At 52.0% G+C, this 60933-nt stretch overlaps 2 protein-coding genes across 6 annotated transcripts in view; one reads left to right on the forward strand and one right to left on the reverse strand.

The window, feature by feature from the left end:
* Positions 1-2552: 2552 nt before the first annotated feature.
* Kif21b (kinesin family member 21B) lies at positions 2553-49574 on the forward strand. 5 transcript variants are annotated; one of them, XM_029478311.1, is made up of 36 exons: positions 2573-2925; positions 15820-16042; positions 16350-16532; positions 18615-18764; positions 18851-18985; positions 19324-19494; positions 19747-19862; positions 20386-20581; positions 22310-22499; positions 23229-23292; positions 23390-23608; positions 23950-24034; positions 24388-24505; positions 25311-25502; positions 27323-27522; positions 28705-28812; positions 29518-29586; positions 30480-30712; positions 30874-31021; positions 31251-31445; positions 31541-31642; positions 32656-32821; positions 32976-33027; positions 33210-33267; positions 34046-34251; positions 34332-34409; positions 36424-36537; positions 36707-36772; positions 38581-38619; positions 40654-40790; positions 41466-41646; positions 42694-42858; positions 43140-43257; positions 43712-43882; positions 44355-44554; positions 45606-49574. In XM_029478311.1, exons 1-36 carry the CDS (start codon positions 2885-2887, stop codon positions 45658-45660), a joined length of 4944 nt encoding a protein of 1647 aa, XP_029334171.1. In that variant the 5' UTR covers positions 2573-2884; the 3' UTR covers positions 45661-49574. The 5 variants fall into 5 exon arrangements, with proteins under 5 accessions (XP_021039962.1, XP_021040089.1, XP_029334180.1 ...); XM_021184303.2 differs by lacking the exon at positions 36707-36772 and having other exon boundaries at positions 2553-2925; positions 23953-24034; XM_021184430.2 differs by lacking the exons at positions 36707-36772; positions 38581-38619 and having other exon boundaries at positions 2553-2925; positions 23953-24034.
* A 3439-nt stretch (positions 49575-53013) lies between these two features.
* Positions 53014-60933, reverse strand: part of LOC110301141 (maestro heat-like repeat-containing protein family member 7) — a 36454-nt gene continuing 28534 nt past the window's right edge. The window contains exons 17-23 of the mRNA XM_021171409.2: positions 57851-57991; positions 57136-57312; positions 56632-56790; positions 55447-55548; positions 54548-54650; positions 53938-53997; positions 53014-53222 (exon numbers count right to left, since the gene is read on the reverse strand). Of these exons, the coding sequence (XP_021027068.1) occupies positions 53068-53222; positions 53938-53997; positions 54548-54650; positions 55447-55548; positions 56632-56790; positions 57136-57312; positions 57851-57991 (897 nt within the window). The 3' untranslated portion in view covers positions 53014-53067. The remainder of the gene's footprint in view (positions 53223-53937; positions 53998-54547; positions 54651-55446; positions 55549-56631; positions 56791-57135; positions 57313-57850; positions 57992-60933) is intronic.

The following is a 60933-nucleotide window of genomic DNA, read 5'->3' on the forward strand; positions in this document are numbered from 1 at the left end:
GTGTGTGTGTGTGTGCAGCATTGAAGGCTGCATGCAGTAGCTGATCCTGAGAAACATTGTGTGTGTGTGTGTGTGTGTGTGTGCAGCATTGAAGGCTGCATGCAGTAGTTGATCCTGAGAAACATTGTGTGTGTGTGTGTGTGTGTGTGTGTGTGTGTAGCACTGAGGGCTGCATGCAGTAGCTGACCCTGAGAAACATCAAGGTTCTTTAAGAAGAGCAGCTGGGCAGAGGTGGGAACACAGCAAAGAAGCAGTGGTTATTGACGCTGGAGAGAGCTCAGAGAGGGCAGAGACTGTCTTAGTCTTTCCCTGAACTAATCTAAATCTCTCCAAATGGCAGCTTAAGCCTCCTTCTCAGCTTGGATCCCCACATGACCTCAGCCCTGTTAGTCCCTCACTCCTGAACAGAAGAGCCCAGGAGTCAGGGTCTGGACCTCAGCCACCCAGCTCCTGCTTGCTAACCCCAGAGGGAGCTGCTGGGGTGGCTGGGGCAACTGGAACCTTGAAACCCTAGTGGCTAGGAGGCCTGAGTCCGCAGCCATGGGCCTCCTTGCTTACCCTAACTGCACACCCTGGATGTCAGGAGACACAGAGAGGAAAGCTCTGGTGGCATTTCCCAGCAGCGGAGCTCTGAGTCAGAAGGTCACCTACTGCTGGAAGTGTGAGCAGACCTATGGCAAACAGGAAGCTAGAGTTAAGTACCAAAGAAGTCCAGGGATGGGAGGGTGGGGGAACAGTTTTGGTAAAAACACATTATCTTCCAGGAGAGCTAAGCCTGTTGCTTGTGGCACACACACCCCCACCCCCACCCCGGGTAAAGCTGAGCCAATCCAGCTCCCTTCTCCAAAGGCACGCCCTTAGAGGAATCCCTTAGAGGAATCAGGAAGCCTAGAACCACTTGCAGAAGTCCAGATCTTCTGTGTGTTGCTTATGAGACTATTTCCCCACTTGCAAAATTGGGGGTGGGGGGGAAGGCTAGAACCTGGCTCATAAGGTTAGAACAAACAAGAACAAAAGCACCAAGTACCTCCCTGTGTAAGCACTGCTCAGCTCTCCACATCTTCCTTTTGTTAGAAGACAGGGAGCAGCGTCTCAATTTCCCAACACTGTCTCTTGCTCTAAGGAATTTGATTCACTGGCTTTGGGTTTCAGATGCTAATATTAATAAAATATGTAGGATCCCACCAGGACCCCTTACACACCACCATCACCACTACCGCTCTGGGGCTCTGGCTCTCCTCCTGTTGGCTACGAGGGTAGGAAGAATGAGCTAACCTAACTTTCAAATTTTCCCTTAAAACAGGCACCTGGGTTCCCGAGTGGAGCAGTCATAGATGGGGGTGGGGAGTGGGGAATGATGGCACCAAGAAGTGGATCCTCAAGACCCTAACGTACATCCCAGCCAAGATGTCTCACTGGGTTTCATCATCTGAGGCTGATGCAAGAAGCTTGGAGTCAGACTCCCCTGCCTCCCCTCCCCCAGAGGTCTCCATCCACATCTTGAGCTGCAGCTGGGTCCTCCTCTTGGGCCTTTTCCAGAGGAAGGAGCTGGGTGAAGCCCGGGAAGGGAGGGCAGCTGGTGAGGGGCCCTGTGAATGGTCCTAATGTTGGTTGTTGGGGGGCAGGGAGAAGAGTGGGGCTGGGGGGGCAGGGGTGAACTGGAATGGGACTTGACTTCACATCACTGGTCTCCTTTCTCATAGCCCTGTGTTGAAAAGTCTCCTGGGCTAATCTTTTATATACATTTCTGATGGCAGCGCTGGCCTCCTTTGCCTTCTAGCTTCTCCCAGGTATCTGGAGTCAAGTGCTTCTTTGTTCTTACTACTTCCCAGGCAGATCTGGCCTCCCACATTGACCTCCCCCTCCCACACACACACACACACACACACAAAGTGTGAACCAGGCCCTGTGGGTCATAAAGGTTAGTGGGACCCTGGTCTAGTGAGGAGAGCCTGAGCCGGCCAGCCATCAAAGCAAACTATGAGCTTAAAGATGTTGCAGGGTGGAGGTGGGGAAATTTACTTCGACATCAACAAGAATCCCCTTCAATAAAGGTTAGCGGATTTACCGAAATAAATGCAGAAGGGACACTTCGCTGTCTCTTTCAAATTGCAAATTGCTCATCTCTATGAGATGCTTTGAGGTGCAGCACACCGCCCAGCCCAGAGACCAGGTTCTTACCCATGACTAGCCACAGACTCGCTGTATGACCTTGGGGTGTTCCTCTTTGAGTCCCGTTCCTCATTTAGGAAAGGAAGATCCCACTGAGAGGTACCATGACTTCGAGGGCCGTGTTTCCCGAACGGTCAACTTCCCAGGGACGAGTCCATCATGCCACTCCCGCTTTCACCCCCCCCCCCCCCCCCTCCAATCCTACCCCGCCCCTCCCAGCCACCCGATGGACCGAAGCCAAGAGGTCTCTTTAAAGGCTCAAGTCCCGCCTCTGCTGCTCGTTGGGGCCTTCTATTGGCGGCCTCTGGGAGGGGCGGGGCCCTGCGCGGCTCTGAGGGGCTGGGGGTGGGTCCTGAGGTGGCTCGGCCCCCGCCCCCTTTGTTCGCGCTGCGGCGGGAGGTGGCGGTCCGGGTGGGAGGTGTGTGCGCGCGCGTGTGCCGCGCTGTAGGGAGCTGCGGGTCTCACTGCCCGCTGTCAACGAGCTCAGCACCTCCGCGCGATGGCTGGAGGAGACGCATGGGACCAGCCCCGTGGGGCCGGCCGCGGCTGAGCCCCTCTGCCGCCTCCTGCGAGCATGTCACCTCCAGCCTGCGAGGTCGCTTTCGCTAGCAGGGTCCCTGCCTCCGCCTTCTGCAGCCGCAGCCGCTGCCTGGAGCAGTGGCCCCCAGACTCCCGCCCCTGATCCGCGCCCAGACCCTGGTGCCGGAGGACCATGGCTGGCCAGGGCGACTGCTGCGTCAAAGTGGCCGTCAGGTAAGGGTCGATGGCGGGGAAGGGACGTGCGAGGAGGGGTTCGAGCTTTGTCTCGCGTGTTCTCGGGCGGGGGGCGCGGGCACCGCTCGAGCTGGAGTCTGCAGTCCAGGAGGAGGGGCCGACGCGCGCTGGCCCGGCTGCCGCAGGGGAGCGGCGGCCCAGCGGACTGATGGAAGGTGGCTTTGTTTGGGTGGTAATTTCTGGCCCCTCATGGGAGCACTTAATGATCAGAAAATCGAATAAACAAGGAAATCCGGTATTTCACACCCAGCTTTGGCCCAGGCCGGAGCGTCTGTGTGTTTCCTCTTGTCCTCCCCATGAGGCTGCTGTCTCATTCTGGGGTATAGGAGGGAATCCCCCCCTCCCCCCATCTACCCCAGTTAGCCAGTTCTAAGTTCTTGATCCAGCTCACCATCCTGGGAGCGGATACAACAGACAAAGATCGGTTGTGGGACCCATGAAAGGGTTGGAATGGTGCCTTGGCTTTCCACAGGGTGCCAATGGCTTTTAGAGAAAGCCCTGCTGGTCCTGCCCCAAGAGGAGATGGTGCTAGGGAGGAAGAAAAAGGTGTATACGAGGGACTAATCCAGAAGGGGTGAAAGGGGGTGACAGGGCCCTAATGCTACATTCACAGGCACAAAGGTGAAACTGGGCAGGGGGGAAGGGCCCCTAGATTTATCTGGATTACCATTCCCGATATCTGTAGGTATTAGAAGTAATCTGGCAGACATTAAGAGGAAAGAGGACATGACTTAGTGGATTCTTTTCCTAGGGGCACACAGGTGCAGGGACAGGAAATGCTACAAAGTTGAACTCTCTGTTCTTTGCGGTGAGTGAAGATGCCTCCCACCAGCTCTCCCGACTGTGTTTTGTGGTCTTCTCTTTAAGAAGAACATATTGGGAGAATACCAATGTAGGAGCTGGTCACCAACTCACAGATGCACAGAGGAACATACATCCCTGGTTCTGGTCTTATAGAGTGGGGGAGGGGAGCAATCAAATTCTAGGGTAGGTCCTTGAGACAAGTGTTCAAATCCCCTGGGTCAGAGATGACCCAGATTCCAGGGATCCTGGGAAGGAGCTCATAGACAAGATGAAAGAAATCGATAGAATAGGTTCTCTCTTCCTGTCCCAGAGCAGATGCCCCCCACCCCCACCTGACCAACTCTGTACAACCCAGAGAGAAGGCATGGAGGCTTTTAGTATATAATAGCTCAGGTGCCGAGGGAGGGAGGTTGAGGGCTGCTGGCCCAGCAGCTCCTACAGCAGCCAGAACACCACCCGTGCACACACTCTGCCTGGCACTGAACAGTCTGAGACAAAGAGGAGCCCTGCAGGTGCCTGGTGGGCTGGTGGGGCGGAGCCAGGCTGCCACTGAAGCTGACAGTGCAGCAGGAACCCTTGGAGGTCGAGGGAAGGGGAGCGCGCATGGGCCGGGTGGGAGTGAGACATGTCAATATGGCATCTACAGCAGATGGGGAGAGGGGAGCTACCTGGCATAAAAAGAAAATGGAAGCCCAACCTCCAACCAGTGTGAACCTGGACTGACAGGACAGGAGATGGGGTGCTCTATCCATGGGGTCTTTCCTTTAGACTCCATTTTACCGGAGAGAGCCAAACAAAGACCTTCCCCCTTGATTCATACTCCCCACTCTGGGCCTGGCATGGTAAAATATTGGAGTTCCCACTTCAGGAGCCTGGGGCATGGGCATCTGTATAGAAAGTAAGGGGAAAGCTAGTGTTCCTTCCCACAATGACTATCGGGACATTTCTGGGACCTTTACCACAGAGAAGGGTTGGTGGCTGCCTTCTGCACCCAGGGCTTTGGGATGCTCTTCCCAACTGGAGTCAGCTGTGTATATGAAGTTGTGTGGAAATTGAACATCTGAAGCGCTAGCCTTTCCAAGGGCTCCAAAAAGGTGAGAGCCCCGCCCACTCATTCCGTCTGGCTCTAGATCAGCCAGCCCGGCACACGCCAGACCTCAATGGGCAACCGGCCGTGCAGGCAGACAATGCCTGGACAGAGCCCAGGTTCTAATCAGAGAGCTGAGGGTGGGACTGGGCTGGGAGAAGGAGCAGATGGTGCCAGCGATGTGCTTTAGGGGGAATTCTCCTTGGTTTAGCATCTCTTCCCATGTCTCACCTCCAGTGTCACCACTTGTGTCACTGAAGAAGGGGCTGGGTGGGAGGCTGCAGTCTGTGGCACATTTATGAGCAGCAAGGATTTGAGAACTACCCGCTGCTGTAAGTTTCCTAGTTGCTGACAAAGAGAGCTGTCTTCCTGACTTCCTGGAAGTCCTCTCCGAATTCCCGTGAGAGTCACTTATGGTGAAGCCCTGGGATCTGGCCCTGTGAGCAGAGTGAGACGGGGCTGATGAGGGGTGTGTATGGGAAGACAGCCTGGGATGTTAGAAAGGGGACGCTGGGGCTCCTGATTTACAGCCCGGACAAAGGTAAAGCTGTCTGTGTTCAAAGTGCTGCTTGGCAGCCTAGACTCCTAGAGTCAGAAAGAGGGAACTTTCAGGATGTGGGGAAGAGGGCCAGGTATGACAAGGCCCCCAAATCCTCACCCCTGCTAGGTAGAGTCAGACCCATCTGCCCCTGAACCCAGGCCAGCCCACCTTACACTAGAGATTCCCAGCCCGTCCCACCTCTGCCTGCCTGGGATCTTTTTATCCACTAATCCCTGTACTCCAAAGGCTGGACTGGCCTTTACCTGAGGTCAGGGAAAAGGATGCGCAGCCAAGCCAGAGAAGAAGGCTGAGCTGTATGCACCATGCTGCAGAGACGGAGCCCTGGCAAATGGGGGCTATAACTGTAGGGGTTGGGGGGGGGCGAGTAGCCAAGAAACCTAAGTAGGCAAAGTTGAAATTGGGGAAGGAAGCCAGGCTACGTGATGGGTTTACTTTAAGACCCTTTCAGGCCCCTGGCTCTGAGCCTCACCATAAAGAGAGTCCTTGGTGTGGCCTAGCCCCTTCCCCTTATCTCTGCCTGACTCTGCTCAGCTTCCTTCCTTTAGTGTGCTGGGGAGGGGGAGGTGCCTTGGCCAGACCCACAACCAGCCAGGGACCCAGGGGACAGTGGTGGATTCCATCCCTGCCCTCTCCTAGCTGGGATATCTCACTTCAGCTACTTCCCAAGTATTAGGCTTGCCTGGAGTCTTGCTCAGTGACTGCCTACATTTCTAATCAAGACTTTGCCAGGATGGGAAGGAGAGTAAAGACAGAAGAAACTGTGGGGTGGCTGTGTGTGTGTGTGTGTGTGTCGGGGCGGGGGGGGGAGTGGTGCTTTCAGGGTCTCAAGGCTAAGCAGTGCTATCCACTGCCAGCTATGTCCTGTGCTGTCCAATTTCTAGATCTGAGAAACTGAGCCCTCTATGGGCTGTGTAGAGACTTCAGTTCTTGCTAGTGGCCTCCTACTTGAGAAACAGGGCTTCTATCATAATAAGGAAGTGGAGTGTTGTAACCACAGGCCCCGGAAATTGGCCCCTCCACTACCCAGCCAGCCTGTTTGATTGGATCTTGGCTTTTGAAAACAACTGAGCAGAGGTAGGGTGGGGCTGGGGCCAGGGAACCAACCGAGGTGACACAAGGTTGACACCCTTATTATAGCTCTGGGGACAAAGGGCAGGGCAGAGCCCATGTAATTGTCTGACCCTTCCCTCTCTCGCCTTTCTGGACCTCATTTTGCCTATCAGAGAATGGGAACCCTTGGCTGGTTCAGTGTAGAGAGGATTGAGCCTCGAGAAGACTCCTGGGGCATCGAGGAGGAGTAAAATGTTTAAACAAATATCCCTTAGTTAAGGAGGTGTCCCTCTAGTTTAAATGATAATATCTATTTAGTAAAAGTGAATTCATTTGCAGCCAATCCATTCATTTTTTGTCTGTGACCGAACACCATAATTGCTTAGAATTTTGCTCAGTGCTGGGCATTGTGCCCGTACTATCATGCTCAGCTGACCAAATACGTGATGCTCCTCTCATGAGCAAACACAGGGGAGCAGGGATGGGGGGAAAGGCTGGATCTGAACCCAGGGCACTCTCCTTTGCAAGCACACACTTACTAGACATCCCTTGTCTGCCCAAACTGGAGTCTCATCCCAGCCTCTAATTGGCTGAGTGCTGTGGTCATGGTCGCTGCTTCTGTTCCTTCAGATGCTTCATTGCCCTGCCCTGTTGTGGTGAAAGGAGATGAAGGAAATACACACAGCACCGTGCAGATGCGTGGCAAAGGGGGGGGGGTTGTTCTTCAAGTGTGCCTTAGCTGCCTGTCACTCCGAGGCCTGAGCTCTCAGATCCTTGCTGTTTTCTTTTGGGTTTAAGAAGCTACTGTTCTCCTGTTCTGAGGTCCTTGTGACTGTCTTCTGCTTGAGCTCCACCTCGCCACTCTCCAGGCAAGGATGGCTCTAGCAGAGGTTTCTCAGCCTTTCTCACGCTGCATGTAACCCCTTTAGTTAATACAGTTCCTTATGTTCCGGTGAATCCCACCCATGAAACTGTTTTTGTTGCTACTCCACAGCTGTAATTTTGCTACTGTTATGAATCATAAGAAGATTGGGGGTTGGGGCTCTGAGGGCTCTGTAGCCCTAGGGCAGGCGGTGACCTATTGGATGCATTGTCCCCATCTCTGGTGGGCTCCTTCATTTACCTCCAGCTTTTCTCGGATACAGGAAGGAGAGGGTACTATGGTCCCTATCCCCAAATGCAAGCTACCTGTCTTCTCTCTATGCCTAGCTGTCCTATTTCAGGGAGGTGCACTTCACCAGAGAGCCAGCTGCCTAAAAACTTGCAATAGGGAAAGGCAGCAGGACCAGTGTGGTGGAGGGAGGCTGGCTGCCCTCCATCCCAGCCAGCCAGCCAGCTGCCTGTTGCTTGACATTCCTCAGCTGAGGAGTGTCCCCTGGGCCCAGCCCCTACTGAGCTGCCCCCCTACCAGATGCAGATGCCGGCACAGCTCTGGGATCTGGGTTACGCCTGATGCTTCAGTGTCTCCTGTCTCTTGGGAGGTCATGGAAAACCCCTACCAGATGCCCTGAGATGGGGGGTGGAGGGGCGGAGAAAGCATGGCTGAGTGGCAGTTCCCTGGGATGGACTTGCCCTTTTTCACAGGCTCCAAAGACAGAGGGGTCAGACCCAACCCCATCTCAGGAAGCGCCTGGTGCTGCTCACTGCCTGGCCACTGGGCTGGCCAATCACAGGCTGGGGTATCTCCCTCAGACAGGGGCTAGCCTTCTCCAAGCCTCCTGCTCTCTGGCTTTTGACATCTCATTCATCTGCTTGCTGCTTCAACCCCAGCCTGCTGTCGGTTCTGTTCTGGATTGTGGCCTTGACACCGAGGCCACAGAAAACGAGGTTCGCCTGGTGAAGGTGCCTCGGAGAAGGTGTCCTCTCTGTTTCTGCCTCTGAGTATGACTCAGAGCTCAGTGGCCAGGATTGTAGGATGAACTGAAAGTAAAGTTGAGGACATTCCCTTTGGAGGGGGTGGAGTTAGAACCCCAGTGTCTCGTGAGGTTGTTGTGGAGTGTTATGTCCCTCCCCATGATCTCAGAGGCAGAAGTCAGGCAGAGAGTGTTGACCCTTTTCACCAGGTCTGCCAGAGCCTCGTAAATCCATGCCCTTTGACCCCACAATACAAAGCCTTCTTGTTTGGGGGTGCAGCCCCATCTTTTCCCTGAGGGCAACCACAGGAGGGCTGGGCTCCAGATGCCTATGGAAAGCCAGGGGAGGTTCCAATAGGCAAATGGTGATAGGGTCCTGGTAGCTCTGCTCCTAGTATACCTGGGTTTTCCCTCACTCTACCGAAGAGTTAGCACCCTGAATTAGATCTTGCCACCCTGATGGAGAGAAGACCAGTCCCTGTGGGAAGATACCTTGTCTCAGCAAAGTCAGTTAAAAGCCCCTGGGCGTCTGAAAGCTAGACTCCCCTGAGAGAGCAAGGATTTTGCTTCTAGCAGCCTTCCCCAGAGTTGGCAGGTTGCCAGGCTGCCTAGGAGAAGTGTGTGTGTGTGTGTGTGTGTGTGTGTGTGTGTGTGTTTGTGCGCACACACGAGCACGTGTGTTTGGGGGGGGGTGCTACAGAGGGCAAAGGAAGCCTGCTATCTACAAATGGCCCAGCTCAGCCTCCTTAGCTACATAGCTTGGAAAATGCTTTCCCTCCAGGCAGGCAGCAGGCTGCAGGCAGCAGGCCGCAGGCAGCTGTCGGTGGGATCAGCAGGGATTCTAAAGGGATCGGTTTCCTCCAGCCTGACCCCTATGGCCCTGTTTAGGGGTGCCCCCCCCCCCCCCGTGACTGCAGCAGGACTGGGCACACTCTTGAGGAGGCTGCTTTAAATTTCATCTGCATCATTATAAATTGTGGGGACTCTGGGCTTGTGCAATGTCCCCTTTGGGATTTCAGTAAAATGGGGCATGCATCCCTCACCCCATAGAGTTGTGATAACACAAGAGTGCATGTGGCACCCAGGTTCTCAGATGCTCTGTTTTATCCTCAGATGAAGCTAGGGAGTGAGAGAAGGCAGGAAGGCGGGCAGGCCTGCTACCCCCAAGGAATGATTTCCTCCGATCTCAGGCTTGCCCTTCCAGGATCCAACAATCTTTACAGGCAGGAAGTTCTTTTTGCTAGCTTATCTAAATCCCTCTGGCTGTGGCTAAGTTCCCCTTTGATCTTGCCTCTTCTCTGATGAGGAAGAGCATTGTCCTTGGCAGGTCACATAGCTTAGCGAAGTGACTATATGAAAGGCAGTCTGGAGACCACGAGGCCCCTCTGGGTCCCTTCTGTATCTCTTGCATCCATGAGCCAAACACGCACCACGAAGAAGACAGCAGCTGGCCTTTCCCTCTGCCCCACCACCTGTGGTTGGAGGATTGGGGATTCAGGCTGGGCATGAGGAGGAGCCAGTGGGTCTAAGCGGCCTTTGGATTCTATCAAGCTTGGATACAGTACAGCCAGATGTTGGGTGATAGGCGTCCTTTATGGTCCCTCTGGAGCTCTCCCACCAGCCCCCAAGGGCTCCTTCTCAAGATCCCAGAAGGGACTCCTTAAAACAAAACAGACATGCTTTTAGCCCCATGAAACTCCTTCCGAAGGGTCTATGTTGATTATTGTGGCCATCTGAGGGATAACTCTAGACCAGGTCTCTGGTTCCTGAAAGCCTGGGGGTAGAACTGGGGAGAGAGTGTCTCTCGGTCTAGAATCCCTCAAGTGCAAATCTTACACCAGCGAGTGTTTGTGTGCATGCTAATTTTGTGCAAATCTCGGGAAAAGGCAGCCGCTTGTTCCTTATCAGTCAAATGACCTTGAGCTCGGGACAGGATAGAGACAAATTGCTCCTCACTGGCTATGTGATATACTATACTGTGGTGACCCACCGTGGGTAAAGTGATGGATGGTATCTGTCAGGAAGTCTCACCCCTAAGTACTGATGTCTACTGAACTGGGTGAAATGAGTTCCAGGTAAAGCCTCAACAAAGAAAGGACATTAGGTATCAGACTCAGTGTCACCCTTATGTCCCTTCTAAGTTTTTGGTTTGGACCCTGCCTGGGACAAGGGTCCCAGGTGCATATTTTACATATCAAAGCAGACCTGGCCTCCAAATTCTCCCAGCATCCCTCAGGCCCTACCTGGCACACCCTTCCCCCAACCCTGATCTTTCCAGACCTTTCCCTCAGAAGGTTCTTTCTTATATAATCCAGACATTTTGCGCACATGCTCTCTCCCTCTCCCTATCTCCCCTCCCTCTCCCCTTCCTTTGGTCCCTCCTCCCTCCCTCTCCCTCTCTCCTTTCCCTTCTCTTGCCCTTTCTCTCTTTCCCCCTCCTCCCCTCCCCATGGTGACTTCCCTCCCTGGCCTTGGTCCTTGGGGCCAGTGAACTCACCTGAGAGCAGCTTCCAAATAAACCTGCCTTTAATATATTCTAATCTGTCTTGAACGGTCTCATTTCACTGGCAGAGAAATAACCTATTACTAAGGACCAGAGAGATGGCTCAGCCTGTAAAAGTACTTGATGCTAAATCTGATAACATAAATTAAATTCCCAGGACCCAAATAGTAGAAGAAATAGATTCCAGTGGTTGTCCTCTGGCCTCCACATGTGCATCCTGCCATACACGCACTTCACAGGTTTATTACATGCCTTCATCCATACACACATACAAACATAAATGGTTTTAAAAAAAAAAGCTTCTGGCTCTGGAACAGCTCTTGGTTATTTTAATGTCGCCGCCTGTTACTTTTCATCAGCAGAAAGTCTTGTGTGAGGAGTAGGGGAGAGTCGGTTAGGAACTCTGGGAGATACCTTGCCGCTAGCTAAGTAGGTGAGACTAGTTTTACCGAAAAAAAAAAAAAAAAAAAACCACAGCCAACCCCCTAGGAGCCCAAAGTCACTGGGCGGAGCTTCTGGGAGGGGTGATTGGCTGCCTTTGTGTGATGTCACTTGAGGCCCTAAGGTGAGGCTCCTCCTAAACTTTGGTGGCGACTGTTGGGTCTCTGGCACGTACCAAGGCTCACCTAGCCATTATGCTCTGCAGAAAGCGAGTTTTGCCCTTGGCAGTCTCTCAGCAGCCCCTGGCCTGCCTCCTCGCTGTGTCCTCTGCCCTTCACTTTGCTAGGGCTCAGTCCAGCTCCTGATGAGCCAAAGAACCGCTGAGCTCAGCTCTTCCCGCGGCCCTAGGCTCCGGCTGGCTGCCTTTGTGCCCGCCTCGCCCGCCTTTAAGTCTCTCGGCTGTGGCTCATCGCTGCGGGGGTGGAGGCAGCCGCCCACATCACGCCAGCCACTGTTCGCTTGTGAGCGGAGGAAGCGTGGTGACCTCAGCCACGGTGCCAGATCCTGCCTCTGAAAAGCCTTGGCTGCGCCACCCTGCCTGCCGTTTGCCAAATGGCGAATAGTCCGGCTCTGTTCAGCGAGATTCTGGGGGTGGAGGGTAGGGGCTTTCGGAAAGGGGCCCTAGGTCATTCCTCCCAACAGGGTGGAGAGAAAGGATAGAGGGTCTTCAGTGAGAGTCACAGTTAAGCTACCAGCCTTCATTGATAATAGGCAACTGGCTTGCCGGCCGTAGTGTGCCAATTCCATTGTTTTAAATGTTGCATCTTTCCGCTTCCAGATTTTCTATTTTAGGGTATATTCTAATCATTCAGTAATGGGTTTCAATATGCCTGTCTCATGTACTTTGATCTTACACCCACCACCCTTTTATGTTCCTGTTTCCTCCTGACTTCTGGTCTCCCCTCCCCTCAAGTCTTATTTTTAAGTTTAAATACTACATATGAGAGAAAATGTGATTAGAGTTTCCTGGGTCCAACTTAGCAACCTCTTGGATCATTAGTCCATTTCTTGCAAATAACACAATTCACTCTTGGCAATGGCAGAATAGTATTCTATTGTGTTATACATACTTTTTTTTAAAGCTATTGATCTACTGATGATCACATGGGCTAATATCCATAACCTTGCTATTTTGAAAAAAAAAATCTGTAGAGAACATGGGTGTGCAGGCGTCTCCGTGGTCTGCTACATTTGATTCCCCCTGGGATATACCTAGGAGTGGCACATCCAGTTCCTAAGATAGTATTTCTGTGCTTAAGGTGCACGCCCCTACTTGCCTCTTCCCAGTCCTGGTATAGTTGGTAGCCCTCAGGGGCCCATGGTACAAATGGAAGAACCTGGCAACTGACCCCTGACCCCTCCTTCCGTGCCATTGGGAAGGCCACTGCTTGAGTGGTTGCCATCTGTGCCCATCCCGCTATAAAGAGAAACTTCTCCCTTCTGTAGGTCACTGCCATTTTGAGGACAACCCACAACTCATCCAGAGTGGGACCAGTGGAAGAGGCCGCTGGAGGGAGGGCGGTACAGTTCTTAAAAAGCTAAGACCACGTAGATCTATATAACCCAAGTGCATACTGAGGCTTGCTTGGGCTGTGAGAGACAGGACAGAATCTCCAAATCTCCACCAGGCACCAGAGATGAGCTCAGCTGTCACATGACACTGTGTCCTCCAGGGCAGGGCAGCTCAGTTCCCTGCTTGGTGCTGCCTGAATGGACATGGGGCGTGCAAGCCAGCTCTGACAGGGGAGGAAGTCAGTAGCACTGTGGGGGTGGGGTCTTTAGAGAAAGCATGGAGGGAGTTGGGAGAGAGCCTCTAGTCTCAGCCTGAGGAGAGATTGGACACCAGCCTTGTTTCTTACTACCTGAGTGACTTAGGTTTGGTTCCTTCTGGGAAGTGAGGATTAACATCCTAGCTCATACACCACCAAGGCAAAGTGATGGTGGATGCTGGCTGGCCTACTACCCACACACATGGGAATGTCTGTGAGATCTTCCTTCTTTGCTCACTCCCGCAGCCCCTCATCCACAAGGCTCACACACACTGTGCCTTGTCCAGATCAGCTATTCTGAGAATTAGTCACATACCCACTTCTTAAAAATTGTATCCTGGTGTTTTGAATAGGCTAGCAAGGAGCTAGATGGCTCTCTGATGTATCAGGATGTGTAGAATTGAAAATATAATCCCAGGGAGACCCCACAACCCTTGCTACCTAAAGCCCTGGCTGACCCTATGTGTACCCTTCCAGACCTGCTCTCCCTGACTCTCTTCTTTGCTGCCCCCTTGGAAGCTCTGGCGACTGGCTACTGAAGACCTTGGGAGGGCTCTGATAACAGGCCTGCTCTCTGGGCCTCTGGGGACATTGATTCAATCTTCTCCAATCGCCGGCATTGCCATCTGCCTGCAGTAATTAAATGGTATTTGAACTGGATCCAGAAATCCCATCACAGGCTGTCACGTGGTGGGGAGGGTGTCTTCAGAAGCTCTGCAGTCTACGTAGTTAAGAGAGGCCTCCCAGGCTGCTGTGATGTCCCCTCAGTTCACCAGAGAGCACCCACGTGCTCTGGGAGGAAGTATCCAGTCTTAGGCCCCTGCAGCCCCAGGGCAGAGCCAAAGCTCTCATTTCTATGCTATGCCATGCCTCACTCTCTGCAGCTGCCCATGCTCTCCTGGTGTCTGAGGCTTCCCTCCACTCTCTAATCCCTGGTCCTCAGTAGCAATGTGTGTACTGCAGGGTTAAGGAAGGGCTAGCACGTTCAGCCTGCCTGGGCTTGAAATGGCTCCTCACTGTCTGTGACTCTGAATGACACCATCCCAACTTCCTTATCTGTCAACTGGACACTGGCAAAGACCTCCCAGGGGGTTGTTGTGAGGTCAAGAGTTAAGAAGCCTCAGTTCATAGGCCTGGCCTGGCATGCAGTGGTGAGCCCCGTGTGGGTCAGCAGCAGTGGTTAGGGTGGAAGTGGAAGCCAGCATAGGGGCCTGGGATGGGGGATGGGGGTTGGGGAAAGAAAAGCTTCCGGTCTGAAGGTCAAGAGAGAATGAAAAAGAATCAGTTTTGCTCTTTCTGTCAGAAACCAGTTCAGGCAAACAGGTGAAAGGCTAGGACGCTGGGCTCCTGTCCCTGTACAGCCCTTAACAGTTAGGTGAGAGTGGTGACTTCTTTGGGCTTCCATTTCTTTCTGGAGAGAGTCACTCACTGAAGTGACTGTTTACACCTCCAAGGAAACACTCCTGAAAGACACCAGACTCCCACATATGGATAGAGTCTTGCCCAAGTACCCACCCCTCACACAGACACCTGTCCCTCCCCAGTCCTTATCCACAGCAGAGCGGAGTGACAATCTCGGGTGCTCCTCACCCAGCTGATGGCTCTGAGTGGGTGTTTGGGGGAAGAAGCAACTGGGACAAGGACATGATGGTGATTTAGAGGTGCTGGGGTCTGCAGCTAGGCACCTCTGGGCCATCAGTGGGCAATTGCTCCGGACCCTGGTGTTCCTTTCTTCTCATGGTAAATGTTGGCTTAGAGAGAGGGGCCTGACAAGCAGATCATTGTAAATGCGCAGCCAATGGGGCCACTAGTGTGAGTCCATGACACTAGAGCCTACCCCCACTCTTGCTTTGGGATGTCTGAAGCGTACTTTCTGCCCGTCCTTGCACGCGCATGCTTACTGACTCATGCTTGGTTGCCATGGGGACCTCATCCTGGTGATGCAGCTTAGAAAAGGGAATGAGGGGTGGATGGATGGAGACAAATTCGCCCATGGCTGGCTCCCCACTCAGGACTGATGCCACTTGTCCTCGACATAGGGACTCCTCCTCTGAACCAGTATCTGGGATGTAGATCAACCCCGTGGCCCCATTTGCTGCCTCAATGGGGTGCTTTCCATTGACCCAGGCTGCTTTGGTTGTGTTTGGGCGGGTCCTTCCGTTCCTGGAAAGAGCCAGCACTTGTGTCTGAGAGTGCCACAAAGCCCTGGTTGCCGCATTGAAGACCCTCATAGCCTCTACAGGCCCCTGCCTCGGTTCTAACCTTCTCCCAGACTGGCTCAGAAGAATGTGGTCAGGAGTTGTGGGGTGCTGCCTGTCCTGTCCTTCTCTCTCCATCCTTGGCTCTAAGCTGTATCTCTCTAGAATGGGCTAGCTCTCACCTCCTTGCAAGAGGGATACTGACTTCCAGGCCTCTGGCGGTGGTGGTGATGGTATGCCTTTGCCCAGGTTTGGTCCCTTCACTCTCTGGTGTACAACCTTGGGGTACTCACTGGAACATTCTCAGCCTCCTCTGGACAATCAGGGGAATAAATACCTCGTAGGTTCATAGCGAAGAGCACGTGAATTAGTTTATAGAGAACATATTTAACGTACACTAGGGGTACCAAGTGTTCAATGTTAGCTACTATTTGTTTGGGTGATATGCATATGTGTTACTGAAACCATTCCCTGGGGTTTCCTATCCTCTTCCCTTTCCTGACTTGTGGGGTAAACAAACAGAATTATGGCTGGTAACATGAGAGGATGGTCTGTCACTTCTACCCAGTTGGTGCTGATCCAGGGCTCTTTCCAACCCCCGAGCAGGATCCGACCCCAGCTGTCAAAGGAGAAGATCGAAGGCTGTCACATCTGTACCTCCGTTACCCCTGGAGAGCCCCAGGTCCTGCTGGGGAAGGACAAGGCTTTCACCTATGACTTTGTCTTTGACCTGGACACCTGGCAGGAGCAAATCTATTCGACCTGTGTGAGCAAACTCATCGAAGGCTGCTTTGAGGGCTATAATGCCACAGTACTAGCCTATGGACAGGTAAGCCACTGCTACCCAAACCATGAGCATGTCAAACTCAGTCTCCCTCCACCCAGCACGGGAGATAGGCCCACAAGAGAGCAGTCACTCAAGGCCCAGTGTGTGCTTTTGTCTGGCTTCTGAGTTATGGCTGCATGGCTGGTTAGCAGAAGCAGGCTTTCATCAGGGAATTCTACAGGGTTTGTCTCTGGGATAGAATAGGTTCACTGGTCTAGGGGTAATGGGTAAGAGAATTTGGTCCACGCCAAGGCTTCTGATTCCCCAGAGGGGACCAGTTACCACCTGTACTCTGTCTTTGCCCATGCAGACAGGGGCCGGGAAGACATATACTATGGGCACCGGCTTTGACACAGTGACATCAGAAGAGGAGCAGGGCATCATCCCAAGGGCCATTGCACATCTCTTCAGGGGCATCGACGAACGCAAGCGGCGGGCACAGGAGCAGGGTGTGACTGGGCCTGAGTTCAAAGTCAGTGCTCAATTCCTGGAGGTACTGTGGTCTTGGAGGGTGGTCAGGTGGGAGATGTGTTGGAACCTAAGACCATGGAAGCTGATGCTTCCCACCAGTATAGAGAAATAAGCCTAGGGAACCCTGGAGTTATCTATAGGAGATGAGTGCCCTGTTTCTGAGAGTGTCTAAGCTAGGGCTACAGAAACACTTGGTAGCTGAAATGTTTCCTGGGTCCAATGGGGCCTAAGATCTCAGACCTTGGCTGATTCTGGCCCTGGCCTGGTCACGTCGCCACTCTGAACTTCATCTGCAAAGTGGGCTTGATACCCCTCTCCTTCCTTAGGGACTAGTAAATCTGGCATGGAAGCCTGACCCTGGCACATGGCGAGAACCCAGCTTCTGTCTCTGGCCCTCATGAGGCCCTTCCTCTGCCCCCTAAGTACCTATCTGTATCTTTTGAGCTGAGACGCGTCCTGGCCTCTTAGTACAGCAGGAGTTTCCTTCATCTCTGGTCTGCCTGCTTCGGGAGGTATCAGCCTGAACTAGGCAACCATGAGCTTTGGGGAGTACAAGAGAGGATCTCTGGGCTCTAACATTTGGGCTGTGCTGGAAAGTCAGCAGTTCTGTAAATACAGGCTCTGTCCTGGAGATGGTCTTCTTGGGAGAAGGCTATAGAAAGGCGAGCCACCTTAGTATTTCTCACAGGAACCTGGCCAGGCTCCTCTGAAACATGTGGTCATGTAGTTCTGATTCCTAGCATCTAGTTTTCTCTACCAAGGAGCCCTGCTCTGCTGTGTTTAATGGGTTTGGAGCCATCCTACTCTCTTACCTTCCAACCCTGATGCTTTTCCTGGATCTTGTTGACCCTCAGAGGGATGGACAGGGCTGAGGCTTGTCCCTGTATACTGTTCCAGTATCTTTCCTGTGCACCCATAGCTGCTGCTTTCCCTATAAAGGACCTGTATTTTAGTCCTTTGGGTTACATCTGTGTATATATGCACATAAGTGTGTACATATATTATTGTATAAGTGTGCATGAGTATGCATGTGTGTATATGAGTGTTTGTGAGTGCATGTGTATATATATATGTGTGTGTGTGTGTGTGTGTACGTGAATATGTGTGGTTCTTGCTGTCTATATATCATTGAGCTTGTCGCTGTTTTCTTCCCTTTGCCATTCTGTTGCCATGGAGAACTTCCATGCTGGCAAGTCCAGGCCAAAGAGTGCACCACAAGGGGTTAACTGATGCAGTGTGTCTACACCAATACAAGACACACAGACACCATGAAACTCTGTCTCCTCCATCTCTTCCTTCTGTTTCCTCTTCCCCTTCCTGTGGGGTATTTTTGTCCCCTTAAGGCCATCAAAGCCTTGGATGTCTGAGGGCTGCAGTGCCCTCTCTCTGTCTCCATAGGTCTTGGCTGCTGCCCTCTCCCATCCCACCCCACCACACCCCACCCCACCACACCCCACTCCACCACACCACACCTTTTCCCCTGGCTTTTGACATCATAGCCTTTCTGCAGTTGAATTTCCCACAGTTCCAATCTTCTGATCCCAGGAATTGCCTCAGCAGACACCAACAGAAATGGGCTGGCACAATGGTCTTCCAGAAGGCTGGGCCACAATGCCCGGTCTTGCACTCTGCTCCTAGGCATCCGGCAAGGCACACAGCCATTCGTCCCCCATCTGAAGTTGCCATCAAGTTCTATGTCAGGCACCATGGCGCTCAGAGCTTCAGCGCTCAGGGCAGTGTCTTCTTAGTCTCTTCAAGCTTTGCCTTCCTTCATCTGGAATCACAGCCTCATGCCATCTCTGCCAGCCTGGCAATAACGATGAGATCCTTTCAATCCAGGCTGTGGTTTCCCCATTCATTAACACCTAGGACCTGCATCCTTCATCCTTGTCCTCAGCCTCCCCTTGGAGCTGAGAGCCGCTGGATGCTCTTCCTCCGGAGAGTAGGGCACCATGTGCATCTGCAGCCTCCAGATAGCCCTGCTTGGAGGACCAGGGTTCAGCAAGTTAGATTGCAGAGCTTGTTTCTGCTTTAGCAAATTGAGATGCTCTTGGGGCTCGAGCATGTACCATATGACCCAGCCATGCTTTGCTCCCCATCACAGCTCTACAATGAAGAGATCCTTGACCTATTTGACAGCACCCGTGACCCCGATGCCCGACACCGTAGGTCCAACATCAAGATCCACGAGGATGCCAACGGTGGCATCTACACCACAGGTGTCACTTCTCGCCTGATCAACTCCCAGGAGGAGGTGAGCATCTCATTCATGGGCATCTTTAAAGGCCAGAGTCCTACAGCACGTGGGGCCTGAGTCCTCTCCTCTGCGTCTGTCCCCAGCTGATCCAGTGCCTGAAGCAGGGCGCCCTGTCACGCACCACAGCCAGCACCCAGATGAATGTACAGAGCTCCCGATCCCATGCCATCTTCACCATCCACCTGTGCCAGATGCGCGTGTGTGCCCAGCCTGACCTGGTGAGGTGCTCTTGAGGGCCCAGGAGCTACATGATCTAGGGATGTCTCAGGGACAGGACAAACAAACGTGGGCCTAGGCTAGAACTCCAGAGGTGGGGCTTGCCTCTATCTCTCAGTTTTTATTTCTCTCCAGCCTCTCGTCTCATCTGTGCAATGGAGTGAGACAGAGTAATGTTAGTGTGTCCCAGCAGTGTCTGCTCTCAGGCACTGAGCACCCATGACAGTTGCTGCTGTGTAAGCTACCCTCACTCTCATGGATGGTAGTACTGTGGGGCGGAAGGCTAGCAGAGGATCAGGAGGTAGGGTCTGAGTGAGCCGGATGTCACCTTCTGCTGCAGGTGAATGAGACGGTGACTGGGCTTCCGGATGGAGCCGCCCCCACAGGCACAGAGTACGAGACACTCACTGCTAAGTTTCACTTTGTGGACTTGGCTGGCTCAGAGCGGCTGAAGCGGACAGGGGCCACCGGCGAACGGGCCAAAGAGGGCATCTCCATCAACTGTGGTCTGGTAGGCACACTGAAAATCACCAGCCCCAAGAGCCAGATGGCACAGACTAAGACAGGCCATAGGCTTCAATGGCTGCTCAGTCATTCTCTTTGGGTTTCTAGCTGCTGACTGGAACACCCATAGGACCCTGTTAGCTCCTCCTCCCTTAGCCCTCAGTTTATCAGACCAGTCTTTGAACCGACCCAGGAGCCTGAGTGTGGTGCTTGCTGCCTTCCTTGTGTGACTCTTCAGCTCTGGCTCTTTCTCCCACAGCTGGCCTTGGGCAATGTGATCAGTGCCTTGGGGGACCAGAGCAAGAAGGTCGTGCACGTGCCTTACAGGGACTCCAAGCTCACTCGGCTGCTCCAGGACTCTCTTGGAGGCAACAGGTATTTGATGACCGAGTCCAGGGAGGTGGGGAAGTTCCTGGATGCAGACCACTGACATAGGCTGAGATCCTGACTCCCAGGGAAAGGCGACCTTCTCAGCCTAGGCTGCAGACTTGGAGGCAGGGACTGGGAGGGGTTGGTTCAGTGACTCGTGGCTAGGTAGACTCAGTTTCATTGTTTCACAGAAGTGGGAGACAATACTTAAAGGCAGCCATATAGTCCAATGAGTCAGGAAATAATGGTAAGTACCAGGTCAACAGAGAGGCCATGGCACACTTTCGTCTCCAAGCAGAGGATTCTGTCATTAGGCATCAGCGCTTGTTAACTGTTTTCAAGGGTTTTCTTCTCTTGCTATGGAAGATCTTAGCCAGGTGTCCCAGGGTCCTACATCCCAGGTTCTAGGTCCTTTAAGTGTTAAATTGCGGGGAAGGAGGGTCTGGGTGAAATAGAACCTCAGCTGTGGAGCAGTGCTCCTGGGTCTGGCTTTGTCCTTTGTCTTCACCAAACCTGGTTCCACTCTTAGCCAGACCATCATGATCGCCTGTGTGAGCCCCTCGGATCGGGACTTCATGGAGACACTTAACACTCTCAAATATGCCAACCGGGCCCGCAACATCAAAAACAAAGTGGTGGTGAACCAGGACAAGACCAGCCAGCAGATCAGCGCGCTGCGGGCTGAGATCGCACGCCTGCAGATGGAGTTGATGGAGTACAAAGCGGTAAGCATCCCCTTACTCCTTACCTTAGGAACGCTGCCCATGAGGGGCCGATGCCCTGCTCCACACCTTGCCCTGTAGCATCCCACAACCAGATTCTGAGCAGTCCTCCCAACTTTGCAGCACCCATCCATCCTCATGTCTGCTAGGCTTCGCTGTGCATCAGATGTGGGTCCCAGTACTGGGTTTTATGGCAAAACCAGTGCAGGCTGAGCTTTCTAGGCTTAGAATACACCGTGTAAGAATTTGAACACCCTGGCTATGTAGCATGGGTGTTTGGTCAAGGGAAAATGCCTCCCAGGTGCTTTTTGTTGTCCACAGAGTGTATTGCATTGGAATAGATGAGACTGCCCCACTGTGGAGGAGTCAGTGACACAGGGGACACAGGTGTTGCCCAGTGTGCTACAGGGGCAGAGGAGTTAGCCTACTTGCGGTGTGGTGTGTGGGGCGGGGCTTTATGGAAGGGGTGTGCATGTGGATTTTGAAAGACAAATGAGATATCAGCAGAAGGAGGCCAGCAGGCATTCTGGGTAGAAAGCAAACAATAAAGAAAACGGCAGAAAGGAGGAAAACGGGCGCTTTGAGGGGCATATCTAATTCTAATATCCGAGGCTGACGTCACCCACTGGTCGCACCTGGTCTGAATCCGGCACACAGATGGGTGGGTTTGTACTTGACAATTCATCGGAAAGTCAGGAAGTCTCAACATCTGTGGAAAATTTGTCTCTGCTAGCAACTGGCACTAAGTTGGCTGGAGTGAGTAGCAGCGTCATGATTTATTAGATGAAGAAATCTCACAATTCACACACAAACAAGCTGTACGTTTACAGTCGTAGCCTGTTGGTAAGCGGTCAAGGGCCGCCGCCGAACTCTGGTAACTCAGAGCACAGATCGTTAGGATCAAGGAAGGAAATAGGTGGTGGCAATTCTGCACCGAATTTTACCCTTATAGTAATAAGTCTCTCTTCTTCGACTAAGCAGGGAGTAGAGTAACATCTGTGCGCAAAAGAATAGAGGGAGGATTTCAAAAGGTGAAATTCATCAGTTTGTAACATTTAACTTGGTGTCAATACAATGGACAACTCTGTAAGCCCAATCAATGTCTTGGTGACCTGATACACGGTCACTGCTTCAGCTGTAAGGTAGACAGTAAAACATGAGAGAGCAGAGATATCAAAAGAGTGGCTGCGTCTATTACACTATTTCTCCACTGCAGTCCCCACCACTCCTTGTTGTCTTATACCCAGGCTGACTCACCCATGGATGCCAATTGGCTGGCCCCATAGGGTTTTGTCACTTGGACTAGCGTTCCAGGATACTGAAAGTGACTGAAACTGGATAAGTCAAGCATTTGGAGATTTTGTTGTCAGAGAGAGAACTATTTGGTTGGTCGGTTTGGTGTTGCTTTTAGGAGGAAACTTATTATGTAGCCCAGGTTTGCCTGGAACTCATTTTGCCCAGGCTGGTCCTGAATTTGTGATCTTCATGCCTCAAACTTCAGACACTGATATTATAAGGCATGAGCTCCCAGTGAGCCCTCAGTGAGCCCCCATATTCATTGCTATGTAAGGCTTTGGGGCCTTAGGAGATAGGAACTCCATTAGGAAAGCTGGAGATAAAGACCAGAGTCCCACCCTGTCCTGGGGAAGGCTGAGGTGATTGGAAGAGGATTGTCATGCATCCTCCCATGGGATTCAGCACCTGACTGCCCCCTGCCTGTCTCCATCCCAGGGCAAGCGAGTGATTGGGGAGGACGGTACAGAGGGCTACAGCGACCTGTTCCGGGAGAACGCCATGCTACAGAAGGAGAATGGGGCGCTGCGGCTCCGAGTGAAGGCCATGCAGGAAGCCATTGATGCCATCAACAACCGGGTCACACAACTCATGAGCCAGGAGGCCAACCTGCTTCTGGCCAAGGCTGGTGAGTCGGGGTACGGCAGACTAGCTCAGAGCAACAACGTACCCCCCAACCCCCACCCTCGGTATCAAGCAGGCTATAGCAACCAGCCAATGCACAGATCATTTCATTTACGCATTTCTCCAGCAATTTAACATGACACATGCACAGCCTTCCTCTTAAACATGTAAGAGGCACACAGTACATTAAGCTAAGGATGAAAATCCCCTCAGCAGACTCTCCACCCACATCCTCTCTGCTTCCAGAAGAACCCTTCCTGAGCTGCTGAGTGTGTTTTCCCACGCGTTCTCGGTACATTTGTTTTGAGTATAAATGCATTCAGATATAGCATGTGTACGTGTGTGAATATGCATTGCATTTTCTCTATATGAGCTCATACTTTCTATTTTATGACTTCCTTTTTTTCGTTTAGCAGCATGTCTTATAAATCTTCATATCCAAAGCCACTTAATTTTTAAATGACTGCATGACGGTCCATCTGTGATGGTGAATAATTTATTGAACAGCCTCTACTGATGGCTGTGTAGATTGTTTCCAATGTCATGCCATTATCCAACAGTGCTTGGATACAACTCTGATCATGTTCAAGCATTCCCTTCATGTAGATTCCCTTATGGAGACGCCTGGGTAAACTAGCACACTGGAGACTTGTGCAAGTCTTAGAACAACAGCCCCAGTCCTTTCTGTTATCACCCGCTTCCTCTATTGTACCTGTCTGTCTTCTCCATCCAGGTGATGGCAATGAGGCCATTGGTGCTCTGATCCAGAACTACATCCGGGAGATTGAGGAGCTGCGGTGAGTAAGCCTGTCCAGTAGGAGCAGACTGGATGGACTTAACCAGGCCGATTTTACGCAACTCACCTGGCCTCACCCTCCCAATCTGTCCACACAGAACAAAGCTCCTGGAGAGTGAGGCTATGAATGAGTCCCTCCGCAGAAGCCTCTCCAGGGCTTCCGCTCGGAATCCCTACTCCCTGGGAGCATCTCCAGCAGGTCCAGCCTTTGGGGGCAGCCCCGCCACCTCCATGGAAGATGCTTCTGAAGTGATCCGCAAGGCTAAGCAAGACCTCGAGCGGCTGAAAAAGAAGGAGGTCAGGCAGCGGAGGAAGAGGTGAGTGGAATTTTACCACCTCCCCTGACAGCCAGAACATTTGAAGGTGAACCCCTCCCCAACACCATCCAGGAAGACGGCTCCCTACCCCATGTATGGCAGGACCACTCCTACTCCACTCCTAGGGCATCACTAGTAATGCTTTGGAAATTTCTCAAGCATGTACTCAATTTGGAGGAAAGATACCTTCTCCAGCCTTTTTTTGTGTCTATCTCCATCAAGGTCAATTTCAGGGGATAGAGCAGTGGAGGGGGTGGATGCTGGAGAAGAGCCATTCTCTACAAAGCTCCTGCTAGAGAATGGTATTGGTCCCTAATCTAGCTTCAATTTTCCTTCCAAAGCAGCCCAGAGAAAGAAGCGTTCAAGAAGAGGGCAAAACTCCAGGCAGAAAACAGTGAGGAGACAGATGAGAACGAGGCTGAGGAGGTGAGGACCACCCTGGCCTTCCACGGGCTCATGTCCGAGTTGGGGTAGAGACTTCGTCAGTGTTATTGGGGGTGGGGCAGGGAGTTGCCTTTAGTTGATCCTTGAGTTTCTCGGTAATGCTGACTTGTTGCCATGGTGATCTCCATCCCTTGGGCCTTTGCCTCATCCCAAATGGATGATGCTAGCCTGAGCATCCTCCACAAGGGCAGTGCCCAGGCTATCAGGAGTGGATGGTCTCCCAGAGGAGGGTATGGCTAGCTCCCACCCTGAGGTCTTGTGCCTCTCCCAGCCTCTGCCTCGGGGCTCCCGTCTCACCAGGCCGGTGCAGCTGGCTGATGGTACTTTGTGCCTAGGAGGAGGAAGAGCGAGATGAAAGTGGCTGTGAGGAGGAGGAAGGGCGTGAGGATGAGGATGAAGACTCGGGCAGCGAAGAGAGCCTGGTAGACTCAGACTCCGACCCTGAAGAAAAGGGTGCGTGGGCTGGGGCTGGGGCTGGAGAGAAGAGTTGTTTGCGGTCAGTCCCCCAACTGTGGGACTGTTGATCAGACCTGGGCTTCCCAAGAAGAAATTCAGATGGACCTGGGTGGAGTCAGGCCTGCCGGAGTGCTTAGAAACTGCTTGTCTAGACAGGGCTCAGACTTCTAAATGAGAAACCAAGAAAAGCAATAGTAAAGACAAATAATGGGTGGGGGGCATTAGCTCTCCTTCTGTGCCCACCGCTGTGTTTAGGCTGACCCTTCAGAAGGCTTGAAGAATCCAGTGCTCACTACTACCTTGGGCAAAGGTATTAGGCTCCCCTGGATCAACATCGAGCATGCTCAGAGAGATCCCTAGCCCACTGATGGATTCAGAGACAGGGCATTTGAATGGCTTTGGCTGACATCAAGAACCCCTCCTTCAATGTGGAGATATCTGTCCTTCAGCTCTGTCCTGTTGTCTGTCATCTTTCACCCACAGGGTGCTCTGGGCCACTTTACCCTCCCCCCACCCAAACAGTCCCATGTCATCAGTCATGGTGGCATAGGCCTATGAGCCCATCACGGTAGGAAGGGCATTAGCCTCCCTTCAAGCTCCTGAGCCCAGCTGTGTGTTTCTGAGGCTGCTCATTAAATGTATTGCCTCTCCCCTCACCCGGCAGTATTCCGCCTCCCTTCCTGGTCACTGATTGGTCACTGCTGACCAAAGGATGCCCACCCACCACACTCAAACTGTCTAGACTTCTCCCTTGCCCTTGCCCCTGGCCTGGGGCTGAGTCTGGCTCTGTCTGATTTGGCAGAAGTGAACTTCCAGGCCGACCTGGCGGACCTGACGTGTGAGATCGAGATCAAGCAGAAACTGATCGACGAGCTGGAGAACAGCCAGCGGCGGCTGCAGACGCTCAAGCACCAGTACGAGGAGAAGCTAATTCTGCTGCAGAACAAGATCCGGGACACGCAGCTGGAGCGTGACCGCGTGCTGCAGAACCTCAGTGAGGCCAGAGCCATGCACCTCCTCCCCGACCCCCTGTCTTGTCAAAAGACATCCCCCCATGGTGCACAGGGACCTCTGAGCGAAGCACCGTGACCTTTGGCCCGTAGTTAAAAAGTTCTTGTGTCTCACCCAGCTTCTCTGCTACTTTTGTTTTAAAATTACCTTTGGGGCATGTGCATGCATGTGTATGTGTGTGTGCGTGTGTGCAGACGCTAATGTGACGTAGCAGACACGTGGAGGCCAAAGGACAACCTACAGAGGAATTCTGTTTTCTCCTTCCACTGTCTGGGTCCTGGGGATTGAACTTTGGTCATCAGGCTTGGCAGCAAGTGCCTTTATGTGCTGAGCCACCCTGACAGCTCGGCCACTCCTTTTTTGAGACAGAGTCTTGCCATGTAGCCCAGGCTGGCCTTGAACTTGTAGCAATTTTTCTGCCTCAGCCTCCTTGGTGGTAGAACCATAGACAGCACAGACAGGTGCCACTATGCCTAGCATCTTATATGTTAAATCTCTAATCCTTTATCTCCCTAGGCCTGTGCTAAGATACCTCCCGAACCCCTACTTACTATATTCAGTTTATAAGACTTCCCAAACTGTCTTTTTCTACTGCCCTGCAGCCCTCTGAGCCAGTGGTTCATCTCCTCATCCACTCTATTAAGCAAATGTTGGCTGAACGGGTGCTATAGAGCAGGTGTTATTCTAGGGACTAGAATTGTCTTAGTGTGTAAAGTCCCTCTCCCAGAGTGCACACTCTGGTGCAGGTGGCAGTATAAAGCAGAATTGCTATCGGGGATGGCACTCCTAAGTATCTTTATATATATATATATATATATATATATATATATATATATATATATATATATATATATGGCAAGGAGAGGGGACAGGGAGGTTACCAATGGGGTGGGCTGGGCAGGGCATGGAAGGGTACACAGAGAAGGTGAGTGATCTTGGAGTAAGGCTGAAAGAGTAAATACATCAGGCTCTTTCTTGGTGCATCAAAAGAGCAGAACTAGCAATGGAAAGAACATTCCAGATAGAGGGAACAGAAGCTGTGAAGGCCCCAAGGCAGCTATGTCCCTAGAATGGTAGTCTAGACTAGTCGGAGAACAGGCCATGTATGTCATTGTAATATGTCACCTTGCCTCGGAGAATTGAGATCAGCGGGCTTGGCAGCAAGTAAGGAGGGGGAGGGAGAGAGAGAGAGAGAGAGAGAGAGAGAGAGAGAGAGAGAGAGAGAACACAAGACACTTAAAAGCATTTTAAAAACATCATTTTTACAGTTGTGTCAGAGGATTAAAGTGGAAGCTTAGGGGGTCGATTGGACCGGTGCTAAGATGTGGTTGGGCTCAGGTATCTTAGAGGCTGAGCTCAAGGCTCAGGAGGCCTAGGGGATAAGGGAGCCATCTCAGGATGTGTGCCTCAGGCAGGAGGTGGTGATGTTTTCTGAGATGGAGTAAGTTGGGTTGGTCTTGGATCTGCTCAGGCTTCGATGTCTGTTCCCAGTTCAGGTGGGAGAGTCTGGGTGAGGAGCCAGCTTATTCCTGCTGTAATCACACCACAGCGGCTCTTGTTACTGCTCCACTTCCTGCTGGCACCGCCTTTCCAGGGACCGAAGCCTCAGTCTGAAAATACTACACTGAATGTCAGAGCAGGAAAGTTAGGGCAGCTGCTGAACCCACGACCTTATTGTTCAAATGAAGAAGCAGGCTCAGGGGAGGGGTCAACTGTAAAATCAGACCCCAGCGCCCGTCTCCCCCAGTGAGCCCATATTTAGTGGGAACCCGTGCCTCTGACCCTGTTTTCCACTGTCCTCAGGCACTATGGAGTGCTACACGGAGGAGAAAGCCAACAAGATAAAGGCAGATTATGAGAAGAGACTGCGGGAGATGAACCGGGACCTGCAGAAGTTACAGGCTGCTCAAAAAGAACACGCCAGGCTACTCAAGAACCAGTCTCGCTATGAAAGGGAGCTGAAGAAGCTACAAGCGGAGGTAGCTGAGATGAAGAAGGCCAAGGTAGGCAGACGGTATGAAGAGTGGGGCCTAGGGACCTATACCGTGTTGTCGAATCCATATTCCACATTGAGTATCATCACTGCTCTTAAGTGAGGATTGTCCACTAAACACACAGCATCATGTGACCCAATCCTGCCCCAGCCACACACAGCCTCCTAGCAACCTCATCCCAGTACTGGGTTCATTGCAGGCACCCTGCTCATTGCTGCCCCCTGTGTTGGGAAGCTGTACTACAATTGCCTCCTGTCTGCACAAGGAAGCCTGAAGCCTCATTTGGTACAAGCCTTGCCTCTAGTCATAGTAATAATAGGCACCATAATGGGCACCATGGCCAGCTCCCATTGTGTTTGTGGAGACTGGCGGCTCAGGGAAGAAAGTTCCTGCTACCAAGATGTAGTATTGGGATGCAAATTCTGCCCTTGATGTTCCCAGCTGGTGCGTGTCCTTGGTGGCTCTGGGCTCCCTTTTCTACCTTGACACAGCCCACAGGGCACAGTCTGTAGGACCTGCTCTATTGATGTTGGCAGCTGAGGTCTTGAGCTTCTGGTATTGGTGTGGTTTCAGCTTCTGCCTAGGGCTCACAGATCCTTGCCTGTGAATATCCTTTATCACCCTTGGATCTTTCTGCCCTGGTTCTTAGCTTCTGTTGTCTTTCAGTTCTCCACAGCCCTGGTCTAAGCTCTGGGTCCAGACCCCCTAACAAAGCTTGGCAAAGGCAGTATCCCCTTGGGGACTTAGGACCTGTTAGTAACTGTGTCTTCGCTGCTGTCCTGACTCCTGCTGACCAGTGTGCACAGGAAAGGCAGTTATCCAGTTTAGAGGAAATGGAGCTGTGCCTGGGCGGGCTCTGTCCCTAAGCAGGTCCAGAGCCTTTATCTGCTGAATCTCTACCTTGCTGAGATCAGCCCAGCATGGCCCCAAAGAATCCGATGTTCACTTTTGACTTCAGTGCTTCTGTCCTGTAGACACGAAGCCATTGACAGTAAATGTCACTGGGATTCAAATACCCATAGATCTTAGTCCCTGAGGATGAGTGGGAAGGAAACCTTATGTTTCAGACCCCCAGTCAGTGCTGCCTAGAAGACCATCCCTGGCTAGTGCCCCCACTACCAGCTACTGACTGGGGCACATGGGCCATTCCTGCCCAGCCCTGCCTCACCTCTGTTACCTCTGCCACCCCAGGTAGCCCTCATGAAGCAAATGCGTGAGGAGCAGCAGCGGCGGCGACTGGTGGAGACCAAGAGGAACCGGGAGATTGCTCAGCTCAAGAAGGAGCAACGGAGGCAGGAGGTGAGAGGCCTCTGGGAGCTTTCAGCCACCCCTCCCTACCGATTACCCTCTCCCCTCCCCCCCTCGCAATCCCCCCCTCCAGTTCCTACTGTTCCAAGTGACAAGAGCCACACTTGGAGCAGAGTATAGCCCATCAGAAAGGCAGAGCCACTGTTGGCTTCTGTCCCAACCCCTACATGTCCAAGGTGATAATTTGAGCTCAGAGAAGGGCAAGAATTTGCCCAAAGTCACCAGCAAAGATCAAACACGTGGAGCTCCAGGCCTGGAAGAAACAGGAGGACTGGGCCTCTAGTTCAGATTCATGTTCATGATAGGAGATAAGACCAAGAGAATTGTCCTTGTGGGCAGGAATTCCTCATGGCCACCCCTGGTAGAAGCGTGCATCTGAGTACCATTTTATCTACAGTTTGGCTGTGTGAGAATGACCCCACACAAGAAAATCTTGAGCCTTTGGCTACAGAGCTGCCTACCCTGTCCCAATTCCTGTCTGGACAGAAAGTAGTTGTACACACCTTTACTCCCAGCACTTGAGAGGCAGAGGCAGAGGCAGGCGGATCTCTGAGTTCAAGGCCAGCCTCATCTACAGAGTGAGTGAGTTCCAGGACAGCCAAGGCTACACAGAGAAAACCGGTCTCAAATTTCACCCCACCTCTCAAAAAAAGATTGCTGTTGGTGGCTGAAGGTGACCCAACCCTTTTCTTTCAGTTTCAGATACGGGCCCTGGAATCTCAGAAGCGCCAGCAGGAAATAGTTCTGAGGAGGAAAACCCAGGAGGTGAGTGCTGTCAACAGGCAGCCTGGTTGTACAGGACTAGCCCTGGTTCTGATGCTTGCTCTCCTCTGAAGTGTGTGTGTGTGTGTGGGGGGGGGGAACCCCATGCTACTTGTGGACTGGAGCTTTCTTCATTCAGTGAGCACAGCCTTGCCAACTTCTAGCACCCTGTGAGATATGGCTTCTGAACCAGTCAGCTGTGCCTAGAGGGCAGAATCCACATCCCTTCCTGAGCGCCTAGCTGGTCATTTACAAAAGAGTGAAAAGGGCTAGAGAGACGGCCCGGTCAGCAAATTACTTACCACATAAGCATGACGGCCTGTGTTTGAACCCCCCAATACCTACATTAACAACTGGGGCATGGTCAAGACAGGTGGCTCCCAGCCGGTCATGGTGGCACACACCTTTAATCTCAGCACTCGGGAGGCAGAGGCAGGCGGATTTCTGAGTTTGAGGCCAGCCTGGTCTACAAAGTGAGTTCCAGGACAGCCAGGGCTATACAGAGAAACCCTGTCTCCAAAAACAAAAACAAAAAACAAAAAACAACAAAACAAAAAAAGACAGGTGGCTCCCAGAGCTTGCTGGCCAGCCAGTCTAGCTAATGGACGAGCCTTCGGGTCATTGAGAGACATAAGGGAAACCACACACCCTTGGGAACACATGTACACGCACATCTGGATGCACATGCACACATACCGGTAAAAGACAGACAGACAGACAGACAGACAGACATGATTTTGTTTATTTTACAACACAGACATCTTGTCTCTTTATAGCCCTAAGCTAGGCCTGTACAGAGCTGCCTCTATTCTCCCCAATACCTCATTCCAGGCTTCCTGTCCCTCCAGGCCTCCTCGCCCACTGGGTTCCCCTCTTCTTGTCTCCACTGTCCCCAGGTTTCTGCACTGAGGCGCCTGGCAAAGCCCATGTCTGAGCGAGTGGCTGGGCGTGTAGGATTGAAGCCCCCCAATATGGATTCTGGGGCTGAGGTGTCTGCCAGCACCACCTCGTCTGAAGCTGAGTCGGGAGCCCGCTCTGTCTCCAGCATAGTGCGTCAGTGGAACAGAAAAATCAACCACTTCCTGGGAGACCACCCTACCGCCACTGTCAATGGCAGCCGCCCAGCCAGGTGAGGAGTCTGAGTGCCCTGTGGGCAGGCAGGACCAGGGGGAGGAAGTGGGAAGGTCGGTGCCTGGGCTGTCTGCTTCCAGCTCTGGGGAGGGGCCTCAGGAGAACTGCAGAGAGAGGTTCCGAGCATTCAGACAAAGCCCCTTTGCCTCTGCCTCCCAGGAAAAAGTTCCAAAAGAAGGGAGCCAGCCAAAGCTTCAGTAAGGCTGCGAGACTCAAGTGGCAGTCCCTGGAACGGAGGATCATTGACATTGTCATGCAGAGAATGACCATCGTCAACCTGGAGGCTGATATGGAGCGTCTCATAAAGGTGGGATCTACCTCCCCATCTCTCCCATCCCATGCTCCGCATGTCCCGTCACTTCTCTGGCTCCTCACTCCTTCCCATCCCCCACCCTCTGCCCCCATGCCTCTTCTGACCTCTGGACAACCCCAGACAGGTGGGCGGCTTGGTGTAGGAATTGTGGGAGTTGTGGGCAGCAGCGCCTGTGCCTGAGCTGCATCTTCCATCCCTATCCCCGCCCCCACCCCATTCCCAGAAAAGGGAGGAGCTCTTCCTCCTGCAGGAGGCGCTGCGGAGGAAGCGGGAGCGCCTGCAGGCTGAGAGCCCAGAGGAGGAGAAGGGGCTACAGGAGCTGGCTGAGGAGATCGAAGTGTTGGCAGCCAATATTGACTACATCAACGACAGCATCACTGACTGCCAAGCCACCATCGTGCAGCTGGAGGAAACTAAGGTGCCCCTAGGACCCAGCCTGGCTGGGTGGGGGGTGGGAGCCCTGAATGTGTGGACAGCCCTGTGTGATGCTTTGTCTACTTTTCGCTCTTAAAGGAGGAGCTGGACTCAACAGACACGTCAGTGGTCATTAGCTCCTGCTCTCTGGCTGAAGCCCGCCTACTGCTAGACAACTTCCTCAAGGCATCCATTGACAAGGTGAGCTGGCAGCTGCCCTGGCACGAGGCAGGCATCGCATACCCTGGTAGTGAAGTCCATGGGTTTGGCTCCTTCCCACCTGCGTCATTCACAGGCTGGGACAAGCTACTGAATCTGCAAGCCTCGGGTTCTGGGGCTATAAAACCCAAACGTTGACAATACAGAACTTGTAGCTGGTTGTACAGAATGTTGCACGTAGGGGCTTGGCACACTACAGAGCTTCAGTTAAAGGTGCCCCAGCCCAGGCGCGTCCACGGCAGGACTGGGCTTGGGTCTGTTAGAGGGAGAGAGAGAAGTGTATACATTGGGAATTGGGGAACAGGAAACAAAAAATTACATTCTACCTTCTGCCTACCAGAACGCCAGGAGTCTTTTGGGCCCCTCTCCTTAATCAGTGGTCAGTGAGTATGTTTCCTTCTGTCCTAGGACTCGAATCTTGGTGACAGACACCAGCCAGTGTACATATAGTTAACTGGAAAGAGATTGGGAGGCCACCCTGCCTGACTCTAAGCCAGACCCTCAGTGGCTCCTCAATGTTGCTTTGTGTCTTAGGGAACTTTGTTGATGTTGGAGGGTTGTTCGACATTGATAAAATGTCGCACACAGAGTGGCTGGTGCAAAAGGGCTTTACTAGGTCTAAGATCCAGGTGTCAGCAGGGTGTTTTTTTCCATAGCCTCCCTCCCTGGCCATTGTTTCCTCCCCGTGTCTTGACATGATCTTCTGTGTAGCTTGTCATGATCTATTATAAGGACACCAGTCATACTATATTAGGGACCACCCTATGACCTCATATCATCCTGGCTCCTGCTCTAAAGGACCTGTCTCCAAGTACAGTCACATTTTGAGGTAACAGGGGTTGGGACTTGTGCATATGAATGAGGGGGTCACAAGTCCACCCACAACAGAGTATATGCTAAGGTGACCGTCACCAATGTGTATATAGGAGTCTAGGGGATACAGCATCAACCACAGGCCAGAAAGAGTAAGCCCAAGCTTTGTTCTTGGCCTCCAGGGACTTCAAGTAGCACAGAAGGAAGCCCAGATCCGGCTGCTAGAAGGACGCCTAAGACAGACAGACATGACAGGCTCTTCCCAGAACCACCTGCTCCTAGACGCTTTACGTGAGAAGGCCGAGGCACACCCCGAGCTGCAGGCCCTCATCTATAATGTGCAACATGGTATGCATAAGCATAGGGAAGTTCCCCTGCCTCAGGATTCCCTCAGAAGCCTTGGTCTGATTCTACTGGGTGTACCAGAGGGAGGCCATGTCTCCTTTCCCCATACTCTGATGGGGTCTCTCAACCTCTTTCCTTCCTTCCCTCCCTTCCTCAGAGAACGGCTATGCAAGCACAGATGAGGAAGTTTCCGAGTTCTCTGAGGGGAGGTGAGTTTTCAAGCAGGGAGTCAGAGGCTGCCTCACAGCATTCACTGGGGGTGGAGGAGGGGTTGCCATAGGGCCCCAGGCCTGAGCAGAGATTTGCAGGCTCTTTGGGATCCAGATGTCTAAGTCCTAGGGAGATGGAGTGTAACTAGCACGGTCCTAAACTTTCTTGGCTTCTTCCCTAGCTTTTCGCAGTCATTCACCATGAAAGGCTCCACCAGCCACGATGACTTCAAGTTCAAGGTAAGCCTTGCTGGAAAACAGGCTACAGGTTTATAGGGGCCAACGTCCCAGCCCGATCTCAATGACTGTAGTTCCACACCCCGAGCTTCAATTCAATTTTATCCTCATCAGGAATGGAAGTGCCAAGAAGGACCTTGCCTGGAATTGGGGGCGGGGAAGGAAGAACTAACCTGGAATTTGCTATGTAGACCAGGCAGCCCACCCTTTTCGAGACGGGAGAAGTGACTAGAACAACTGAAAAGCTTCTTGCTACTCTACCCTGTGACATGACATGACACGACCCAGGGACCCTGCTTTACAGAACATCTCCTTCCCCACTGAAGACTCAGGGTCAACGCTGACTCCAGACCCCTGGTTATCTTTCCCACAGCTGTTTGTTCAACTGCTTGAAAGGGAACAGGAGGAGAATGTTCTTAACAGCCAGGGGGTAGTGATTAGAATGGCCCAACACTCAAGGCTTATTAAAGTCAGACTCAGGAAGCTGCAGACTGCTGTGAGCATTGAGTTGTGCCTAGTCCCCGGCGAGCTGACTGGAATTCAGTCTGGACACTGCGGTTTGCGTAGTCCAGCAAAGGGCTTCCATCAGCAACTCTCCCTCAGGCCAGGCAGTATCATTTTCCTCAGAATTCACCCACCTCTCTGTCCTGTGCTCTGTTCTGCTTTTTTTCCCCCTAGAATCTCAGCCTCCTGTGTGCCTGGGATGGCAGGTCTGTGGCATCGGGCCAAGCAAATGGTCCGTCAGTTAGGCAAATCGGTTCACTCATCCCTCCTTTCCTAGGGTGAGCCCAAGCTATCCGCACAGATGAAGGCCGTGTCTGCGGAGTGCCTAGGACCTCCATTGGACAGCTCTACCAAGAACATCACCAAGTCCCTGGCCTCCCTTGTTGAGATCAAAGAGGATGGGGTGGGCTTCTCTATCCGGGACCCCTACTACCGGGACAAGGTCTCACGCACCGTCAGCCTGCCCACCCGGGGCAGCACTTTGTAAGAAGGGGGATCCAGGTACCTGGGATCAAGGTGGGCAGAAAGTTAGGTCTCGGATTCACTGGAGCCTTCTTTTCCAGCCCTAGGCAATCTCGAGGTGCCACGGACACGTCCCCTCTGACCCGAAGGAAGTCTTATGACCGGGGACAGCCCATCAGGTAAGAGCGTCTTCTAGAATCTACTCCAGAGTCACCGTCAGCCCAGGCCTTAGAATAGCTATGAGCTGCTTCTCTGTGGACCATCATCATACACACTTGCTATGGCCCAGCTGGCCTCAGTCATTCAGCTTTGCCATGGACCCTGGCCAACCATGTCAGGTATGGGCTCAAGAGATGCCGTCTCTCTCCACAAGGCACCTGGAAGCACATAGCTAAACCACAAGCTGGAAACTCGCAGTGCGCACTCTAACTGGATGGCCCGCAGCAGCTTTGATGGTGTTGTCCAAATGAGCTTTAGCCTCTTTTTGTGGTCTTAAAAACTTCGTAGTTTCCATTCTTTCAAAGGCTTCCTTCTATGAGGGAAGCTCAGACTATCAGAGAAGTCGCACTGGATTCTCCAGTTAGTTAGATACACAGGGGCCCAACTCTGCAGAGTTCCCATACATATGACCCTTTATGGCCCGACGGTCATATACTTAATCTAGAGGTTTGGTGGTCTTTGCAGCTAAATAGTGAGGCATTAGGGCTCAGAGTAACCATTGCAGCCTGCCTTGCTGAGAGGCAGAAAAAGAACCTACGCCAGCCGCCAGCCTCCTGTCTTTGCCAAAGCAGATGCACATAGCACTGGCTTGCATGTGCTGCTGGTAGAGGGGAGTTGAACGGACATCAACCCTGAACAGACCCCAATGGACTTCATCTTCAGAGAACACGCTGAAGTTGTGGTCTGAGGGTGAAGCGGAAATCATGAATCCGGTCCAAAGGGAGGGGGATGTCGACAGCTTTGCAAAGAGAGGAATGAGCGGGCCAGCAAGGTCATAGACTCTTCCTTGAAGGAACTGTCATTTCTCCCGGTTCAAGCATTCTGAACACTGAATCGTTGAATCAGAGTCACTGGTCTCAGGGAGGATGAGGGCTGCGTTCCTGTGAGGAGATGACTGCGATGTCAGCATCAGCATCCCCTTTTATTAGGTCTGTCTCTATTTAAAGGCACCCTAGTTATCGGATGCTATTGCTTCTTAGTACTGAGCTCGACCACAGCACTGTGGCGCCAAGGAAGCTTCTGTAATCTTTCCCAGCTTTCTAATGCTTAGCAACATCCAAGAACACTGTCCCACTATGCATGCCTTGGGACCAGTTCAGTAATCAAACCCACCATATTGGGCCTGGTAGCCCACAAGCACCCAGGAAATAGAGGCAGGAGGATCATTTGCAAAGTCAGGGCCAGTCTGGTCTACATGGTGAGATCATGTGTCACAACACAAACAAAAATCAAAAGCATCGTTAAGAAGCACAGAAGGCAATAATAAATAAAGGTCGCAAGCAAGGTACCATCAGGGTTGGGGTGGAAACAGCCTCTGCGAGAAGCACGCATGCCAGTCACTCAGAATTTTCACTACACTGCTTTGTCTAAGTCTGTGATTCACACAGAAAATGACTGTGGGATTGCAAGCAGATTCCAGCTAGTAGGTGAATCTCCAAATACGCTATGAGGAAGTGATTTTTTAAGAGGCTGAAGAGATGGCTCTGTGCTTAAGAGCTCAATCCGTTCTTCCAGAAGCCCTGGGTTCAACTCCCATCTCTCACGGGCTTCCCTCGAGTTCTAAGGTGTTTGGTGCTCTCTTCTGACCTCCGCAGGCACCACACGCACACATTGTGCATTGACACCTGCCCACACCAAATCAAATATATATATATATATATATATATATATATATATATATATNCCCTGGCTGTCCTGGAACTCACTCTGTAGACCAGGCTGGCCTCGAACTCAGAAATCCGCCTGCCTCTGCCTCCCGAGTGCTGGGATTAAAGGCATGTGCCACCACGCCCTACTCAAATAAATATTTTTTTAAAAAGAACAACTTCTAGGATCTTGACTGGGGCCAAGCAGGTCTGAGGTCCCTAACACAACAGACTCCATCCTCTGGGGCTCCCCTGGTGGGAAAGAAGCTAGGTGGACTTATGGGCAAGGATCTGATCACCGATGACTCTCTCTGCCCCCATTTCCCAGATCCACAGACATGGGATTCACACCTCCCTCATCACCTCCCACTCGGCCCCGCAACGACCGCAACGTCTTCTCTCGTCTCACCAGCAATCAGAGCCAGGGCTCAGCACTGGACAAGTAAGGACCTGTGGAGAGCCAGGGAAGGCAAGCATTGATGCCGGGAGGGAGCCTGCGGGACGGGTTAAGTGGGTAGGCTCCAGCCCTTCTGTTCCGGCTCCTCTGAGCCATGAGGCCCTGACAGTAGCATCTTTTCTGTACTGACCAAGGGTCTCTCCTTCCCCTCAAGCATGCTGGGACGCCAGGAAAGGGCAAGAGGGAAGTTACCTCACCAGGGTGGGACAGTCAGAGTCAGGTATGGTGACCTTGTGAGGCAAGCATACCAGAGGGTGCTCTAAAATGCCCCCTTTTATCTGCTTCTGCTGTCTTTGCTGTTCTTGGAAGCCCTTTCTTTACTGTCCCACCTGATTGCAAGAGCTTTACACAAGGTCCCATGATCCTTGAGCACTGTCCAGCAAGCAGAGACCACTGGGTCATCCCCACGTGGGAGCCTCACCTGAAGCTGTACTGCAAGCTCCTGTTGCTATGCTACAGTTGCTATGGGGTGCTCGGCTGTACTCACAGCTCCTGTTGCTATGCTATAGTTGCTATGGGGTCGTTCTGTTCACAGCCATCTCTGTATTCAGAAGGTCCTTAATGTTGCTCTGCAGTCTGCTGTACATGCATAATTCCAGCTGAACTGTCAGTCAGCCCAAGGATGGTCTGTCCTCCAAGGTTTGCATAAGAATATGGGCCGAAGCAGAGCCCCAGGGCTCTCACCTAGAGAGTGGCTCAGAGTCTGGGGCTGCTAACTCTAACGGAATAACTCTGACAGTGGAACTTTGCCTTGGGGCAAACCCCATCATCCCTGATTTCACCTCTGTGCTCCCCACAAGCCCACTGTGACCATCCTCAGCTCTGTAGCTCCTCAAAGGACACCTTCCTTTTCCCCTAAAAGCTTTCCTTCCATGAGGAGCAATGATGTTGTGACTGTCAGGGGAGCCTAAACTGTAGACTGCTTGCTGTACATGATACATGCTCTGCCCAGCCTCTCACATAAGTACCCCTTCTGGCTCGAAATGCTGCTCCCTCAGTGATAAGACCATGAAGGCAGACCCAGAAGGTCAGCATCCTGACACTGTCCTAACCCCAGGCTTGCTTCAGCTCAGCTCCTACTGAAGGGGCTGTGGGTGTGTCTGGCCCTCATTACCATAATACAGTTCTCTCCCCCAGTGCCATGCAATTGACTTGACAGGCCACTGTTTATTATTTGTTTCTTTATTCTGTTTTTTGAAACAAGGACTTGCCATGTCTCTAGACTAGAAAACCCTGTTCTTCTGCTTTAGCCTCTTGGGTGCTAGGATTACAGGCATGTGCCACAACATCCAGCTTAAACGGGATCCAGCTTAAACGGGTCTGTCTTCTGTCCTTCCTTCCTTTTTTCCTCTCTGTCTCTCTCTGTGTCTCTGTGTCTCTCTGTGTCTCTCTGTGTCTCTCTGTGTCTCTGTGTCTCTCTGTCTCTCTGTCTCTCTCTCTCTCTCTCTCTCTCTCTCTTTCTTTCTCTCTTTCCTTTTCCCAAGAATTGGGCTAGGATCCTGCCCATCCTAGCCTGCTCTTCAGGCTTTGGGCCTATCCACTAGTCCAGTCTTGGGACCCACATGTAACAGACTTAGCTTCTAGACATGGTCTCAGCGAGGAAAGAGCAGCAGGGCTGCTTTGCGACCTTGGGCAGGCTTGCGCATTGCTGGGGTGACACAGTCGGCCCCAGCTTATGCAGTGTGGGCCAACCAGAGAGCTTGGAACTAGCAAAGAGACCTGGAACCATCTTCCCAAGAGTGGGCTAGCCTCCCACACCTCCTGTGGCTCCCTCCTCACCCCTACCCTGCTAGCTGAGAGACCCCCTGGTGGCCCACTGCTGGGGGACTCTCCCAGCTCCCAGGCCAGTTTGTCCCCTCCCCAACCCCACCACTCTCCTCGAAGGCCTTCTTCCTCTGCCTCTCTCTGCCTTCCCTGAAGAGAATAACCGCCCTCTGACCTCCCTGCGCTGTTGCTGCCGCTGCTCCCGCCATCCCTACATGTGTTTTCCTCTCTCCCCTAATCCAGCTAATTTTCTGCCCTTCCCAGGTCTGATGACAGCGACTCCTCTTTGTCGGAGGTCCTGAGGTACACACAGAATGTCTCTCATGTTTGACTCCCCTTCCGCTCTCTTCTTCTTCTCTTTGCCTCATGCTCCACCAGCCCCTCCTGCCTGTATGCCTGTCCTCCGCATGCAGCCCTTCCTCTCCCCCACCCTGCCTCTTCCATATCCCGGTCCCTCCTGAGATCACCTCTCACCCCATGGTTCCTCCCTCTCATGGTGACCCCATGGCCTCAGACTATGCAATGCCTGGCTAGAGCTAAGGACTTGTGGTGAGGGAGGGTGCAGTTGCTTTTGCAGAGCCCTGTTCTCTTCTCCCTAGCCCCCTGGGCAAGGTGGGGGAGGGACATGGAAGCCTGGGTCAGAATGGAGGTGTAGCAGAGCTTTGCAGAGCGAGAGGTACCATGAGGACCATGTCAGCCTGCTAGTCCTTTGTTGAGTGTCACTGGCTATGGTGGCTGTGCTTGCGGTTCTTTGTAAGCTAGCTTGTGTTGGTGGGTGAATCTTACAAACTTCAGCTCCGAGGGAAGCAGTGCCCTGCTTATATCTCTTAGCATGCAGTGTGTGGGTGTCTCCTCCCCCAGCCCATGGGACAACCAGAGGCTGGTCCCTCAAGCCTACTGAGCACAGATTCCCCCACAACAAGGGGTAAGACTTGGGACCCTGGCAGCAGAAGGCTCTCTTCTAAAGGCCGAGAGCTCCCTCTAGCTCTCCACGCATGCTTTCTGCTCACCAGGCTCTGTCCCGTGGTTAGCACCACTTGATTGATCCTCCTGTGCAGTGAGGCCTTGCCAGCAACTGTTACCTGTATGTAACACACCATCCTCTTCAGAGTGCAGGCTCTTGATGATACAGGTTCACGGCAACCTTGGCCTAACTCAGCCTAAACTGGTATCCCAAGTCAGGAGCAAAAGCAGCTTGGGGAGCTACTTCTACATGTGTTTATCTGGCAAGTAGGCATGCCTGACTAGTATTCTGGTGTTGCACCAGCCACAAGCAAGTCTGCCATGCTGTGTAAAAGTGCCACAAGTGGGATCTTGGCCATCTGGTAAACCCCAAGCCACTGCGCTTCTGTCAGCAACAGTGTTGTCTTTTGAACAGCTTGAATGTGGTTTTAGATGTAACCTGGCTGGGTCTCATCCCAAAACACCTTCCTGAGACAGACAGAGTCATCATCAGAACCCCAAGAGGTATATATACTAAAACCCTCATGCTGACCTGGCTTTATTCTTTCTTGCTCATGGAGCACTGTGCAGAACAAGCGAGTGCCATTCCAGGTCCAGGCAGGCTAGTTCCAGAGAGGCCCGAGCATCCCAGCCCCAAGATGGGCTGTGGTCCCCTAAGGTTATCCATCCCTTTGAGGTTTTGGAGGGGGACATTATTTGTTGGTTGGTTTGTGTTTGATAAGGTTTTCCTATATTGCCAGGCTGGCCTTAAGCTCCTTTTGTAGACCAGTCTCGCCTCAAATTCACAGCAATCCTCCTGCTTGAGCCTACAAAGTGCTGGGATAACAGTGCCGATTCATCCCTTTGTAAGTGATAGGCACAGGTTTGACTATGTTGGTCCAAGTAGGGGCTTTTTGTAGATGTCCATCCACCTCACTGCTGGAAGGTGCCAGCCCCAGGACGCTGACTGGCAACGAAGTATGGGGAGGGTAACGGCCTGGATGTCCTTCCCTCTCTCCTTCCCTTCCCCCATTTTTGATCACCAAAGAAGCATGTAGGCTGATGGGAGCTACAGAGGCCTGTTCTAACACTTGGGCTTCTGCTCTGCCCCACCAGAGCTGGCTGCATGCTTATCTCTGGCTTCAGGTTAGGTAGCCTTTCCTACCCTGTCCCTTCCAGCTTGCCTGGCATGGGCGTCTCCTGCAGTGCTAAGGATGGCAGCCACAGCTCTTGCTGGCTCTCAGACAGTGGTGATATTTTGCTAGCAGTCTCAGTACCTCTCATGAGTCATTGTCCCCTCTCAGCCCAGACCCCTCTCTTTCATGTGCCTCAGTCAGCCTGGCCCCTTGGCTGACTGTCACATCCTCTCTCCCTCTCTCCCTCTCTCCTGGGAAGGGGCATCATCACCCCCATTGGCGGAGCGAAGGGAGCTCGGACGGCTCCACTGCAGTGCGTCTCCATGGCCGAGGGTCACACCAAGCCCATCCTCTGCCTGGATGCCACCGATGAGCTGCTTTTCACGGGATCCAAAGGTTCGTGAAGACTTGAGGGGCCAGCGGCGTTAGGCTCGGAGTTCACACGCCCAACCACACCCCTGGCTGAGCCTTCCCTCCCATGCAATCCTGTTGGCTCTACCACGACCCACTCCTCCAGGTCACCTTTCTAGAAGCGTCTCTGAAGTCCCAAATCTCAACTCTCTAAAACCATCACTTCCTCCCCAACATTACCCAACCCCCACATCATCTCTGCAGCTGCACCCAGGCAGTTCCTCTGGTCTCAGCAGTAGAAGTTTATAGTCCTACAACCAAGTCACCATAAAAAAAGTTAAAGCTTTGACCAGAAGAAAGGACAAATTTGTATCAGACATACATAATAGGAAACCTGTGTATGCGTATGTGAATATATGTATATATGTATGCATATATATATATATATATATATATATATATATATGTACATACACAAATATGAGGAGTTAACTACCAACTGAGGTATGATTGATTGGCTCCAAGGTTTTTTATGTTTTCTTGATGCTTGGTCATTTAATAAGCAGGAGATTTGTAGGAATTTTATGTCAGTCCACAAAGGTCCCAGAACTCAGGGTTATTTAAAGCTCTCAGCCCTTTCTTGGTTTCCTGAGTTTTTGTGAGACTGCACACGCATGCGCGCCTGCTTCTCCCTCAGACTTGTTTCCCTGTCTCTGGCAGACCGTAGCTGCAAGATGTGGAACCTGGTGACAGGGCAGGAGATTGCAGCTCTCAAGGGTCACCCCAACAATGTGGTTTCTATCAAATACTGCAGCCACTCGGGGCTGGTGTTCTCTGTGTCCAGCTCCTACATCAAGGTGTGGGATATCCGGGACTCAGCCAAGTGCATTCGGACACTCACGTAAGTCTACCACTACTTGAGAATAGTGCTTCCTTCCCTGCTTCGGTGACCACTAAGCACAGCACAGCCTGATTGGGTGAGCACGAAGATCCTTGCTAGCCCATACAGTTGCTTTGACTCCCAGGGGGTAAGGTGGCTTGGGGGACAGTTTCTGAACAGCAAGCTATGAGCCTTTGGCCTATCTCAGTCCTCCAAGCTCAACCATTTGAGATGGACTGCATAAATCCCAAAGACCAGCAGATGGCAGCAGCCTTCAAAGCCAGGCCACACAGATGCGCCACCCAGCATAGCATGGTCCTGCTTGTAAGGCCACAAACCCTCCAGAAGTCAGGTTTTGTCCTTATGTGTCCACGATAAATCACAAATTGTTTAACTTGACAGTTGGAAAACAGACACAGAGGGTATTTAGGGCCCTGAATTTATTCTGCATGATGCAGTAGTCACAGATAACGTTACGCATTTGACTGAATCTACAGACTATAGAACACCCAGAGTGAGCCCCGCTGTATGTGATGAGCTTGGGTGATGCTGGGTCCGTTATAGGTCCGCGTACTGTAGCACTGGATGTGCTGTGGGGCGCGGGGTGCTGACAATGGGGAAGGCCCTGCACAAGGGGAAAAAAAGAAGCGTATGGGAAGGCTCCGCCTTCCACCCAGTTCTGCTGTCCTTATTTATAGATATCATTATTTATTTATTTATTTATTTATTTATTTATTTAAATGAAGTCTGGGGGCTGGGATGAGGAAACAGAGGCACGGAGAAGTTAAGTGATTTGTGCATGAACTAGCCAGCTTCAGAGCCTCTCCTTGGACTCTAACAGGCTATTCAAACCCACCCACACACACCGACAGGTCGTAGAGAAATGTCGGATTGAGTCAATCTCTCCCCTTGGCCCTGCTTCTAGGGGAAGCTGTTCTGCCCAGATAGGGAAGGAGACATCCTGGAAGAAGTGGCTTTCTGAGCTGGCCTGCGTGATGTTTCTTCGTTTCCTGGCCTTAGTGGGTAGACTCTTCTGAACTCTGGCTTTGCTTTTCCCCCTCTGGGTAGGTCCTCAGGCCAGGTGATCTCAGGAGATGCGTGCATAGCCACATCCACCCGCGCCATCACCAGTGCCCAGGGGGAACATCAGATCAACCAGATGGCCCTCAGCCCCTCAGGCTCCATGCTATACGTTGCCTCTGGCAATGCCGTCCGCATCTGGGAGCTCAACAGGTCGGTGACATATCTGGAGAAGAGGCCCAGGGAAGGTCCACAGCCCTCTGCATGGGGTGACCCACTCCTGGGTGGGCAGGACCTCAACTGTGCCTCCAATCCCCCACTGTATGACCTTGCCCTCTGCCGCTGAAAATCTTGATCCTTGATCTTGCTTTGAAGGGGAGACAGAGTAGAGTGGCCAGGAGTATCTATTCCAGATCAGATTCCCTCCAGTCCCCTGATCCGATATAAGTGCCCTCTGACCACACTATCCCTGCCTGGGCCTCTCCCCACTGCAGGTTCCAGCCCATTGGCAAACTGACTGGCCACATTGGCCCAGTGATGTGCCTAACAGTCACCCAGACTTCAAACCAGCATGACCTCGTGGTGACGGGCTCCAAGGACCACTATGTGAAGGTACCTACAACTGCCTTGACACCTCTGCTGTGGCCACCTCTGCTCTGAGGCTTGAGTGGTGCTGTTTACCGGGAACACGTAAAACCCAGTGAGACTTCTGGGAACGGCCGCTCGAGAGGGCGTCTTGAAGAAGACAGGAGGATGTGTAGATAGAATTAATCTGTAAATGGTGAAAAATAACGACCTCAGTGTGTGAGGAATGCAGGTAGAACCTCTGAATGGGAGAGGATGCGGCCATTAAAATGATAGATTGGGGGAAATACGAAGTACACAGGACCCAGTGATTTAGTTTGCTCTCTATGGGTATGGCTGGACACTTCAGTAGTCAGAAAGTAAAAAGGAACAAATAAATGGAGATGGGGTCGTGGGACTATGGCAGTGTCCTTCCCACAGTACTCCAGAGGGCCCCGAATGATCATGCCCCTGTCTGAGCTCTGCCCCTCCTCATCTGCAGATGTTCCAGCTGGGCGACTGTGTGACAGGCACCATTGGCCCAACCCACAACTTTGAGCCCCCTCACTATGATGGTATCGAATGCCTGGCTATCCAAGGAGACATACTCTTCAGTGGCTCCAGAGACAATGGCATCAAGAAGTGGGACCTGGACCAGCAGGAGCTCATCCAGGTTTGGGGAAGGGAAGGGAGGAGTGTCCTAGGGCAAGGCCGCAGGCAGACCTTAGCAGAGCCCTTCCAAGACTGCCTGCTATCTACCCTCTTCTCTGCTGCCCCCACGCCCCTCTCCCTGCAGCCTGCGGGGATTCCGTTGGGGCCCTCTATACCCTGCTCTTGACAAAGCCCTTGTGCCCAGTTCTTTGTGGGAACACTTGACTTTAGCCTAGCTCTTCTGTGGGCTGAAGATTTCTTCAGCAGCTCAGATTTAGAATGTGGGAGCTGGGGAGAAGAACCCATCTGGGCTTTTAAATCCCCCCAGCCTGGCTCCTGGGAATGGTAGGGTCCATCTGCATGATAGAGCTGCCTGGAGCCAGGCAGCATCCCAGGCATCCCACCACCACTAGCAGGAGGGGTGATGTGCTCCTGGGGCCCTGGGGCAGGCCCTCTCTCTTCCCTACACCTTATGAGCCGTGGTCCTTCCACAGCAAATCCCCAACGCTCACAAGGACTGGGTGTGCGCCCTGGCCTTTGTACCCGGCCGGCCCATGCTGCTGAGCGCCTGCCGGGCCGGCTTCATCAAGGTCTGGAACGTGGACAACTTCACACCCATTGGTGAGATCAAGGGCCACGACAGCCCCATCAATGCCATCTGCACCAACAGCAAGCACATCTTCACGGCCTCCAGGTAGGTGCTAGGCAGAGAGAGCCGCTTTGCTCCCCTCCTAGAGTGACCGAGTTGACAACTGGCTCAGGGCTCCGCAGCTGTCCCCACACACAGATCCGATTCATGGAGCAGAATCCCGTCAAGCACCCCTCTTTATACTTACTGCTCAACTTCACTGAGCACTAGGCACCCAATGTCCTGGGTGCTGCAAAGGCAGGGGATCAGGGAGCCACTGGGCCCCAGGCCAGGACTTGCCCCCCACAGCGATCCCAATGGCTCTCACCCCGTAAGGGCTACAGACTGCCCTGCACCACTCCCACACCTCTGCCCCTCCAGCTGTAGCTCTGGCCCCTGTGCAGGCAGTGCCAGCTCCTCTATCCCAGGGACACTACTCAGCTGGGTTTCTTCTTTTCTCTCCTTGTTCCCACCATGTCCCTTCTCTCCCCTCCCATCTCTTCCTATCTCTCTTCTCTGCCTCTACCTCCCACCCCACCCCCAAATAGTGACTGCCGGGTAAAGCTGTGGAATTACGTCCCTGGACTCACCCCCTGCCTTCCTCGAAGAGTCCTGGCCATAAAGGGCCGCGCCACCACCCTGCCCTGACCCTCCCCCTCCCTCTCTCACTCTTCCCCTCTTGCCTTTTCCTGTCTTTCCCCCACCTCGATCTGAGCTGCTTCTTCACGGTATGAGCCTGTTTTACTCTTAACCTTCTAACTTCATGCCCTGCCTGGCCCCACAGATCGCCCTCCCTGACCGACCCTCTTGCTAGCATGAGCAGTGGGCCAGAACCCTAAGGTGGCAGAGAACAGGGGGAGGCATTCAGGCCTGGACACAACACAACAGGAAAGTCTGGGACACCAGTCTTGCAGGGTCTTGCAGAGCATGGCCTGGGCCCTCCCCTTGCCCAGTACCCCTCCCCGTGAGGTCTTCACTGGTCCTAAGCAGCATCTGCCTTAGCCCAGCCATATGTGAGGGAGGTGGGAAATCTGCCCAACCTTTGCTTTGGGGTGGGGATGGGGCAACCAGCAGGGTCCACACCCACAGCTGAGCAGCTTCCCTCTGTCCTCCCCAGTGACCTGACAGTGAAGTTCTGGAGTATACGGCGGCTACCAGCAGCCCATCCTTGAAGTTAGGACTAAAGGTGGCTAGACCGTCAGATCAGACCCAGCAGCCTACCCAGCACGGAAAGGAAGCTGTGGCCCGACCTTACCAGAACAGCCAAGTTCACCGAGTACAGAGGGTGTGGCTCTTCTCTCCCTCTGCTTCCTCCACCACCCCCCTCTGTCCCTCCCCTGCCTCCTAAGAAAGACGAGGTGGAGGAGGGACACAAGCTGTGAAGCCAAAGGGCACACCGCTGCTCCACCTGTTCCCTGCCTTCCTCTCAACTGGCCACATTGTCTCCTGCTGAGCCAGCCCTGCCCCTCCCCCAGGCCCTCAGCCTCCGGTGAGACCGAGGGAGAAGCAGAGAGAAGCCCCCATCTATCTTCCAGTGAGCTAGCCTCCTCTATGTCTCCTAGCCCCACCTCCGGAGCCACTTCACCTGCCTCTGAGCCCACCGAGGTAGTTCTCAGGTAACCATGGAAACCAGATGTAAGCAGCTGAGTCCTGCTGCTCACCCACAGCCAATCCCAGTGGGGCCCGGCCCAGTCTTTCCTTGAGGTTCTCTTCTGCTGGGGCCTCAGAGGAGCTGTTTAAACAGCTCCTTTGGGGGGAAGGTCAGCGGCATTGCAGTCATTTAATATATTGATTTTTATTTTTGTGTTCTGCCGTTTGCCTCCTGGAAACTGACTTGAAGTTTCTTCCCATTCTTCCCTCTGCTCCTGGCGCGGAGGTGGGGTGGGGGTGGGGGTGGGGGTCTTCTCTCCAGAGCTCCGGGGCCTTCCCTCTGCTTGCTCTGCAGAAGGATAGCCTTCTCTATCCTTTGCAGCTCTGACCATTGCCCCCGGATCTGCCCATGCCGGCATACCTTCTAGGATAGACCAGGTCTCTAGGCCGCCTAATGCCGCAGTGCCTTTCTCCATCCTGAGGCCTGATATCATGCCGGGCAGCCTTATACTAGCCATGCCCGCAGCCCACTTGTGTCTTCTACTCCTGGGCCTTGTGCCCACAGCCCCTGAAGGTCAGAGCGTTCATCCCAACAGCCCAGGACCAGGGAGCTTGGTGGACTGTCCACTAGGTAGGCTTTGAGTAGTAAGGGTACCAGGTCCTTTGCCTAACCCCCCAGCCAGTTATGTTTCCACCCCCAAGGGGATAGGGAACATCTTCAGCTTTTCCTTTAGTTGTTCCAGAAACAGCCTTAAAACCAGCCTGGGACAAAGGCCCTCCCTTTTCAATTAGCGTGAGGAGGCAGTGACTCCTTGCTTCTCCCCTTGGTGCTGTGGACTCAGCGGCTGGGATGAGGTGAAGTCAGTGTCTAGCGCCCCCTACTGGAACAACTCTGAATTTATAGAACTGGGCCATGAGAGGGGCCAGCTCCGTTCCTCCCCCTGGCTTCCCCTGCCCTTAAACTGGTCCACACTTCCTCTCTTGCTTCACTGGTCTTATGCATCCTGGTCTCATTCCGGGATCCATGAGCCTCAGCCCCATGCAGAGGACGTGGTGACTCGTGAACTTTGGAGAGCTAAGCCTCTGTACTTAGCTCTTCTCCCTCTAGGGCGAGTACATTGGTGCCTGTCCATGAGGCCCTAAGATGGGAGAGTTAGGAACTGATAAGGCCAGACCCTCTCTGAACCATCCCAGAGCTGCGTCTGAGGCTGAAACTAAGAAGATTGTCCCGCTTATTGGTGGCTCCAGCCAGACACGGTGTTAAGTCTGGGTACATGGATATTTAGAACGAAGCACCGGAAAAGCAGATCACCTGGAACCTGGACCGTCTGTCTGCAAAGACCAGAAATTCTCCTTCCCCTGCTTATCCTGGGAGTGTTAAGGAGCATCCTTAGCACTCAGAAGTGACCATCTTCTCCTTCACCCACCTCCACCTAAATGGAAAGCCCGGACCTTACACCCTGTAAGAAAACCCAGAACCCGTCTGCATGACTGTTTACAAACTACAGAAACACGTGAGACTTCTGTCCCGACCCCAGAGGCTGGGCCGCCCCAGCCCGGGGTGCCTGTACTGTATGTATAGCTGCAAGGCCAGTTCTTGCACAAAGTGTGTGTGGTCTTACAGCCCCCGCGAGAGGTGCTCACCGGCATTACCCCTTCTGCCATTTCTGATGGGTCACTACCTCATGGCGGGGCTGCTATGCTGTCCCAGCGAGTGTCATTGACTAAACTTGAAATCGGAGCTCTGAGCTCATCGTCCCGAGCCATTCTGAGCTGTGTTCTGGGAACGTTGGAGTCCCTGCCTGCCCACCCTTTCAGGGATGTCCAAGGTACATAGTCAGGGGCAGGACCCCAGCTCCACTCATTGCACAAGCATCCTTCTTGTCGGAAGCACAAACTGGTTGTGATCTGAGCACAACAGCAGGTCTCTGGGTAGACGGTATGAGCAAACTTGGGCCCAGGAGGTCTTTCCCAGATGGGCTTCGTCTTAGGTTAGACCAGGGCTGCCTGTGTCTGTGAGGTTAGACCAAGGCTGCTCATGTCTTTGGCTGATGCACTATGTACACTGGGAACTATTAATCTACTCCTTGTGCCCATCCTAGGACTTGAGGCCCAGGCCACATCTGTATGCTGTGGGGGTCCTCTCTAGACCCGCACACCCCAAGCCTTTAACAACCAGAGTATAGCTGGTACCTGACCCTACTGAGCCTGAAGAGCCTGGACCCAGACTCCCATCTCTTGAGCTAACCCCAACATCCTTGCTTCTGATATTGATTAGCTTCCATGGAAAGTGTCTACTGCCCCCACTCTCTTAGATCTTTTCTGTGCCCAGTCCTGGGCCAGGACCCATCCCAGTATTAACCAATTCAGTGTTTGGTCTTGTTGGTGAGGCTTGATCCGACGGCAGTCAGCTCATGCTCATGCTGCCTGGAGCAGCCTTAGAGACTGCAGAGGAAAGAGAGAGAACGCGAAGAGTGAGAGGCTGACCCAGCGCAGCCCTTGATGTGGTCAGAGTGCCACCACAGCTACTTGAAAAGGGACAGCTATGGACCTGGGAGTAGCCTCCCACCGTTGCTCCAGCTGCAGGCTTGGAATTGTCTTAGGCTGTGTGGCTTGGGCAAAGGGCAGCTTAAAGCACAAACAAGGAGAAGATGCTGCCTTGCTGAAGGATTCTTCTGCTAGCCATTGTGGTGGTGGCGCCAGCAGGAAGCTGCTGAGAAGGCAGGACATTACATCTCTGCCCTGCCCTCTCCCAGTTCCTGGAGGCCTCCCCTGGAGTCTGGGCTGGGTGCAGCAGGCACACCCCCTTGGCTGTGCCTGGTATGTTTGTGTGGGCAGGACCTGCCCTGCAGGAGTGGTGAATTCCTTCCCACCATGTAGCCCAAACCTGCCACATCTATCCCTTTGTCCTTTCAAATAAAAAACTGCTTACTGCTGCTCCCTTTGCTGAGCACAGTGGCCAGTTCCCCAGCAGACCTTCCTGAGCCCAGCCCTTTCACCTCCTGACTCCCAGGTCTTCACTGCTCCTTGTGAGCAAGAGAATCTGCAGGGAAAGTTCCGTTTCTTTGACATCATTGTTGTGTCCCCGGTGTTCCCCCCCCCCACTTCATCTCCAGCACCCAGCTGGCCTCCCTCATCCCTGTCCCTTCCACCTTCACTCCTGTGTCCTAAAGGCTTTGTCAGAAAGTGGGAAGTCGGTACTGCCGAGAGTCAGAAAAGACCACTGATGTCTTGGTGCCCTGCCCTGCCCTGGCCTGCCCTGCCCTGCCCTGTCACCAGCTCTTATGATGGTTGCCCCTACCCAGACTGCAGGGTCTCGTTTGGCTCATGCACTCTCCTGTGATGTGGTAGCACAAGGTGTGTATATGTTTTGTACCTCTGCTGACAACTGTACATAGTGTATGAAAGTTATTTAAGCCTCATGCTGTACATTTCTGTTCTGGAAATCGGATGTGTGTGTTCTAAGAGCTTGTCATAAATAAAACCATTGTCCACAGAGGTGTGGCTAGTGGGTTGGTGGCCTGGGGCTGGTAGCTCTTTCTTAGGCTTGGGAGATCGTTTGGGGGTAGGTGTATGAGAGTGGCCTTTGTGACTGAGCCCCAGACTCTGCACTGAGTTTAGGGTTCTGTGGAGTGTGCTACCTTCTCCCAACCCTCTATGTAGCCTGCAGGGCTCAAGGCAGGTACAGCCATTCAAGAGCAGCCATAAGCAGTGAGCACACAATATACAGGTACTGTTCAGGGTGCTCTTTGCTAGGTCATCCCTCTACCTGGTAATAGGTGATGGTCTCTTTATGAATGAGAACGGTCATGACACAGGAGGGACTCACCCTGCCCCTCCAAAGGTGCCAATCTCCTTCACTAGCATGGCACATGCCTTCTCTAGGACTTGGGACTCCCAGTGTGTGTCTTATGACTTCTGTCTAGCCAGGACGCCAGGAGCATCTTTTGTTGCTTTGAAGGCTTCTGAAGCCCTGCTGCTTATGCTGACCCAAGGAGCCAGAGTTCCATGCTGGGACGGGAGGGGTTCTGAAAGAGACTCTGCTACAGCAGAAGAGCGCATGAGAGGGGACCCTTAGCCACAAGACAAAGTACACCCTGTCTCCAGCCTCACAGGACAGAGCCTCCTGCCTTGAAGAATGGGGTGGCTTCCTGCAGATCATTGATTTTGGCTGGGCAACTGAGTTCCACCCCATGCCAGTCTCCTGCCCCTCCCCTGCTCTCCACAGCTTCTGTTTTACACAAGTTCCTATTCTAGGCCACTGCCCATTGTGAACTGTGGGAAGTATGACACTGGGTGTGGCCAACTGCTGCTGGGATAGTCCTGAGGCGGGGAGGGGGAGAGGGCACTTGGTTTACTTCCCTTGCACCGACTCCTCCCTCAGGTCCCAGAGGGTTGACAACAAGAGTATCTCAAATTCAGGTCAGCCTGTGAGGACACTAACACCCTTGGCAAAGGACCCAGGATTTTCAGATTCTTAAATGTGGGGGGTGGGGGGAAGCGGGGGCTTGAGAGATGGCCAATGGTCAAGAACACTTGCTGCTCTTTCTAAAAACCTATTTACAGCTGGGCATGGTGCTGCACACCTTTAATCCCAGAGGCAGAGGCATGTGGAGCCAACCAGGTACCTCTGTTCCAGCACAGCCAGGGCTACACAGAGAAACCCTGTCTCAAACAAATAAATTTACTAAGTAAATATAAAGATTTATTTTTAATTGTGTATGTGTGTGCAGTTATGTGCACGCACACGGAGGTCAGAAGTTGACACCAAATGTCTTTCTCAAGCACACTCCACCTTATTTATTTATGCATTGGTATTTTATTTACTTTTGGCTCCTTGAGACAGGGCCTCACTATCTAGACCAGGCTGACCTCAGAGTCACAGAGCGGCACTTGCTTCTGCCTCCCAAGTGCTGAGATTAAAAGCATGTACCACCATGCCTGGCTACCAATTCACTTTTGAGATAGGGCTCACTGAATTGAGAGCTTGCCTATTCAGCCTGGCCAAAAAGCCCTGGGGGTTCTCCTATCTCTGCCCCCCACAGGGCTTGGATTACACATACACACCCCCAGGCTCTGCTATCTTCCATGGGTCCTGGGATCATGAACCAGATGGTTACACTTGTACAACAGACACTAGTGACTGAGCCCCGGCTCAGTTGGTGCCATTCACTGCCCAAGCCAGATGGCACCACAAAGACATATTTTTCCAAATCCCCCACTTTATACCCACAGGGAATTGAGGCCTGGAGAGGCCAACAGAATTAGTGAAAGGGGTAGTAGAAGACAAGTTTCTAGAACCATTTCTTTTATCCCTGTATCCAGGTTTGGCTAAAGAGAATGGGTTCAGCCTTGGAGGAGGTTTTTCTCCCCAAATCTGTTGCTAGTTGTTTGGTTTGGTTTTATTTGAATATAAGATGATGCACTATCCTTGCTTATAGCAAGGTATACTTGCCCTTTGCCCGTTGAATATAAAAGATGCACTATCCTTGCTTATAGCAAGGTATACTTGCCCTTTGCCCGTTGAATATAAAAGATGCACTATCCTTGCTTATAGCAAGGTATATTTGCCCTTTGCGGGCACGAAAAGAGCTACAAGGTGTTTCTGAGTCTTGGGTATTTCTACTTCCATGTATAAAAAGTGTTCAGCTCGGAAAGCTTCCTGGTGGTAACTGGTGGCAGCTGATGGGGGAAATGAGAGACAAGCCCCTAACCAATGCAGTAAGAGATTAGTGAGGCCTCTACTGTCACCTCTGGGCTTGTGTGCAGGCAGGTGAACTTGCAAGATAATGCAAGGAAGATGTGCACCTGGGTGGGGAGCACCCCAGGTTCCTGAAGCCTTGTGTGTAGGAGACAACTGGGAACTTCAAAGCCTGAGCCTGGGACACCAGGTCTACTTCACAGTGAACAGGACTCCAGCCAAGCCCAAGCCTTCTTGTCCAATGGAGGAGCTTGCATTTGTTTTGGGAAAGTAGATTGTTGTTCTACAAGCTTTTCTCAGTGACTGAACGTCAGGCACAGTGGTGAGGTGAGAGGGGCTACTGAAGCCTCAGAGGGCCCTGTATAGACCTAGTACACCCCAAGGACTTACTGATGGGCAGATCTCAATAAGACTGATTCCAACAGGGGCATGAGAAAGTGCAAGCACTGATCTAGTCCCCTTAGCATGGCAGAGGAACTACGACTCTTTGGCAGAACAGAGAATATACTTCTGATATCTGGGTCAGGGGTCCTTTTGGCCACAGCCAACTGTTTGGACAATGCCCACGGTGCTGCTTTTATAGAATGATCCTATCTACAATAGGTAATCACACTCTCTGTGAGCTCTCTCTCTCTCTCTCTCTCTCTCTCTCACACACACACACACACACACACACACACCACAAACAAACAAACAAATAACCTAAATCAATTTTCTGCTTCAACTAGCCAGAAGGGACACTGTTGTCTATCAACAAAAACACTGCTCAGCCACTAGAAGAGTTCAAAACTAGCCTGGACCATATAGCAAGACAAGTATCTCGGAATAAAGGGTGGATATTGCAAGACACACCTATAATCCCAGCACTTGGGAGACTGAGGCAGGAGAACATAATTTTGAGTCCAGCCTGGGCACATGGCAAGTCCCTGTATAAAAACAAAACAAACAGCTGCCTCGTACAAATGAACTCTCGATACCTCAGGTGTTTAACATGCAGTCTGTAATTCAAGCTGATTCAAAGAAAACCACTTACTCTGACTTTAGGTCACATGGCTAAATGGGAGTGGGCACGAAGCAGCAGGACCCGAGAAGCCAGTCTGATCCAGATGCTCTGTACATAAAAGGCTGCTGGTGACCACGAATTGACATCCATCTCCACAAAAATCATGATTTCTCTTTTTATTAGCAGAGTTCCGCAGGGACACACCATTTCCAGTACAGGACTCAAGGGTCACTGCTGTCACAGTGTTGATGGTGCACCTTGGGCCTTGGGCCCTAGTGTGCAGGCTCAGCAGTATCTCCTTTTGATCCTCCTCATGCAGAGGAGGTAGGAGGAAGGGGTCTTGGCTGGCATTACCTTCTCCTTGGCTTCTAGGATGTAGAAAGTCTGCACGGTGAGGCAGCTGACCATGGGGTCAGGGTCTCTCTGCATATACCTGAAGGCTTTAACAGATACAGAGGATGGTACAGTAAACAGAAAAGTGACCAGGCTGGACCAGGAGGACCCTGGCTCTGCTTGGAGAAAGGAGGCAAACTGGCAACTTTTACAATGCAAGCAATGATTTCTTCTACAAGTCCACACTGTTAATTACAATCAAGACCCCAAAGTTGCCCCAGGCTCAGGGAGACACAAAACAGGATGCCTTTTTGGTCCCTCCCCAGCTCTGGTCTCCTCCATCCAGTATGGAGTCCTCTGACCCCCAGAATTGCAGCCCAGCAGAGAGCCACACCTGGGGGGGTCACTGTGGAGAGAGAGAGAGAGAGAGAGAGAGAGAGAGAGAGAGGAGCACATGTCTCAAAGACAGTGAGATACATGTTCCCACAGTATAACATGAGCAGTGACGAAGCTCCTGAGAGAAGGGGCTGAGGACCCTGTGGTACCTCAGGGAAGAAGGTGGGTAACTTTCTTAGGGAGAGTTTAAGGGACCAGCCTGGCTGACAGCCTCAGGGTCAACGGCAGTAAAGTCTGTAAGAGTGTAGGAAGCAGAGAGAGAAGCTCTGACTGAGAACCCAGGCCTCTGTGCCTTGGGGACGAGGCTTCTGTCTTTCTGGATGGATGCTGGTCTTTATGAACCCTCCTGCCTTCACTTCTAAGATACCCCTCTGATACCAGTACCTCTAAAAGATTCAAGCAGTAGGCAATGGGGTGACTACTCACCTGCTAATTCCTCTTCAATTTCCTCTTCCTCAGCCTTATGAAGGTTCCAGATGATCTGACCTATGGTGGCACATATGTGCTCAGCAGTCTCACAAGGGGTCAAGGGGCTCTAGCTGTAAGCTACCTGATAAAAGTCGTAAAAGTCATCGTCCTGACCCTCTGTCTTCACCACCCTTGCTTACCAGCCTTAGGGCTGGGCTTGCTTCATGAGGCCAAAGTGCTTCTCCAATTCTGTGAAGGACTCTAGTCAATTGGACCAGGTAAAGGCTTAAACAAACACCACTTCAAAGGTATTGCCCAAGGGGTGACATGAGGTAGCATCTACCTGTCCTTGAACTTCCTCCACTAGGAACAACCCGCAGGCCTGATGCTCCACCCTTTGGGAGCACTGTTGCCCTGGTTTCTTAGGAGTTGCCTGTTCTGCTAACAGATAGGTCATCCCTACCCCACCAGGGGCTCCCTGTGGTGGGAGCAGATGGGAGTCCTTCCCAGGGACTCTTTAATTACCTTGGGTCCTGTAATTAACTCCTCACATGCTCAACCCAAAATCGGTTTGAAAAACCCAACTTCAAGGTGACAGTGGCTTCAAGAAGATAGAGGGCCATCATACCTGCAAACCACACGGCCACTTGGCGGATGGGGCCCTGCGGACTCTTAAAGAGGGCCACAGTCTGCTTCAGAAACCAGAGTGCCCTGCTCCTTTCCTGCTTCAACTGAAAGAAGCAGCATTAGATAACACAGCTGCCGAGGAGATAGATATTATCCCAACCTCAACAAGATCTTCCAGAACCTTATTTCTTCCATGAAGTCTTCCTAGATTGACCAAGCCACAGGAATGGCAATGTATACAAAGGCCATGACACACTGAGTCTTCAGGTCTACTGGTGTCCAGGTTTACGTGTAACTGTAGTCTCGGGAATTTGAATACTTGGTCCCTAATTGATGGCACTGTTGGGGGTGGGGGGTGGTTTAGAAGGAGAAGCATGTCACAGGAGGCAGGCTTTCAGAGCTTAAAGATGTGCAATTTTGAGTTTGCTTTCTCTGCTTCATGTTTGTAGTTCAAGACGCAAGCTCTTAGGTCCCTGCTTCTGCCACCATGAACTCTAACGCCCTGGAGCCATATCACAAATAAACTCTTCATGATGTTTAAATCACAGCAATCAAAAAGGAACTAATCCACTAAGCATTACCCTCTGCCATTTCTCCCTGGGAAGATGATGCTGTCTGGGAAGGGTTTCTTCAAACCCAAGCTGGGCCAAGTTCCCTGCCTTTGTACTAGAACCTGCTTTCCTCCAACTTTACCCTTTTCCAAAGTACTCCGAAGTTACCAATTCAGGTACCTCATCTCTGCAGGGTTAGAGATCTCTCATCCCTGCGAGAGCAGAGAGCACCAATAAGTGGTCTGCACGAAGTAGATAGTCTGTTAACTCAAATGTCTTGGGACCGGAGGGAGGGGTCAGGGCTGGACTCACTTGTACAGGCAGAATGACGCATCAGCTTCTGGCTTACCAGGGCACTGAGGATGGTGAATACATCATTCTTGGCAAAGACCACTTTGAGTTTGGACCAGTGCAGGATGGCAGCTATGCGGCAGAGGATGAGCCTACAGACCTGGGGAGATAAGAGGCTCAGCACACGGAACCATGGGAATGGGGTCAGGCAAAAAGGCAGAGGGGCCCAGGAGGGAGACAAGGAGCAGCTCATTTGGCCTTGGCGTACTGAAGACTCAGAAACTGCAAGGATCCAGGGTTAGGAGAAAGGCGGAGCCTGTCTAGGCATCTGGCTCTACTGAGAACCATTTTTTTTTTATCCCATGAAGAAGTTGAAGTGCTGGCTCTAATGCTTTTTCCAGTAGTAATGCTGAGTCCCACAGCAATGTGACTCTACAGCGCAGCCTTTGCACCATGGCTTTCCAACCCAAAGCGGTCACTCTGAAAACAAATGCTCCTATTTTTAGCCTCCCTTGAGACATGCTTTTGCTATGGATCCCAGGCTAGCCCCAATTGGTATGTTAGGATCTTGAATGCTAGGCTCACCAAAGTATACCACCTCACCCAGGTCTGTCAAAGCCCTAGTACTCCATCTGGTGGTCCCTGTTTTACAGAAAAGTTGACTTGACCAAAATATCCCTGAGTTCATGGTGAGGGGACATCCCTTTCTGTCACACGCTCAGCAGCATCCTTGAATGTATTTAAGGGGTCTCCTGTTACAAACCAAATCAGGAGTTTCTGAGTGTCTAGCTGTGCATGCTTCTAAGCTCCTGAGCTCAGAACTTGGCCTGTCATAGTCCAGGTCTCTATGCTCTACCCAGCATCTAACCCACAACTGGAGCTCTCCCGCCTTGAGAGCCCCATTTCTTCTCATTGGGAAGGCAAGAGCAGAAAGTAGTCTAGAGAAAGACTACAGGGGCCAAGTCAACACAGCAGAGCTAGAGGAGCTGGTACCACCATGAGACTTCCTAAATCCACAAACTTCTACTGGAGTTGGTAGTTAGCTGGGTCAAACTGGAGCCAGAGGAGACTCAGCACACTAGCCAGTCAACCACCTCTACTCAACCTCCCCAACATCAAAAGTCTAGTGCCCCGCCCCCTCAGTGTCACACAAGCCTGCCACGGCCCTGTCCAAGGGCTTACCATGTTCTGCATTAACTTCCAGTGAGAACTGAATGCCAGGCGCCATGGTCCGGCTTCTTACCTCCACCACGGCGGCATTTACATCCTTCAGGTGAAACACAAGGAGCATTAGCAAGCTGAGGACCTGGTGCCTCAAGGGAAAGACAAGAGTCATCCTCGAGACCTTAGCCAGGACACTTTCGTATATCTCGAAGGTTGTCAGGCGCAGCTGCTCTGACTCCTGGGTAAGAAGACACACATTCAGGAAGACACAGACACCTCTATGCCTGCTCTGGTCACCCAGGTCAGAACTCGGAGCTCTGTTCCCACCAGCCACCTTCCCCGTGTGCATCCCCTATCTACTTTGACCGTTCATCAGCACATCTCTCATGCATTGCTCTCAGTGACCCTCCTCTTTTGACTATTATAAAACAAGAGTGCAGATGCAATCAGTCCCCTAAGAACACTGCTGGGGATAAAAGGAAAGGGCTTTTTTTTTTTTTTACAATAGCTCCACCCTTCTCCATTGGGTCACAGCTACCTAGGGTAAGAGAACAGCAACCTCTTGATCCCTCGGGGGCTTTACCTCCTCAAAAAAGTGGACCAGAGTGAAGGTCAGCTTAATGATGAAGGAGGAGGACTGATACCAGGTGAGGTCCTTGAGGATGCGCTGCAGCATGAGGAAGGTCTCCATCGCCAGGTCACTGCTGGAGGAGTAGCAGCAGCTCAGCACGAAGGGCTGCAGGATGTTGAGATGCTTTATCTACAGAGGAACAGCCGCTCAGAATACAGTCAGGAAACAGTCCCTGCAATGCTGACCCTCAGGCAGACCACTAGGCACAAGCTCTCACACACTGCACTCTGGAAGTAGAAATGGCCCCAAGATCGGATGGTGGTCAAACTGGGCTGCCAATAGGGTACCTGGCCAGCAGCTTCCTGTCCTTCATGGGAAGAGGTGAAAATACGGAGGTTTTCTGTCTCCTGCACCATAAATTCCCCTCCTTATTGCTTTCTTCACCCCTGATGATGCCAATCTCCAGAGATGGTACCTCTGGGATCCTGGGATTGGCTGGACCTATTTTCAGAAGTGAATTATAGAACGGCTTCCTCTGGGACCTTTCCTGGATAGGAGCATGAATGACTCAAGCCAACCTGTATTCTCTACTTGGAGGACTGGCCTCAAAAGGACCTATATTCTAATTCCAAGTGTGTCACACCCTATATATGACTGGCCACACTAGCTCTCCAGATCCACCTATCCCTTCTCTATGGTATGCCCTTTACCCCTGTTCCATTTTCACCGTGTTTTTGTGTTTTGCAAAGACTTCTGTGATCTTCAGGAATAGATGCGCCGTGACTAACTCATCACAGTTGAACCAATCTGCCAGAATCTTCGTGGCAACTTCATCCACAACACTTGCCACATCTGGACAGTTGAGCAGCTGGCAAGCAGAAACCAAGAATGACCAAAAGGTAGGCAAGGGAACAACTGGATGCAGATTCTGCCTAGGGCCTTGGTCAAAGCTTAAAGGACAGTTCGCACCCTGCCATTCACTTGTGGTGCAAGTCTTCCGTATGCATCTTTGAGAAGAGTGATGGGAGACAGACAGAAGAATGCATATGGTCCTCACGGGTTCTAGAGCTTTAGTTGGGGAGCCATTAAAAACATGACCAGGAACTGCCTGGAGAGCATTCCAAGCCAGGAACAAAGTACCACAGACTGAAAGGAGCCACAGAGTACTGTGAATGGGAGATCATAAAGGAGGCAGAACTTGAAATAAACTTGAAGATAGAGGACCTCATGAAGCCCCAAATCTTTAGACAAGAAGGCCAATAATTTAATAGGAAAATAGGCAAAAGAAATGAAAAGGATTCCCAGAGACCAGAGGACTCTGCATGCCTATGTGTGTGTGTGTGTGTGTGTGTGTGTGTGTGTGTGTCTGTCTGTCTGTCTGTCTGTCTGTCTGTCTGTCTGTCTGTCTGTCTATGGACCTGTGTGTGCATGTGTGCATCTGTCTATGGGTCTGTGTGTGTGCATGTGTATGTCTGTATATATGTGTGCATGTATGCATGTATGTGCCTGTGACTGTGTATATATGAATGCATGTGTTTACCTGTGTCTCACTGTGTGTGTACATGTGTGTGTGTGCATTTGCGTGCATGTGTGTGTGTGTGTGTATGTGTATGTATGTGTGTGTAAAACCATGTAGACTTCAAAGTGGCCCATTTTTTTGTCAATTTTATATTAGATATTTTCTTCATTTACATTTCAAATGCTATCCCAAAAGTCCCCTATACCCCCCGCCCCACCCTGCTCCCACCCACTCCCATTTCTTGGCCCTGGCATTCCCCTGTACTGGGGCATATAAAGTTTGCAAGACCAAGGGACCTCTCTTCCCAATGATGGCCGACTAGTCCATCTTCTGCTACATATGCAGCTAGAGACACGAGCTCTGGGGGTACTGGTTAGTTCATATTGTTGTTAAGGTGGCCCATTCTTGTCAATTAGTCAGAACTTCTTAAATTCTCTGAGCCTGATTTTTGTTCTCCCCAAAGTGAGGATAACACACCAGGACTCAGCTTTGCAAATACTCTGAATTAAAGCACACACCCCTCTCTGTTTTAAATTCTTCTGCCTATGACTGCCTCTGGATAGAGGTAACAGTGAACAAGGAACTATAAGAGATTGCAAAATATCCCTGAGTGTCACAGATTTTAGCATTCTGTCTAAGTTCCACCCCACAGTTACCTGGCAACAGCCAGGTATGCTCTGCCCCATAGCTACCTGGCAACAGGCAGGTAGCCCTGGCCCACTATAAAAGTGACTCTTGGTCTCTTGTTTCCCTCTTGCTCTCTCTTGCCTTTTTGTTTTCACTCTGTCCCCGGAACTCTTCCCTCCTCTCTCCCCATTCCCTCCCCGCCCCCCTCTCCACATGCTCATGACTGGCCTCCATTCCTCTGCTCTTCTATCTGTGTGTGTGTGTGTGTGTCTGTCTGTCTGTCTGTCTTTGTCTCTCTGTCTGTCTGTCTGTCTGTCTGTCACTCTCTCCCTTTCTCTGCCTCTACTACCCTCTTAACTCCCCTCCCTATGCCCTGAATAAACTCTATTCTATACTATACCATCATGTGACTGGCCCCTCAGGGGGAAGGGATGCCTTGACATGGGCCTACTGAAGCATCCACTTCCCCCATACCTGACTACACATCCATAGAACATATCTCCCTTCTCTTTATCTTTTTATAAACACATCAACAGACACGGTCTCTCACCTACACATCTGGACCCACTTTCTCAGCTGGTACTTATTCCCCACTTTAAAACTGTCAAATTCCCCTCCAATTGGGCCTCCCCCACCTCTCTCCCTGAACGCCCTATCCCAAACATGCTAACCCTACTCCAGCCTGAAACTCCAATAAGGCTGGCAGCTGAGCAAGTGCTTATGTGGGTGTCTACTTGTTTCAGCTGGGCATCAGCTTTTGAGCGACTTCTAGAGTATCCCACAGTTCCAGCTGTTTCTACATCATAGCTGTAAACTAGGGAGCTTAGGCCAAACTAATGCCTGCGTCCACCCTAGAGAAATAGGCACTGAGTAGCAGGAGAATGTGCTGTGGGGTTTAGCACCCGCTGGAGCATCAGTTCTCAGCCTGTGGATAACAACCCCTTTGTGTGTGTGGGTGTGGGGTGTGTGTCACATATCAGGTATCCTGCAAATCAGATATTCACATTATAATTTATAACAACAAAATTACAGCTATGACGCAGCAACAAAATAATTCTATGGTTGGGGGTCACCACAACATGAGGAGCTGTGTTCAAGGGTCGCAGCATTAGGAAGGCTAAGAAACACTACCCAAGAGGATTCTAATATGCAGCCAGGGCTCAGAGCTGCTGCACTAGGAAATCAACCTCTGGCTGTGTATGCTACTCTTCTGTGCTGTTTCTCAAAGCTAAGCTCAGGGACCATCTGCTTACACAGCCAGCTGAATGCTTTAGAAACCAAAGGCTCCTGTGGACCCCATGTCTGCTGAGCTAAGGATGTGTGCTGAGCTAAGCCTCTCTGATAAGGACTCAGGGGTTTATCTGTCTTGTGATCAACAGCCTCAGTGGTTTGATTACACCAATTCCTGAGATCACTGCATGAACGCACCCCCAACTAGTCAGGCCTCTGTATCCTCCAAGAGAATTCTTCACATCCTTATCAAGTGTCTGCTAGCATCTTAGAATGAAGATCACTGTTTATATCCTAGTACTATTGCTATCGTATTATCTTCTGTCAGAATTCAAAAGTAATCCCTTTCTCTCTTCCTTCCTTCCTTCCTTCCTTCCTTCCTTCCTTCCTTCCTTCCTTCCTTCCTTCCTTCCTTTCTCTCTCTCTCTCTCTCT

Source organism: Mus caroli, chromosome 1, assembly GCF_900094665.2.
Source record: "Mus caroli chromosome 1, CAROLI_EIJ_v1.1, whole genome shotgun sequence".
Taxonomy (NCBI): Eukaryota; Metazoa; Chordata; class Mammalia; order Rodentia; family Muridae; genus Mus; species Mus caroli.

Excerpts from the sequence above, each read along its gene's own strand:
- Kif21b (XM_029478311.1), top strand. The coding sequence starts at position 2,885 with ATGGCTGGCCAGGGCGACTGCTGCGTCAAAGTGGCCGTCAG. Across the intron at positions 19,863-20,385 it reads GACTCTCTTGGAGGCAACAG|CCAGACCATCATGATCGCCT; the intron begins GTATTTGATGAC and ends TTCCACTCTTAG. Across the intron at positions 29,587-30,479 it reads TGAGGAGGAAAACCCAGGAG|GTTTCTGCACTGAGGCGCCT; the intron begins GTGAGTGCTGTC and ends CACTGTCCCCAG.